The following is a 72,089-nucleotide window of genomic DNA, read 5'->3' as shown; positions in this document are numbered from 1 at the left end:
CACGGTCTTGCAAAAAGTTTCTGTTTCAAAGAATCAGCTTTTTCTGACAAATAAATGGTTCATTAAAAAATTCCCAACCAGCATGGCAGACTGTCTCTTGCAGGCCCTGTCTTGGAAAGTCCTTCTACTCCTAATCAAGGATCTAAGATAATTCTGATCAAGCACTTGATAGATGTCTCTTCGTTATAATTTGGCAATGCTTATGTAGCTTGTCATGAAAATGATGTCTCTTAGAACTGGAACACATTACAGAAATGTTTCTTTTCTGGTTGTAGCCCTGTCGGTCCCGGGATATTAAAGAAAAGGGTTGCCGACCAAGGGAGGAAGAAGAAGGGTGGAATAAAAAGGAGAGCTGCCCTGGAGCCCAGTGATTCATTCAGACTAACTCGGCAGCCGCCAGAGCCCTGGGCCCTTTAAACCACTGCTGGAGCACTCCCTACAGGAAGGGAGAGGAAGGCTAGACCCCAGCCCTGTGGCTTCTGCCTGAGGCTCCACGCCTTCCAGGGTGCCTGGAGCCAACTCCCCCCAGGGCAAGGCCTCTTGTCAGTTCTAGTAAAGAGTAGGGTTGCCAGGTGTCCGGTATTTTCTGAATTTTTCCCCGGCCAGGAGGCAAAAATTCTGGACACCTGGTAACCCTACAAACACTCAGCGCCCAGCCCTCCCTCCCCCCTGAATTCCCTCCTTGGCCCCCAACACCCCTGCCTCCCGACTCCAGCCCCCATGCTTACCCGGTTCCCCAAGGCTGACAGCTCAACAACTTTATTTTTGCTCAACAACTTTGGTCTTCTCCCCCCTTTTTTTCCCCCCTTCAACGGAATTTTTTCCGGGTTTTTTTTTGGGGGGGGGGGTATTTTTGTTTCAACCATCTGGCAACCCTAGTAAAGAAAGAAGGTGGGTGAGATATCTTTTATTGAATCAACCTCTGATGGTTAGAGAGATACACTTTCAGGTCTGGGATGTGAAGAGGAGCTCTGTGTGGCTCAAAAGCTTATCAGAAATTGGTCCAACACAAGATATTACCTTACCCATGGTCTCACACTTTTGAAGCAATCTCTTTCACGCATCTTTGTCACTGTTAGCAATGCTAGTGCCAGTGTAGGATCCAAGCCTGTATTTTCACCTGGAATAGTATTTTACATTTTGTTTGCCTGTTTGTTTTTATATATGTGTTCTACTTACTAAGGACAAAGATATACATTGTGTTTGTTACTTTTACCTAATCCAGATGGGTTTATTAGAATAATTGGAAAAGATACGTACAGTAAAATTGTTATTTACCATGGTGGAGCATTTCTTCAGTGCAAATGCTGAGCGACAGGTGATGCCTTTGGAAAAGAGTTAACGTATATTTTTTTTTAAAGCAGCGCAGGGATATTAAATTGAAAACATCCAACCTGACTTTTTGATCTCAAAGGAAACAAATTCACAGGCTGGTACAAACAATACACTAGCTGGAGATGAAATAATTGGGTGGATAAGCATGTCTGAAAAGCAGATTTCTTTCCTGATTTTGAATAGAAAAGCAGAGACAGAACAAACTGGAGTTACCATATGACCACTGAGACTCAACTACATTATTTCAATGAAGTTGCAGGCATGTGCTTACTCTAGCATTAAACTTTGTTCTGAATCTTACAAATTACAGGACACAATCAACTTTGGCCAAGATTTATAAAACTAGAAACCTAAAATCATGCTTCTTGGCCTGTAACCTCAAACAAAATGCAGGACAATGTAGCACTTTAAAGACTAACAAGATGGTTTATTAGATGATGAGCTTTCATGGGCCAGACTCACTTCCTCAGATCAAATAGTGGAAGAAAATAGTCACAACCGTATATACCAAAGGATACAATTAAAAAAATGAACACATATGAAAAGGACAAATCACATTTCAGAACAGGAGGGGGATGCGGGGGGGAGGAAGGAAGGTAAGTGTCTGTGAATTGATGATATTAGAGGTGGGGAGAGTGGGATGTTTGTGAGCTAATGGTATTAGAGGTGATAATTAGAGGTGATCTGAGGAAGTGGGTCTGGCCTACGAAAGCTCATCATCTAATAAACCATCTTGTTAGTCTTTAAAGTGTTACATTGTCCTGCATTTTGCTTCAGCTACCCCAGACTAACACGGCTACATTTCTATCACTGTAACCTCAAATACCTGTAATACCATTAACTCACAAACATCCCACTCTCCCTACCTTTAATATCATCAATTCACAGACACTTACCTTCCTTCCTCCCCCTCCCCCCCCCCCCCCCCCCCCCCCCCCCCCCGCATCCCCCTTCTGTTCTGCAATGTGATTTGTCCTTTTCATATTTGTTCATTTTTTTAATTGTATCCTTTGGTATATATGGTTGTGACTACTTTCTTCCACTATTTGATCTGAGGAAGTGGGTCTGGCCCACAAAAGCTCATCATCTAATAAACCATCTTGTTAGTCTTTAAAGTGCTACATTGTCCTGCATTTTGCTGTAACCTCAAAGATATTTAAGCATCTAATTCCCACTGGTTTCAAATGGGAGTTAGGCTCCTACATGCTTGTGAGGATCTGGGCTCCGGACCCATACATAAGCATCTAAATCAGTGACCTGATTTTCAAAAGTGCTAAACACCTAGTAGGTTCCTTTGGCCTGTTGTGTGCTCAGCACTTTTGAAAAGGAGACCACATTTTAGCTGCCAAACCATTGGTTTAGCAACTTAACTGTGATAGAATATACTTCTGTATTTTCAGCCTACAACTGTAATAACTTTTGCACAAGAAATGATTTGTAAGGTAGCATTTGATCAGTATTGTCCTAATAAATGATGTGTGGCAACAGTGTCATGTAAAATTGTAAGAGTTCCTTGTACGATGTTGTGACTGCCTCCTGTGCTTTATTATGAGAACTGGCTTATGATTATGAATGTGCATAACTCAAAGATGTTTTGGACAAAATACCTCATGTAACCTATCAATGTTAATATCACAGTCAGCTGAATCTCTATATCCTATTTTTGTGCATGTATCATTTTTGTATGAGAAGTTAGAAATATGAACTGCAGATCTGTTAATAGTTCTAAATGTGCCAATGACTGCACCCGAAACATCATGACTTAGTGATCAACTCAACAACCTGTAAACAGCTTTGTTTGTCCTGTAAGCCCAAAGGGTGTTGGGTCTTAGAAAGACATGTGACCATGCCACCTGGTAGTGGAAATACATTTTGAATCTAAAGCTTCAGGGGGTAGCCGAGTTAGTCTGTACAAGATAGATTTAAAAACAACAAATAGTCTGGTAGCACTTTAAAGACTAACAAAACATGTAGATGGTATCATGAGCTTTCGTGGGCACAGCCCACTTCTTCAGATATCCGGAGTCAGATGACCGTGTCTGTGCCCACGAAAGCTCATGATACCATTTACATGTTTTGTTAGTCTATAAAGTGCTACCAGACCATTTGTTGTTTTTTAAATTTATACTGTGTGGACAATACTTTGTCTTGGTAAATCATTCTATCAGGGAAATCCTCGTATCTAACAGTTAAACTTAGTTCTTAGTGGAGTGGTATTGGAGTGAAGGTGAACATCAAAAACTTGGTTCCTGCCCTGGGGGAATGTCTATTGAAGCTTTTGTCTTCAGCTGTCTTTTGAAAATACCTGGCACAACCTGAGAAGATACAAAAGAACTTTGAAGAAGGCTATAGATCCAAGTCAGAGTAAAAGAACAACTCTGATTTGAAGCTTATACCTGAAATAAGAATGGCTATTTATGGTAATAATTTGCATGTAACAAGCTTCTTAGTGGATTAGAATTAGCTATGCATTTTCTATTTATCTTGATTTAGTCACTTCATCTGGCTGTTTTCACTTGTAACCACTTAACTCCTACTTTTTCTGCATAATGAAAACTCTTTTGTTTATCATGATTCCCAGTACAAATCATTGTTACTCAGGGGAAACAACCACTGTGCATACCTCTGGTTCATTGATAAAGGGATAAAACTTTTCCAGAGGGTAAAACAGATGTATTTGGGAGCTTGGGGTACTACTTGGGAGTTAGTTTCCTGGATGCTGAGCCTTTAGAATTGAGTCCTCCCAGAGATGAGGCAGTTCAGTATCTGCATTGCTCTGCAGGAGGGCAGAAACCCCAAATCTGTGCCTTGTCTTGGAGAGATCAGAGGATCTGGCCCAGCAGAACAGGGAGGTAGGGAGCCCCAGAAAACAAGAGGGTGGCTGTCAGTGGCATCAGCAGCACACTGGGGAACAATCCCAAGAGGATTCCATCAGAGAAGTTATTAATACAGCCTTAATAATTATTAATACAGAGGCTGGCAAATTCGTCTGTTGCCGACAAAGGAATGTGTGTGCTGCTTACATTGCATTTAAGCAGTAAAAGCGTCATCAAGCAGGAAGGGAAACAAAACCCAAACAGGTGTGGAAAAAAGCCAGGAGGAAACACCCTTCCACATTGACTTTTTGGCTCCTAGTGTTCTGCTGAAAATGTTTTTCAAAAGAGTATCAGAAACTATAAAAAGGAGGGACAAGCACCACAAGGCTACATACTTTTTCTCCCCTTGATCATTGTATCCAGAACACTAAAGATATAAAGGAAGCATTTGTTGGACCCTGAAATAGGGGTCCTGGCCTATAGAGGTTGGTCAGTAAGGCTATGTCTAGACTGCAGGCTTCTTTCGAAAGATGCTCTTTCGAAAGCATCTTTCGAAAGAGCATCTTTTGAAAGATCGCGTCTAGACTGCAGGTGGATCTTTCGAAAGAAAAATCCGCTTTTTCGAAAGAGAGCACCCAGCGAGTCTGGATGCTCTCTTTCGAAGACGGCCTCTTTACATTGAAGAACGCCTTCCTTCGAAAGAGGAACTTTCGAAGGAAGGCGTTCTTCCTCGTGAAACGAGGTTTACCGCCATCGAAAGAAAAGCCGCGTTCTTTCAAAATAATTTCGAAAGAACGCGGCTTGAGTCTGGACGCAGGGGAAGTTTTTTCGGGAAAAGGCTACTTTTCCCGAAAAAACCCCTGAGTCTGGACACGGCCTTAGAAAGCATGTGGTGAGAAACTCTTCAGGGTACTTGACTCTGATATAGTGGTTTTTTTTTTTTTTTTTTTAGGAATTAGTAAACATATTATCTTTATTTTTCTTGTAAACATTTCTGATATTCATTATTTGTACTCACTTCAAATATATCTCTTTGTAATTAATCAACTTGGGTTTTTTGTTTGATCTAAACCAGTGTGTTTAAACTGAAATGTCAGAATAACTATTTGAGATAATAAAATGGCATACTATTCTCTTTAAGGAAGAACAGATTTAAAATATTTTGCACTCTCCAAGGGGAGGTGAGCAGTATAAGACATACATGTCTGGGAGGAATCTGGAATTGGGGACATGTTGGGGTCACCTGCAGTATAATTAAGGCTGGTGAAAGCGAAGTCTCAATGCCATTAACAGAATGCAGTGATGAACAGATACTCCTGGTGTGGTTTGCATGCTGGTAGGCCGTTTGTGAGTCGCTCCCGTGGAAGCTTCTTCATAAGGCATCCTAAAGCGGCCAAGGTTCAGGGCAGGGGTGACACCGCTGCACATTAATCTGGATTATAGCCTGAAATATCAACTAACTTTTTGGCCTATTTGTATAGAGTTATATCTGTGTCAGTGTAGAGAACGAAAACAATTGCCAATAGCTTGCCCAGTTACTACAGTGCTAGGGAAAAAACAGCTGCATTTCAGATGAGTAAGCAGGTAGCAACTGTTGCTAAATCTGGGCTTTTTAATAGCGAAACGTGTGTGTGTCTGTGCAAATACCCAAAAGACAAATTTTCCTTCAAATTATATTCTAAGAAAACATCAGCCCTTCAACACAGATCTCCTCTAGACAAACTTGGGGTTTATTCTGAGCTTGGAACAAAACCTAAAACCAGACTCGCTCATATTCTCAGAAACCATTTCCCACAAATGTATAATTGTTATTTTTCATTTGTATGGCAACATTTCCCAAAGGCCCCTGCCAAGATCAGGGCCTATAATGACAGAGAGCATACTCACACATAGCAAGAGTCAGAAGTTTAACTCCAGTCACCTGGTTATCAGGTCAATGGCTTATTCCCCTTTAGGTCCAATTGTGATGAAGACTCTGTATTCCTAATACACATGTACTTAGGCATCTTTTGCTTACATGTATTTTCATTGGCAACTTTAATTGTTATTTAATCAGCGGAGGCAAGATTAATGTTGTGAGATGCTGCCGCTAAACAAGTCCACACAGCAGCCACTATAAGAGGCAAAAACATGGACACAGAAACATTCTGAAATATTACCACGTTTGAAGCGAGACAGGCCATTGTTTGTGTCCATCACAGCTTGCCCACAGGAGAAATAAGCTTAGAGTCAGTTTACGTAATGGGTCAGGCAAGGAAATAGCAAAGGGAGGCAGGCAGTCAAAAAGGATTTGAAAAACCAGTACTTACGAATCCTCTGACCTAGTTTCTGAAAGGCCTATATATGGAAGAATATTCTCCACTCAGCAAGATGCTAATAAGCCATGCCAGCACTTGAGAGTTTGGAGCATATAGATTCTGAGATGAAGCTGTCTCTTCCTGGAAATTAAAGCTATGAAAGGGAACCCTCTTCAAAGAAAATGTCACCCCACATCTCTAACAAAAGCCACGCTGTCTCCCTGCCATGGCAACCATGGGAGTTAAGCCAACAACGTCATACCCTGCATTTTGTTTGTGGCTGAACCTTAAAATGGACTTCACTGGTGACCGAGTCTCTTTGTTGGTCTGTGTTGGGCATGTTAGTATTGTTTATTACACAAATCTATCCTAAGTGTTTGTGCAGCCGCCCATTATCATTTGAAAAGAGAAAATCCCCCCATGTAAAATCAACAGCAATAATAAAGTCCCGAGTTTCTTTCATGGTGTCTTTGGGGCTTTTCCATTTAAAGACAGCTCAGCCTGGAGTTCAGAGAGACCCAAACTAGGACCCTCATGGGATCTTCACCCTGGCCAAGGTAAAAAGAGGATTTGGGGGCCTTACACAGGCAGAAGGCACCGTAGCCTACATTGTGAAAAGAGGCGGGTGGTGTGATGCGCCTTGGTTTTTGGGTGGCCAGTGTAAGATGTAGTAGAAGTGTCTGTTTTCAGAGGTACTAAGCAGCTCCCATGGCCTTCAAATGGAGTTGTAGATGCTCAGCTGTTTTTAAAATCAGTCCAAATGTGTCTTGTGGTGGGCTCCCAAACCCTGAGGAACCCAAAAACTATTCTCCAGTTTTGAACATTCTGATCAGTGTTCACATCTTACCACTCCAACTTCTCCAACATGGGTTCCCCCTTTATATAACTCAATATCAATGGGACTACTCCTGATTCCTAGCATCCCAAGAGAGAGAAGAAACCAGCTTGCTGTGGTAAGACAGGAGATTCCTTTTGCTTCTTTTTCAACTCTCCAGAAACACTGTAGATGCTCCACAGGGTCAGAGAGGATGCTGTACTGTTGGCATTTCCCCTGGCCCAGAAAACGACGCAGACCAGAAGTTGCACAACAAAGCAGACCTAGGTGTGATCCTTGTCTCAGAAAAGAAGTCCACCCCTCCAAACAATGAGATCAAAGATACGTTGGAGGATGTCCAGTAGCAGAAGCTACAGGTACTTACACAGTGCACTGCTGTGGATGAGGCCAGGAGGGGATAGGAACAGAGAAGCGTCTCTGCCTTGGCAAGCAGATGGGCAGAATGTCTCTTCAGTCCCTTTCCAACCCCATCCCTGGATGATCAGTTTAGATAATAAATGTGCCGTTTCATTTTATTTGCATATCTCCATATACCGTGTTTATACATTTATTCAGGGCCAAAAAAGTCCCAGACACAGTATTTCACTGATTGATAACTGGAGCAGTGACTCCTGGAGTAGCTCGTGGTTTATGTGGTATGGGAAAGAATATAACAAAGAGACTGCTGGGCTTTCACTGCACTGTTTATCATAATCAAGTCCCCTTTCATTTTATCCTTTCCAGATTAAAATAATCCCCGCTGCCTTCACAACCTTTTTTCTTACAGAAGCGCCATTTATAATGTTTTCATTGGAACATCTCTATGGTGTTTACAAACTGCAGTACATTAAGCCTCATGAAGTAGGTAAGAGATGTTGCCACAGTTTGTCAGTGTTAGAACCAAAGCATAGATTAAATGACATCCCCAAATCCACACCACAAATCAGTTGTCACAGCCAGGAATATAGCCCGCCTTGCTTGACTGACAGCCTTGCAAACCATGAGACTGCCTTTAAGCATTCACCCCTTTCTTCTAGTCTCTTTTCAACCTCTGTCTCGCTGGAGAGCAAAATTATCTCTGCACTCCTGCCTCCCGTTGATCTCATATAATGTTGCCGTAATAATTTCCATACTATTTTCTGTCCCCCTTTTAAAAAAAATCTAACTAATGCTCTTTAAAAATAAAACAGCCAGCCCCAGGGGAATATATGACACCTCCTTCCTCCCCCTTTTCTTTTATCACTGTCTGTACAGAATGGGTTGGCTGTGGGAGGATCTCTGAGAGGAATTTGCCACAAGTACTAGTAAAAAGTAACCACATTTTTCTGCAGCTTCATAAGCTCCTCAGTACATTGAAATCCATTAGTACTTCATGTGCAGTACATCCATTAATTACCTCCTAGCAGGTACAGGGACACTGGAGAGAGATTAGGAGGTTATTTTGCCCCCTTTCTCCTTGCTAACCTTTCACAACACCTACCTGTTCTTCAGGGTACTTGAGCACATGTGTGGGTTTATGTAACACTGAAAAACAACAACTGCCCACTGATTCTCAAGAAAGCTTTTGAAACCACAATAGAAATCTCTCTGTGTTTGTTCAATGTGTACTGCTTCTGCTGGCCTCAGCGAGACGTGGTGGAACTAATGCAGGCCAGAATAAGAACTGACCTGAAACCTTGCCCAGACCTCAGACTGACCTGAACTTGGTTTTAGCTTTGAAAAACTGAACTCATTTTTTTTTCTTCATGTTGCCAATGTCAAGACTTCCTCGTCTGGGATAAAACTGGAGGTAAGAATCGCAAAACGCAGCAAGCTGAGCTCAAGGTCTCACAATCGTGACGCTGGGTATAATATGTGTACCCAAGGTGATCTGATGGAAAAGTTCCATTCCAAGAAAGCACAGTCAGTAACAACTTTCCACTTTGGGCATTTCCCCTTTTTGTGTGTGTGAAAACTTCTCACAAATAGTATGAGCTGCTAGCTTTCCAGCTGTGTTGATTCTAACTCCTGAGACATCACACGGTATCTCTAGCAGCGCTGCAGGGTTGTGGTACTTTAGCACTGGTGCCTCACTTCTGAGTCTCTTTCATCGTTAAAATACTTGTTTTAGGGTCTTTCCCATGCTGTGTCATGGTGCGTTGCAAGGGTTCTCAAGCTTCTGATAGGTGGGTAGTTGTACCGATCAGGCCTTTTCCTGTAGCCATATTGGAAGGCCTAAAGCCTAGGCCTTCATCTGCAGTCAGATTGAAAGAGCAGCAGGTATTAGGTGTAAAACAAGGAGTCACATACTCATATTCTATCTAAAGTGCATTAAAATAGTGTCATACCAGGCTGTTAAAAAGGAGGCCCAGTTCTAATGGCTCCCACTGTCACCAGAAAAAGAAACCAATCTCAAAACCATTATGGAAACTTAGTTTGACAATATTCTGTCTGGCAAGAAACCACTTATCAACAGTTGGGGTTGTGACATCCTCATTCTATGACTATAGTCCTCACTTTCCTATTGTTTGTTTGTATGATCTGTATCAGGTTTTAATTGTTTCTGTCTGTTGTATAATTAGTTTTGCTAGGTGTAAATCAACTAAGATGGTGGGGTATGATTGGTTAGGTAATTTTGATATAGTTGTTACAATTGGTTAGTAAAATTTTAGTAAAATAATTGGTTAAGGTAGAGCTAAGCATGACTCAAGTTTCACTATATCTCCATCACTGGAGATATGGAAGAGCAGGTTAGACAGACTTCTATCAGGGCTGATCTAGATGGTGCTTGGTCCTGCGGTGAGGGCAGGGGACTGGACTCGATTATTTCTCGAGGTCCCTTCCAGCTCTTGTATTCTATGATTCTGAATAAACAGGGGTCCAAGAAGGACACAGGAAGATAAGGAAGAAAGAAAAAGAAGGAATAGAAAGAAGATGAAGGAAAGACCTGGAAGAACACTCCCAGGGAGGGAGAGGAATTATTTAAGCTCAATACCAATGTGGACACTAGAACAAATGGATATAAGCTGGCTATTAGGAAGCTTAGACTCGAAATTAGGCGAAGGTTTCTAACCATCAGAGGAGTGAAGTTCTGGAACAGCCTTACAAGGGAAGTAGTGGGGGCAAAAGACCTATCTGGCTTCAAGATTAAGCTAGATGAGTTTATGAAGAGGATGGCTTGATGAGATAACATGATCTTGGCAATTAATTGACCTTTTACTATCAGTGGTAAATAGGCAAATGGTGGGAAGATAGAAGTTAATATAGAGAACTTTTTTCTGGGTGTCTGGTTGGTGAGTCTTGCCCACATGCTCAGGGTTCAGCTGATCACCATATTAGGGGTCGGGAAGGAATTTTCCTCCAGGGTAGATTGTTAGAGGCCCTGGAGTTTTTTCGCCTTCCTCTGCAGCATGGGGCATGGGTCACTTGCGGGAGGATTCTCTGCATCTTGGGGTCTTTAAACCATCGTTTGAGGACTTCAATATCTGAGAAGTAGGTGAGTAGTGGGTGGGTGAGATTCTGTGGCCTGCGTTGTGCAGGGGGTCAGACTAGATGAGCATGATGGTCTCTTCTGACCTTAAAGTCTATGAGTCTATGAACACAGCTCCAAGACACAGCCTGAGACCAGAGCTGCCAGAACTTCTCTCCACGACCATGACATTCATTGCCGCACCCAGGATCCAGACAAGACTGACCTTGTCTGGCCAACAGGGGAAGTTCACTTGCCTTGATCGGGATTGGTGAGCATGGCCCTGTGTTCTTAGTGTGTGTATTCTGCTTGTTTAGTGATTGTTAATAAATAGATAGTGAGGATATTACTGGGTAAGGCTCTTTCACTGGTAAAAGGTTTTGCAAACCTGCAGGGAGTTATGCTCTGAGCCCTCGGAATTGGGTAAGGGTGGGTATTTAAATGAACAGGGTTACACCTTGAGCCCTAGGACCAGGGTAAAGGTGTGTACCCCTACAGTGTGAAAAACAGAGAATTTTGTGCGTGTAACTTAAAGATCGTCAACCATCCTTATGAACTGACTCCCTAGACGCCCTTCTCATCTTTTGGTCTGGGATTGGCCGGACTCTCTCAAACGTGTAGGTGTTTTGTGGGTTCCTTATCAACAGCCTGCATTTTCCCAATGGCCACAGAATGTCTTTATTTTTACTCAACAGCACCTGGTCACATTTTTAGTCCTCTATCGCTGCTTATCAGGGAAAGTATTGCAGCTGGCTCCACTATACAGTGAGAATCAAATTGGCCACTGGTCTGATGCATAATTGCAAATGTGGCATAAGAACGGCTGGCAGTCTTCTCCTGGAGCATGCACAATGGGAGTCTCGGGGTCTGTTAAAGACTTACTGCAGATATCCTCCTCTTCACTGAGCACCTCAGCCTCCTCATTCATCTCGTGTACTGTAGCTGTGGCACTGGGACACAGAATGGTTTTCAGCCACGCTTTTAATTATAAACTGGCTGTTTTTCTTTCTGCCTTTCATTTTTATTTCCATAGACCATAGATGGAAATAACATCTGTATTTTCATTTGGTCTATCTCTGTCCTGCTTCCTGCATTCTGTTAGCTTTAGTCCATGCAGTTCTTCTGCACTAGTGACTATTATTGTTTTGATCCTTTCTCTGGACTTTCCCTGACATTTGAAAGCATTTCTCTAGCATTAGGACAATCCCCCACCCCACACGCACACATGCAAATCTCTCCTGTTGTAAGTGGAATCATCTTCTCTCTAACTAGGGAATCATCCCCGTCTCCAAAGTTGCTTTTGGATTTCAGAGTTCTCAATAGTGTAATACACCTTGGTTTTCTGTTAAAAAAAAACCCCAACAGCAGAGTAGCTGCCTACAGGCTCATTCTGTGTAAGGTCACAGACCTCATCAAACACTTTTATCAGCATCTCTTTCAGTGATTCAGGCATTACTCCTGGCAGCAGTTTCTCACTCGCTTCTTTCTCCAAAAGAGACTGTAAAAATCCTTTACTGACCTTTTCTCATCTTTGTTCCTCACAGTCTGCTCTGATGCAGATCCATTTCATTTCTGTGTGAGGATTTTTGGTCTGGAAATCCTGCATTCCCAATTATTAAAGTCCTTTTTTGCTGCCTGTTTGTTCTGCATCTAGGTGCTTTTTTAATTTGCCTTGTACTCAAACTCTCTTCCTTTTTGTGAGGCTTACTACATGCATGACTGCAGCTATGTTTCATATACCACATGCTGGGTAATGATATAAGGCATCCATGTCTAAAACTAAACTGGCTCTTTTTAAAGAGAACTATTTATAAGGGTGCTGCAACTGTAGACAGCGTTCCAACCATGCGCACACAGACTGATTGTCTAGAGTCTCCTCCAAACACTGGGAGAAACTTTCCTCTTGTCTTCCCTAATTGTTCTCAGCTTGGGTAGAGTAACAGGGCTGACAGTAGAGCAATCTGCAGTTGATATGGTGGGTCTTAACTAGACCTGCTAAATCGACAACCAGTGGATCAATCTCAGAATGTCAATCCGGGCTGTAGTGAATATGTAGGCTTAGAAAAAATTGAGCTGATAGTGGAAATCCATGTAATGTTCTAAGTACTCTCAGTATTCTTAGAGCAGTTTTTAGTGAAAGATTGAGATAGAACTGTGTATGTTTAAAAACATTTAAAAGTCTGATGAATCTCAAAGCCTTGGAATCAGAGCATTTGTGTCTTTATGTCTTCATCACCGAAACCTCTATGGATATTCATAATCACCGTATGTCAGACAATAGCCATCAAACTTTCTCTCAATCATTATACTTTATCTAGATGAGATGCCTTTAATAAGAACGGCCATACTGGGTCAGACCAAAGGTCCATCTAGCCCAGTAACCTGTCTGCCGACAGTGGCCAATACTAAATGCCCCAGAGGGAGGGATCACAACAGGTAATCCTCATGTGATCCCTCCCCTGTCTCCCACTTACAGAGAAACAGAGGCTAGGGATACCATTCCTACCCATCCTGGCTAATAACCTGTGGAATTCCTTGCCAGATGATGAGGTGAAGGCTAGAACTTTAACAGAATTCAAAAAAGAGCTAGATAGATTCATGGAGGTTAGGTCCATCAATGGCTGACTGTGGCTGAGTGAAGAAAAAAAATGGTGAGCAAATCATTCTTTGTTGAGGGCCCATTCATTATCTGCTGCTGGTCAAAGAACAGTACTCCAAATCAGACCAAAGATTTAGAATGGAGCAACATAGAAACAATTTGTTTCTGTAGTGTAGACCATTTCATGTGAGAGCTGATTTAATGCAGAATTTCCCTCCCCAATCTGATGGTACTGCCCCACCCTCTCTTCCAGTCAACAAATCCCTTAAATATTATTACAGACACTCACTTCCCCCTAACCCTCGCCACCAATCTCTCGTCTCATGCTTCCTGAACCAGGCTCTTCCCCCTCTCAAGTCTTTCTCAACTACTCCAGTTCAATTCTTTTTACCCAGAATTGTCACTTTCGTAAACCACCTTCATCCTTTTCATTTACCTGACTTGAAACGCAGCAGAGACCTGAAGGAGTGGCAGTAAGGGACGTTTCTTCCATTCTTGAGAATGAAAATATTGTTGAGGTTTTGAACCTCTCATGCCTGAGTGATTGTACACAGGACTGATCAGGAAACAGATGTTCAGTTTCACAAAAAAATTGTTTTCTTTTCCATTCAGAAACTGAATGAAATCAAGGAAATAAAAATTTCCCAGAAAGCAAAATTTAAAAATGGGTTTAGTGAAACATTAATGTTGACGAAATTAAAGCTGAATAAAATCAGAATGTCCTTTCATTTCAATTATTTTTAATTTCATTCTTTCAAAAATACATTTTTATTAGTACAAAAAGGAAGGAATGTCTAAATGACAAGTTGTTTCACAATGAAAAATGAAATCACTCTGTTTCAAAATTCTTAAAATGGAACATTTTAATTGTACTAAAATACTTCCCCACTGCCTCCCGCGAAGATAAAATTTTCATTTAAAAGGACACATTTCCATAATACATTTTGCTTTTGACAAATTACCATTTCTTGATAGAAAAATGTTCTAGGAGACCTTGGTTCTTCCCTGTAACCCACTATAAGATCTTCTGTATGACCTTGGGCAAGTCATTTCTCTTGATTCCTACATCACCTCTTCCATATTTTGTCTTTCTTGGCTATCTAGCATGGAAGCACTTTGGGGCAGGTACTGTCTCTTACTCTGTTTGTAAGAGAGGGGGCTTGCATTTCAGTTGAAATCACCATTTTCTTCTGCAAGACAAATAATAATAATTTGCAACTGTAGTATAGAAGTCTGAATGAGGTGCCCAGACAACATACTGTCATACTTACCAATCAATCAATCTATCTAATCAATACATTTATAATTATTATTGGTCTTGCAGAAACACTTTGTGGCCAACAGTGAGAGTAAAGTTCCATTACGTTAGATGTGGTACAAATAGTAAAAGACAATACCTGTCTCTGGGTATGTACAGATAAATAGATATACATAATACCTGACTGGTAATGACAAAACTAAGGAGTAACTGGGAGTAGTTTTTGTTGTCTACATTTTTTTTAAGACACTGTATTAACATAACCAAGGACAATTCTTCTTATATGCTGTATCCCTTTCCCCTGTCCTCTGCTGGTATGTCTGTCATTAGCTTGCGGCTGGGTCTGTTCTTTTCTGAACGGCAAATGTCTTGAGAAGCGTAGACATTATGGTACACAAACACTAATCACACCCACAGACTTGATGGCAGTCCTGCTGTGCTGTGCTTCCTTTAGTTTTTAGTTCTTCACGGGCAGGGTGAGTGCACAGTGCCTTGAACATCAGAACACTGAGAGACATTATTCATATTGACTAATAATAACTCATTTGCAAGCTCTTTACTCCCCAACACCACGCATTTGCACCCCCCCCTTCAAAAAAAAAGAGGAAATAACATGAGGTAAAGAAGTTGCTTCTATTTATAGACAGAAAAGGAGTCCCAGCAGTAAAGCAAATAGATGTTTATCTACTGGCACAGAAATGTTGAGTCGATTTTTAAAATTACAAACTTGAAGTTTCCTTTGCTTATGTCAGAGTTTTTTCATTTACTTTCACAACCTACGCCCCCACCTCCTCTTTCTCACTGTCTTCATCCTACTCCTCTCCCTAATTTCTTATCCTGCCTGATTAAGTCTCAAAATATGAATTTTCAGATTCTTAGAGCCCCGTTGAACTTACAGAAGCACCATCTGCTTTGATAGATCCAGAAGCAATTGCCTGTAGAAATGCCTGCCAGTGATTATATTGCTGTGTACAGGCCCTGCAGGATGAAAAATTATCATATCTTCATGGGGAGCCACTGAGGTCCTCAAGAGAACTTGTTTCTATTCCTGGTTGTGACCTTAGGCAAATTACTTTGTCACACCATGCCTCTGTTTTCCCCTCTTTAAAATGGACCTAGTGACCCTAATGGACACTACATGTACTATACTAATGAATAGTAACAGACAGTCCCTGCTCCCAGATAGTTTTCAGTGTACAGTGACAATCAAATGATGAGGTAAAGAAGATATTATCTTGCCCATGCTGATGTTTAAACCAAGACACAGAGAGGTTAAATAACATGAATAAAATGTCACACAAGAAGTCTGTAGCAGAATACCCAGATTTCATGCCTCTCAGTTCTGTGGGTAACCACTTGTCTTCTCTCCAGAGATAAACAGCAAAACAAACCAAAAAGGAAATGAGTAGGATGTGTCCTCTAAGTGGCTAATTAAATTCCCATTGGCCCCAAGGCCAGGGTTACGGTTGTGTGCATGACCCACATTTTCAGTTCAGTGGGTCTTTCCTTTGGCATAACTTTAACTTGCAATTTACAGGGTTTCTAGCAATTGTGTTTTCTTGAGAAATGTTCTGTTCTTCTCCTGTTCTGTAATTACAACGGCAAGATGTGATAAAATAATTTGAGGTCTGGAAAGCACACTGTTCAGTGAGAGATTTAACAAATATAATTGATTTGAACTTAACAAACCTTTAAAAACAACAATGGTCCTGTAGCACCTTAGGCTATGTCTAGACTTCAGGCTTCTTTCGGAAGAAGCTTTTCTGGATGAGAAAAGGCAAAAGCGCATTGTAAAAGCGATCTGGTTTTTTTTTGGGGGGGGCGGAGGAGGGGGCTTGAAAGATAGTATCCACACTGAAAGGATTCCATCTTGCATTTCAGCTGTGATTACTGTGGACAGAGTGGCCACCAGGGCACCTGTGCTTTTTCCTCTTTCCTCTTCTTTCGAAAGAACTCCCTCTTCCTCATCCACACATGCCTTTTTCTGAAAGAGATCTTTGGAAAAAGGTTTCTTCCTCGTAGAATGAGGATTACCAATATTGGAAAAACCCCTTTGCTCTTTCAATTTTCTTTCAGAAGAATGCAATTGCAGTGTGTGCATAAGTGAAGTTTTTTTTGCAAAAACAGCCGTTTTCCCCCAAAAAACTCTGTAGCGTAGACATACCCTTGGACACTAACAAAAATATATAAATAGTATCATAAGCTTTCGTGGGCATACCCCACTTCTTCAGATGACAAATATGGAGTAAGAGATACAGAGGCTGGACTAAAAGGCAGAAAAAGAGGGGGAGGAGAAAGAAAGGGAAAAAACCCCATCAATTAAAATGTCTGTGCTAAATGAGGCTAATCGAATGAACTGTAAGTACCTGATACTTAGCTCTTGATGTCATTTGGGTTTTGAATATAATAGCCCATCCAGTTAATGTCTTTGTTCAGGCCGTGTGCAATAGTATCAAATGTGCATATGAAGGCCAGTTCCACAGATTCTCTTTCTAGTTGATTCCTGACATAGTTTTGTAAGAGGATAGCCCCCTTTAAATCGATTAATGAGTGCCCAGGCAACTTAAAATGTTCTCTAACAGGTTTCTGTGTGTTACCATTTCGAATATCTGATTCGTGTCCATTAATCCTTTGTCACAGAGACTGTCCAGTTTGGCCAATATACATGGCAGAGAGGCATTTCTGGTACTAGACCCATGGTTGTTTTTTAAGTTTAGGGTTTTTTGTTGTTGTTTTGTTTTGTTTTTTTATTACAGACTAACCCCTCTGAGACTGTCAATCTGTTTTGATGATCAAAGAGAAATTGAAGAGGCAATTTCATCATATTCTATATGAACTTATGTAGCAGAAGTGATCCTGCATTAAGGGACACTTTGATCTATCATGCAAAGACATGGTATGATCCTGTGGCTGGAAGTTGAAGTCATAACTAAAACCTTACATTGTGCCCGGAAACATACCAGAAACCAGGGCAGCTGCCGAAGCATTGGCATAATATGCTCCATATAACTAGTGTTAGTTAAAACTCGAGCAGCCGCATTCTGGACCAGTTGAAGTTTCCGAAGGCTCTTTAGAGGCAGCCCCACATGAAGTGCATTATAGTAACATCTGGAGCATTGTGTCCAGTTCTGCCTCCCTCCCCCCACTACAAAAAGGATTGGAGAGGGTCCAGTGGTGGGTAACCAAAATGATTTGGGGGCTGGAGCATATGACTTATAAGGAGAGGCTGAGGGAGTTGGGTCTATTTAGTCTGCTGAAGAGAAGAATGAGGGGGGATTTGATAGCAGCCTTCAACTTCCTGAAGGGAGGTTCCAAAGAGGATGGAGAGAGGCTGTTCTCAGTAGTGACAGATGGCAGAACAAGGAGCAATGGTCTCAAGTTGTGGTGGGAGAGGTCCAGGTTGGATATTAGGAAAAACTATTTTCCTAGGAGGGTGGTGAAGCACTGGAATGGGTTACCTAGAGAAGTAGTGGAATCTCCATCCCTAGAGATTTTTAAGTCTCGGCTTGACAAAGCCCTGGCTGGGTTGATTTAGTTGGGATTGGTCCTGCCTAGAGCAGGGGGCTGGACTTGATGACCTTCTGAAGTCTCTTCAAGCTCTATGATTCTATGATTCTATGATCATTACTTGAAATCTTTTAAAGGAAGACTAGATCTATTTTGAAAAGATACACCCCAGTTCAGTCACAAATTAATGAGTTCATTAGTGTTCAATGGGATGATTCCTGTAGAACTCAGCGGGCATGACCACCGTTCTTTGGAAGTCAAAATGGGTTCATTATGTCAATATGTCAGTATCTGAGAGCTTGTCTTCAAATCATCATAACTACCAAAAGGTACATTCTCTTCTATGCTCAAAAGGCACATATGCACAGTACCAAAGGGTCAGAGGCTGTAGAGCTGGCTACGTCACCTTTACATGATTGAGGCTACACAAAGCAGCCAGAGCTAAGGCCCAGAACTGAACCAATTGTGTGATGTTCAGCTCCAGACCTGGAGACCATTCAAGTCCTATCAGGCATTGTTATTCCCACTCAGCCTGTGTTTGCAAGGCTTAAATGGTATATGATGCCATCTCCTTGCAGCTAGATGCATTTGTGCTGGCCCACCTACAGAAGGCTCAGCTTTTATCTGTGGAACTCCTTGCCACAGGATGTTGTGAAGACCAGGACTTTAACAGGGTTCCAAAAAGAACTAGATAAATTCATGGAGAATAGATCCATCTATACTTATTAGCCAGGATGGGCAGGGATGGTGTCTCTAGCCTGTTTCCCAGAGACTGAAAATGGATGACAGGAGAAGGATCACTTGAGGATTCCCTGTTATGTTCACTCCCTCTGGGACATTTGGCCACACTCGGAAGACAGGGAACTGGGCTAGATGGACCTTTGTTCTGACCCAATATGGCTGTTCTTATGTTCTTACATGTTGCATAACAAGAAGACAAAAACCTACATACAGCTATTAAATTCACTTTGGGACTTGTGCTTTGTGTGTTCTATTTCAGGAGCTATGCAATTATCATAATGAAACCCCAAACTAGGTGAAATGTATGGTTTGATCTGGAAACCATGAGCAATTCTGTGGTTTTTGCTTTGGGGTTGTTCTGAAACTAGGCAAAATTAAGTCGTTTTGGTTGAGTTTTGCTTAGAGGTGTTTGAATTCATTCATATCAAAAACCGAGAGCAAAATTCAGGGGGCATGAACCCACACAATCTAAAGGAAGGGGAGAAAAAGGTTTAGCCTGAAACCGCAGGCCAGGTTTGCAAGTTCAGTTTCACACCACTCTGTGCCATGCTGCCGATTGCAGAGTCTCTGAGCCCCTCGCCTTTAAACTCCTCGCCAATGTGGGGATTGCACTGTCCTGGCGCTGTGAACTCTTACTGTGTGATGCTCTGTTCCTGTGATAAAAGTCGATCCCTCTTTTGTGCTTACTGAGTTTAGAATCTTGTAAAATGCCCTCGGCTTTTTTTTTTCCAAGTAGCCGTTGAAGGAACAGAATCTGGACACCGTATGGGAAGTAAGCAGGAGAGTTTATTACACACACTTATTCACTTGCTAAGCTCAGTGAACACTGCCAAACAATAGATTACAACTAATTATATAGGCTGCCCAATGGGCAGATCAAAGTGATGGTGGGGGAAGTAAAGTCCTGGATCCCTGGATAGGTGCTAATAAGAGTAATAATATAAAGTTACACAGTGTTTCCTTTAAACAAGCAAATATCAGTGTTTCCAGTAAACAGGTATTTACACAAAGTAGACATCAATTATCAATTATCAGTTAAATGGTGATATGTCTTTCAGCTTCAAGAAGGTATCTCTGCAGGATGTGGTCCATTTGGGAATATCTGTGAATCTCTGCAGGATGTCTGTGATTCATCTGGGGATTAAAGTAGAGAATTAGCATCATTGAATATATCTTGTCCTGCCTCCCTCCTGGGTGATGGCTTTCCGTTGATGGGCTAGACCAGTGGGGAAGGGGAATAACCAAGTACTGTGTTTATGTGCCATTCCCAGAGTCTGAATTTAGATTGGGTTTCTTAACAGAATATCATAGCCTGCCTCCGAAATGTTTACCCTACACTGTCCATTCCGAGATTAGCTGGCATGCCTCCATGATGGGAAAAGATTTTGGAGAAAATAGTGTACTACATAACACAGCTAGAAACACCCTTTCTGTTTACACTCTGGATCTTACCCACAAGATCATGCTGAGCCAATTCTTTAGAATCTAAAGTCTAAAGGTTTATTACTAAAAGAAAGAAAAGCATGTGAATAAGGTAGTTAAAGGATAATACATTACATGCATCGATTCACCCAGTTCTCGATACAGGCTCTTTGCAGAGATGTTATAAACTGCTATCTTAAAAGTCTCCGGTGTACATCTTATGTCAGGATGGGTTCACGGTTCTTTCCGGCTCATTGTTCCCTGCAAGTCTGCATCTGGGATCAGGAGCAAAACTGAAGACAAAATGAAGGGTGCCACATGGCACTTATATACCTCTCCTGGCATCCTCCTGACCAGAGAAGGTCACATGGTCCAACGACCTATCTCTGTGTCCCATGCTGGCAGCACTTCAGCCCTGGCAGGTTTGCAGGTATCAATCACATTCCTGAGGCGTGTATTGGCACCTACAGCTTCATTGTCTCCTTTCTAGTTAGCATAGCCATTGGCATTCCTTGCCCATTGCTCAGCCACAGACACAGAATTTTCTAGCATCCCTACAGAGTACGTTTCTAATTCCACATACAGATATCATACAAGTACATGAATGGCATATACAGAATCAGTAGAACACAAGCTTTCGTGTTCCACCTCACATAGCCCCCCTTTGTATACACTTTGGGGCAAATACCCCCCATAGGTGCAGCAGTGATCTGGCTGCTCCCCTTAAAATCCAGTAATATGACATGCAGTTCTTTAGAAAAAATAAACCTTTTTTGGAAGAACCCTTCTTCCTAAAAAAAATTAGGTATACAGGGTTCTTTAGAAAAAGGTGTGGGTTTTTTTTTTTTTTTAAAGAACTGTGTCTAGACTGCTTTTTTTTTCCCCAAAAAAATCTCTTCTGAAAACAGGATCGGAAGAAGATATGCACATTTGCACCGAATTTGCACGTGGGCAGTGTAGACATGAAAAGTCTCAATGGGCCAACTCAGGTGTTTTGTGTCTATCTTTCACTCTTGGGGAGACCAAGAAAGATTACTTCCAGGATAAGATATATATTTTTTTAAATTTCAAACACCAGCCTTGAATTGTATGTTTTCTGGCTCATGTGAATAGATGGTGAGATTTTCAAAAATACTCCATGCTGGAGTATTACCTCTGTCCCTTTGGTAGTGATTTTTCAAAGGCACGTAAGTGACTTAAGAACCCAAGTCCCATTGACTTGCAATGGAATTTGTGCACCTAAGCCACTGCAGAAGAAAACAAGGCTTCACTCCACATTTGTAAGCAACAAGTAGCCAGAGGCAGTTTTATTATGAACTGAAGCAAGAGAAAAACGGATTCAGATGGGGGGGGAGCTTCCCTTATCTCGAGGCAGATCTTCGAAAGAAGCAATTATGAAGCAGGTTATATACTGTCCATTACAGGCAGTCCCCGACTTACGTGGATCCGACTTACGTCGGATCCCTAGATACGAACGGGGTGAGGCAACTCCTGCACATGCGCAGCAGCATTCCCGGGGCTCGCTCACCTGGGTCCTAGGATCCTCCTCCTCCTCAGGCCGGCTCCGACTGGGGTCCCGCAGAGCTGCCGGGCAGAGGAAAAGTGCCTCCCCACGCCTGCTGCCCCCCCCCACCCCCCTGCCAGCAACAGGCTGCCCCCTCCCCTGAGCAACAGGCTGCCGAACAGACAAAAGCAGCCTCTCTGCCCCTCCTCCCCTCTATACATGCCGGGCTCCCGGAGCACAGCAGCGTCCCCAGGGCTCGCTCACCTGGGCCCTAGAATCCTCCTCCTCCTCTTCGGCCGGCTCCAACTGGCCTCTGCCTGCAGCAGCTGGCCACAGGGACAGGGATCCCGCAGAGCTGCCGGGCAGAGGAAAAGTGCCTCCCCACGCCCGCTGCCCCCCCCCCCCGCGGCCTCGCATCCTGCACGCCTCCCCCCTCCCCCACTGCCAGCAACAGGCTGCCCCCTCCCCTGAGCAACAGGCTGCCGAACAGCAGACAAAAGCAGCCTCTCCGCCCCTCCTCCCCCTATACATGCTGGGCTCCCTGGGCAAACAAAGACTCCACCAAAACAAACAAAGTGCTGGCCTCATTGTGTTAGCAAAAAAAGGACCCTCCTCCTAGAACCCTGGGTGGTGTGTGGAAATAAAGCTATTAGCTCAAAGCATGGTGCAGAGCTGTTTGGTATTTGATGAGTTACTCCTTTAGTCCTGAGTTTGTCACAGGGACAGAAATAGATGTGAAATCTTCTGAACAGGGGAACAGACAGCAAAACAAACATTAAAGGGGAGTTAACCTTTCCCTATGCTATCCAAAACTAAAAAAAAATGTTTGGCTAGAGTTTCCCCTACAATATGTACCAGTTCCGACTTACATACAAATTCAACTTAAGAACAAACCTACAGTCCCTATCTTGTACATAACCCGGGGACTGTCTGTACATATAATAACAATAAAAAGTTAGTCTCTTTCCCATTATAAACACCAATGGCTAACAGTTATTTTAGTTCCACCCAGATGCTCCTTATGTCAAGGTCCCTGCCAGAGTCAGAATTATATCCCTATCTCCTAAAACGAGGCGAGAAGCGAGAGGCGAGATCTTTTATGGCTCTCGCATTGTTAGGGTTAGAGTTAGCTTGACTCTTGCTTCATTGCTAACAAACCTGAAATGGATGCATACCAATTCCCTGTGCCTCTACACTCCCCCCTTCTTTGCTTTTAGCACAACTACCTTTCTAACCTTTCTAACCTTGCATACCAATTCCCTGTGCTTCCACACCACGTATTTGCAGACAATTCTGCCCATTACCCCGTGAATAAAAGTTTCACGAATGGCTGCACTGGGAGCAGAGTTAAGCTAGTGCTGAACATCTTTGGAAAGCCAGTGTGGAATTACTTCTCAAGCATTGATCAAGCTTTATAGAGTGAACTTAAAGGAATCTGAGTCACGCCACACAGGAGCTTTGGCAATGGGCTGCCAAGCACTGCATTAATTCACTTTGCTAGTTGGCATCTGCCAATGGCTAACTCCCACCTCTGCTTGCAGTTTTTTAGGAATATCATTAGACATCTAACTCTCCCTTTGCATTGTATAGGGAGCTGGGGCTATGAATGGCAGATTGCTTAAAAGCTGGGCATTGCAGTACTCAACATTGTAGCTAAGTCCCTTTGTAAATGTAGCCTTTAGGCCCTTTGTGCCTCAGTTTCCCATCTGTGCAATGGTGGTGAAAGCAGTGCCCTGCCTGTCTGGGGTGTTGTGAGGACTAAAGACTGGGAGTTGCTCAGGTACTATGGTAACAGGAGGCAGATAGGAAACTTAAATCATGATCCATTTTTGCAGGCTTTTTAATTTCTCCAGTTGACAGTGCTGCAAAAAATATAACAGAAGAAAAATAAATAGCAAAAGAGCTTCACAATCTAAAATGACTCCTCCCTCAGAAAAGACTGATTTTGTAAAATTGTTTTCTGCAGGCAAAACATCTCTGTTTGCTAAATTTATAAAAATAAATTTGTCCTGTGTCCTTTTCCCTCCCTTGATGTATAATTTGCCTTTCACATTATGTGACTTTGTCTCTTACCTGGCATGCATTATTTCCCAATTAAAGGGACTATATTAATCCCACAGTCAGCAGATTGAGTATTTAGTTTCTCTTTTTATAAGATATTCAGCGCTTTATTAACAGGTTGTGCTTCAATGTAATTTTTCTCGTGACCCTTAATTATCACCTGACTGTTTAACACATCATGCAATGTTTAATTTGTTTCAGCTGTGGCTCTTTGCTTTGGTAAGAGAAAAGGAGGGCTAATTTTGGCCTTCTGCATGTTTTGTTATTTTCCTTTTTTTATCTTTACAACCCCCAATCTGCTCACATTTCCCTAATTAAAGTTTTTTTAACAGAATTTTTAGTCAATTCTCTTGGATATAAACCACGGCCAAATACAAAATTACCATATTAGTGGGCTATGTCTCCACTATGAGATTTTTAGGCAGAAAATATGCTAATGAGGGACTCATTAGCATGAGTTGTGACATCATTAGCATATTTTCTACCGTTTCTTTTTGTGCAAGGGGTGTTTGCGCAAAAAGAAGCAGCATGGACGTTTCCTTTTTGTGCAAAAACCCTGTTTTGTGCAAGATCCTTATGCCTATCCCTGAGACACATAAGGATCATGCGCAAAATGGGGGTTGTGCGCAAAAAGAAAACGTCTACACTGCTTCTTTTTGTGCAAAAACCCCTTGTGCAAAAAGAAACGGCAGACAATATGCTAATGATGTCACAACTCATGCTAATGAGTCCCTCATTAGCATATTTTCTGCTGAAAAAACTTGTAGTGTATTCGTAGTCGAGCAGATCAAAGGACCCTCTAGCCCCATATGCTGTCTGCTGTGGTGGCCAATACCAGAGATCTGATAGGAAGGTTCAAGGAAACATAAGATGACGGAATAAACTGCCTTGAGCATGGGTTCCCAAACTGGGGGGCGTGAAGAAATTCCAGTGGGGGGGGGGGACATGAGGCATCCCCCCCACTAAGTTTTGCTGCCCCAGTCAGGTTTTTTTTTTTTTTTTTTTTGGTGCAACAAGTTTTGTTGCTATTTTGGGGGGCGGGGCGTGAGGGTTTTTCAAAAATCAAAAATGGGGGCATTATGCCGAAAAGTTTGGGAACCACTGGCCTAGAGGGATGAGTATCAGAAGGGTAACCAAGTTAGACTTTATTCACAAAAACAACAAGGAGTCCTGTGGTACTTTAAAGACTAATGGATTTATTTGGGCATAAGCTTTCATGGGCAAAACCCCCTCTTTATCAGATGCAAAATGAAAACTTATGCCCAAATAAATCAGTTAAATCTTTAAGGTGCCACAGGACTCCTACTTATTTTTACCCAGAGTGATGTTTCTTTCTGACCCCAGACAATTAGTCATGAACTGAAATCTGAGGGTTTGAATCCCACACCAATGTAAATGTATCTAATGTAACTGTAATGTTCTGATTATTCTCCCAAATGTCTACAAAACCCTTTTTCATATCCTGCAAAAGGCCATCAGTAAATGTGGTGACAAGGAGTTACGCAAGTTAATAATGCATTGTGCAAAATGCGTGGTTTCTTTCTTTCTCAGCTCCTCCTTTGTATTCTTCAAATTGAATGATGCAATATCTGTTGTGAAAGCTAAGGTGGGGAAGAAAGGGAAAATTGTTTTATGTATTTATTTATTTATATCCCTTCAGTCACTCATTGTTGGTTATGTGATTAGCTTGAGTCCCACGCAGGTGATTTGCAACTTAGAGGAATAATCGGATGAAATTCTATGGTCTGTAGTGCACAGAAGTCACAAGTGGATGACCTTAAAAACTGCTGGCTCTTAATACATTTGAAAAGCTAAAGCGCAGCGGGCAGGACCCAGCATGAGCCAGGAATCACCTGGCTCAGCTCACACTGGGTCCTCCCCACTGCGCTTCAGCCTTTTAAAAGGCAGAGCCGCAGCAGGGTTAGCGCTCGGGGCCAAGAGTAAACCCGCTGCGGCTCTCCTGCTTATTGACTAATCAACCAGTCAATAGAAAATCCATTGACTAGTCGATTAGTTGATTAAACTAAATGTAACAACCCTAATCCATGTCAGTTTATTCTTGGCACTGTTTGACCCTTGTTCTACAACTTGGAGCCATTTCATGGTCAAGGTTTGCAGACATATCTAGAGATTTTGGGGTGACCCAGCATCTTTTGGGGTGACGCAGAATCTGTTTTAATCTTTAACATCCCTTTCCTTTCAGAGAGACTCTGAAGAGGCCACTCACAGAAAACACTGAGCACCCGCCCTCTGAAAATCTGGCTTCCTTCAGGTGTCTCAGATTAGGTTCCCAGAAATCAAAACCCACCAACATCTTTTTTGTTCAGCATCTTTATTAATAACCTGGATGAGGGGATGGATTGCACCCTCAGCAAGTTTGCAAATGACACTAAGCTAGATGGAAGGTAGATACATTGGAGGGTAGAGGTAGGGTCCAGAGTGACCTAGACTCATTGGAGAATTGGACCAAAAGAAATCTGATGAGGTTCAACAAGAACAAGTGTAGAGTCCTGCTCTTGGGATGGAAGAATCTTAAGCACCATTACAGATTGGGGACCGACTTTCTGCAGAACTGCTGCTTAGTCAAAGATCTGGGAATTACAGTGAATGAGAAGATGGATGAGTCAACAGTGTGTCCTTGTAGCTAAGAATGGCATATTAGGGTGTATTAGGAGGAGCATTGCCAGCAGATCTAGAGAAGTGATTAGTGTCCTGGCGAGGCCACATCTGAAGTATTGAGTCCAGTTCTGGGCCACCATGACAGAACAGATGTGGATGCATTGGAGATGGTCCAGCAGAGGGCAACCAGAACGATTCGGGGGCTGGAGCACATAACCTATGAGGAGAGGCTGAGGGATTTGGGCTTATTTAGTCAACAGAAGAAAAGCATGAGGGGGGATTTGATAGAAGCCTTCAACTTCCTGAAGGGAGGTTTCAAAGAGGATGGAAAGAGGCTGTTCTCAGTGGTAACAGATGACAGAATGAGGAGCAATGGTCTCAAGTTACAGTGGGGGAGGTCTAGGTTGGATATTAGGAAAAACTATTTCCCTAGGTGGGTGGGGAAGCACTGGAATGGGTTACCTAGGGAGATGGTGGAATCTCCATCCCTAGAGGTTTTTAAGTCCCGGCTTGACAAAGCCCTGGCTGGGATGATTTAGTGGGGGTTAGTCCTGCTTTGGGCAGGGGTTGGCCTGAATGACCTCTGGAGGTCTCTTTCAGCCCTAGGATTCTATGATCTGAAAATGCTTCTGGGCATATACTGTATTTTAATCTTAAACATCTCTTTCCTCTCAGCTTTGTAACTTCCCCACCATCCTCCCCATTCCATTCTCCAGGTCAGCAATGACAAAAAGGTATCAGACCCAGAAGAGAAAATTTCCATCTTTATTAAATCTTATCTACTACATCCTACTGTGAGATACCAGACTGTTAAACAGCCCAGATATTGCCCTTCTTTGGAGAGGCTGATATGCAAACAGAGCTATTATGGTCCATGGCAGACTATAATTCCAACGGATGGAATGCATTATCTGCAAAATCTGTGTGAGTTATTGCCCTATTATAACCATTCCATTAGATTGGCTTATTATTTCATTTTGTTATCGGTCTTAATGCTACGTGTTTCTCCATGTACTTTGAGAACTATGGATGAGGCACATAGCCTACTGTAATAAAGATTTTTCCCCCGACGATTTACACCTAATTTAATATACCTGCTTTGCTATTGCCTTGAAAGGTTGACTGATGTGTTGCCTTTAAGCAAGCGAGATGGCTAGACAGCAAGAATAAACACTGTGCAGTTTCCTGGAGAGATAATCCTGTACAAATTGTGGCTTTAACCTCTTTTTTCCCCCACCCCATCAGATGTCTAGTTTTGTTCAGTAATTTTTGTTGGTTGTTTTTTTTTCCCACCTAGTCCAAAGCAGAGCAAACAAAACAACACAATTTCTCTTCTTGAAATCCTCTCGTATATTCCGGAGGAAGAAGCCTTGAATGGTGCTCCATAGCATTCTCTGAAAAAGGACAGTATATTGTAACAGCCACAAATACTATAGTAACAGTAATAAGTGTGTAACACACATTTGAGTGTCATTAACTGTATTCACTTGCCCTAGTCACCTGACCTGGATCAAAATCACAGGGACATGTTGGCCTGTTTCCAATTATTTCAATGGTTATTGTTACAGTAACAATTAGGTTCCTGCCTCTCGTTGATTTTTAACTTAGTCTCAGTTGGAATTGTTGATTTTCAGTGGCACTTAGACTCCTAAATCACTTATCTAGAATCCATTGAGGATGTGGGTATTTAATGTCCATTGATTTCCATAAGCATTAGATGCCAAAATAAAGTTTGGGCCTTAGCTACGTTTGAAAATTGTAGTCCATTATTTCTCAGCCTTTTCCATGTTGACACACCCATTTCTGCCCTGGTAACCCCCAGCTTGGGGACCGATCTCCCATCCAGCTGGGGACAACCCACTGCCATTTGTCAATATGGGAAGGGTCGGCTGGATGCAAGCTGTTCAGCTCCCAGGAATAGAACCTGAAGTTATATACCAGCAGTGCAGAGTATCTGTTCTGAGTATTAATGAGCATCAGAGCATTCATGGCGGAAAGGTCCCAGACAGAGGCATCTGTGTCCCAATGTAGCCGGGTGATCACCCCTCCCCAGGTGAAGTCATGGTTAAACCCAGCCCTGGGAGAGGGCTAGGATAGTGGAACAAGCAGGTGAGGCAGGGACAGCCAATTAGGGACGAGCTTGGGTAGTATAAATAGGGGCTCTTGGAGAGGAGGAAACACAGACTCTTGCTCCAACTGTGGAGCAGGAGGGACCTGGCTGCTAGGATGCTACAGAGGGTACCTGAGACAGAGCAGGGCTGGGGAAAGGCAGGCATAGCTGGGGAGCTCTGGCCTGACAAACTCCCAGGCTGTAGGCCTGACACAGGGGCCTGAGGGTACTAGGCTGGCAGAGGAGCAGCCATGGCAGCAGGTCCACATCCCCTTGCCAATGATGAGTGGGCCTGTCAGGCTATAGTTTGCCCCTGAGGCAGGGGCTAGATGATGACTGGCAGTGGGTCACTGAGGCAAGGTGAACGTAGGGGCTGGAGTTCCCTGGGAAGGAGAACCCCAACGTGCAGGGGCAGTACCGTAAGGAATGGGCACCGTGGACCGGAAGGTGCATGGAGCCTGTAGTAGCGCAGAAGACAGGTAACTGAGGGTGAGGCACTGGCCAGCAGAAGGCCCTCAGAGGTTGAAGAAAAGCAAATTGCCAGTGTGACCAGCAGGAGGCGCTGGTGGGGTGAGTCACGAACCATTACACCCAGAAACGGCGAGGAGTCCTGTGGCACCTTATAGACTAACTGAAGTGTTGGAGCATAAGCTTTCATGGGCAAAGACCCACTTTGTCAGATGCAAGTGGGTCTTTGCCCACGAAAGCTTATGCTCCAACACTTCAGTTAGTCTATAAGGTGCCACAGGACTCCTCGCCGCTTTTGCAGATTCAGACTAACACGGCTACCCCTCTGATACTTTACACGCAGAAAGTCCTGACTGCATTACTCAACCCACCCAGACCCTGGTCTAGTATATAATGTAGGCCAAAGAGAGATGTGAGAAAAATGATTCACTGTGGGAATTTTAAAAGGTGTGACTCATCTTCAGCATACATTTTCAATAACCTGTTGTCTGATTCTGCATTTCCGGTTTCCAATGCTGCACCAGGGTAATCGTAAGGCCGTGTGGGAAAGAGATGCAGCTGAGTCTACAGTGATGGGCACAGCTTGCTGGAGGGGGCTGGTCGAAGTGGTTCAATGTGGAGATGAGTCAGAGCCCCTTTCCCTGTCCTAATGTCAAATATCAGCTGTGTAAGATATTCGATAACATTTTCGTCTACATTCCAGGCACCCTTCTGACTCATCAAATGTATGTTATGGTTCATGACCGGATGAGCCTTGAGATAAGTTGATAGTTCATAAAGTACTGGCCAGATTCTGGCAGTAGGGCCACAAGGGCATAAACCCGAAAGAAGAGGAAGATTTTGACAACACCTGAACGTCTTTCATGCGGTGGGTAAAGTGCTTCATGCTAGGTTCTGAGGCCACTGAGCCTACAGTGACTTCATGAAGGTGCAAATTGTACATAAGCCAGGTTAGACTGCTTGATCCCCATGCAACAAGTTAGGTGTTTTTTCTTTCCTCATAAAATTAGTATAGTGAAGTTAAGATGAGGCAAGAGCTTTTTTTTTTTTTTCTGTTCCTTAGTAATAAAAATCTAGAATCACTTGTATACTCTTCAAAGAAAAAATTAGCGCTGCTGGTTTTGTGGTTCACTTGTTTTCTCCCGTCTTGTCCTTTCACACAAGGCAGAGAAAAACTCTGAGCTGCAGATGCAGCAGTGGCCTCCATTTCGTGTCTTAGAGAGTCAATGCAAAGACACAGCTGCATTCTGCCATGAAACTTCTAGAACCAATATGTGGGAGACGGCATTCACATGAAGCTTCTGGGAGCTGTTCCTGCCACCCTGGACTGTAGCTCTGCTTTCCAGCAGGTCATTAGATAAGCAGGGAGCCAATGCGCGGAAGGGGGGAATTCCAGGAGTGAGGACACACTTCAAGGAGCAATGGAATATCACCACAGGGACGTGTTTGAAAATGATTTAGTTGTATCCCAGCCAGTGTTTATGGGACACATAAGTCAGTTTTCGACTGCATTGAATTCTCTCTCAGGGCCTGGCACGTGCACGCCACACGTTCACCTGGTTTGGATTGGCCAATGAGGTGCAATGTCTACTAGTGAGTTATGGGGGAGTTTTTGAAGCACCTGTCCACCCTACAATGGATACAATTAACATCTGGCCACCCTTAATGGATCTCAGTGTCACTGTACTGTTTCAGGTCAATTCCACAAGCCAAATACACAGGGGAATCTTAAAACTTAACTTCATTTTCAGGTTTGATTCCTATCACAAAGGTATGAATAAAGACATTGGCTGGATGCCCCGCTACATTCCACATCTGAATGACATAAAAAACCAAAACAATGGGTCTTAGAGAAGTTGCAAATAGTTCTTATCAGCTTCACATAGCATGGAGACTCTAAAAATATGTCTAGACTGCATCCCTCTATTGGCAGAGGGATGCAGATTAGGCAGGTCGACATTGCAAATGAGGCAGGGATTTAAATATCCTGTGCCTAATTTGCATAAAAATGGCCCCCGCCTTTTGCCGACTCAGCACATTGTCCGCAAAAAGTGGCAGTCTAGAGGGGGATCTGTCGGGAAAGAAAGCCTTTTTCAACAGATCCCTTATGTCTCCTGCAAGGAGGTTTACAGGATCTGTCAAAAAAGGCTTTCTTTCTCGACAGATCCCCCTCTAGACTGCCACTTTTTGCCAACAAAGTGCTGAGTCAGCAAAATGCGGGGGCCATTTTTATGCAAATTAGGCACAGGATATTTAAATCCCTGCCTCATTTGCAATGTCGACCTGCCTAATCTGCATCCCTCTGCTGACAGAGGGATGCAGTCTAAACATACCCTAATTGACTATTTCTTTCCCTTTTTTTCCTTCTCTTTTCCCACCTCCCACCCCACTCTATTTATTTCAAAACTGGACCTTTAATAACTCCATTCACTTAAAGAAGTGGGTTGTGCCCACAGAAGCTCATGATACCATCTACATGTTTTGTTAGTCTGTGTGACGGCGTGTTGGGGGTCCCCCGTCTCCTGCACCCCAAAATGGCACAAACAGACTGCACCAGCCAGTGGAATAGAGGAAGTTTATTGCCTCTCCAGGATACAGCACAGCACAGATGTAATCTGGTCACAGAGCTGGGCTAGGATGCCTCAGGCCCCCTTGAGATGGGGGAGACTGGGCCCCTAAACTCCAGCCCCTTTCCCTAGGCTGTCTCCTCCATGCTCCCAGACAGCAACCAACTAACCCTCTTCCAGCCCTGCCCCCCAGCCAGGGCAGCATTCCACCTTCCTTTGTTCCTCTCCATGGGGGGTGTCTGGCCATACCGGTTGAGAGGTCCCTTTGCATAGTGACTCATCCTGTTTTGCTGGGTCATGGTACCCACGGCAGCCAGTGGGGGTTACCCCAGAGCCAGCAGCATAGAAACCAGCCAGGTACCCCCACTACGTCACACTTCTCCCCCCTCCGAGAGCGAACTGAGCAGGGTCACTCCGCTCATGACCTAGGGAAGTTCGGGTCCTCTGCGTGGGAACCCGCCCTGGGGACATGGGTGCTCCCCTTGACTCGGGCTGGCCGCAGCAAGGCCCCACATGAGCTGGCTTCCCTCTGTCCACTCACCGCACCGCTCCAGGGCGACTGACACAGGCCTGTCCTCGGGGGTCACACCCACCCTTCCGCTGACCTTGATCTCTGGCCAGGGTCTCTCGGGCCGGGCCATGAGCCCAACGAGCCTTCTCTGGACAGCCAGGGCAGCTTCCACACCCGACGCTCCATCCAGGGAGGCCTTCCCCTCCCATAACTCTCTCAGCAAGCCCAGAGGGTCTATCTGGGGTAGAGACCCCCAAGCTGCTTTCCTACTGTCTTGGACCTTCCCGCCCCTCTGGCAGGAGTCACAGGACTGGCAGTACCGCTGCACGGCTGTAAAGATTCCCGGCCAATAGAAGTGTTGGAGCAGCCTCAGCCAGGTGCTCCGGATCCCCCGGTGGCCCCCAGCGGGGACGTCGTGGTTCAAATACAGCAGCTTGAGGCGATACTTTCGGGGGATGACCAGCTGCCGCTGGCCCCCCCCCCCCCATGCCCTCACCTTCCTGGGGGGAAGCCATTCCTGGAACAGGAATCCACGCTCCCGCAGGAATCTCTCCTGGCCACCCCTCCCCCGGGGCTGAGCTGCACGGAGGCCAGCCTGGTCCCTCAGCCTCTGCAAGGAGGGGTCTGCCTGCACCTCCGCCTGGAATTCAGCTGCTGAGGCAAGTATCGGGACCTGTTCTCCTTTACCTAGGTCCGGAGTCCCAGCCTGGCTGGACCTTGTGTCCACTGGGATGGGACCCTGAGGACGCTGCCAGGAGTCCTTCCCTAGACCCACGTTGTCAGCCCCCCACTGGCTCTGGCTCCGGGTAGTGACTGGAGCCCGCTGGGATTCATGGAGCCACTCCTCTAGGTCATTCCCCATCAGCACCTCGGTGGGCAAGTGCAGGTGCACCCCCACTTCCATGAGGCCTTCCTTCGCCCCCCATTTCAGTTGCACCTGGGCTACAGGCACCTTAAACGGGGACCCATCTATGCCCTTCAGGGTCAGCTGCGTGTGGGGTAGTATCCGGTCTTGGGCCATTATGTCGGATCGGGCCAGAGTCACCTCTGCCCCCGTGTCCCAGAAGCCCGTCACCTTCCTACCATCCACCTCCAGGGGTATGAGGCACTCGCTCCGCAGGGGCCGTCCTGCCCCCACCCGGTACATCGAGAAATCCGCCTCCTGAGAATCAGACCTCCCAGGGGAGGTGCACTGAGCATCCTTCCCCCCACTCTGAGCTGAGGTTTGCCTGCCAGCCCCTGCCTCTGGGGCAGCCTGCCCTTCCTCCCGCCCCAGCCAGTTAACCCTGGAAAGTCCCCGGTCCTGGGACCTGGTGCACTGAGCCCTCTTGGGGCCTTTTTGCCCACAGCGATGGCAAGTTAGGCTTTGGGCTGTCTCTGTCCAGGCCCTGGCTGGTTCTCTGGGGCACAGACTACCTGTTCCTTGGGCTCACCTCGTAGTTGACTCCCTCCGTCGCTCAGCCGAGATCCGGTCTCTGCGCGGTTCCCTTTCTCTCCGGGACTCCCATTCACACCCGGACCAGCTCTCCGTGAACTCATCCGCCAGCCTCCCAGTCTCCTGGGGGTTCTCTGGTCTTCGGTCCTTGAGCCACAGACTCAGTTTGGGTGGGCACGCTTCATAGAACTGCTCCATCATGAACAGCTTGAGCAGCCCCTCTGCGGTCTGGGCTCCGACTCCAGACACCCACTTGCAGCAGTATTGCGCCAGGCGGGAGGCCAGATCCACATAGGTCTCCCGTGGCTCCTTCTGCACCCCCCGGAACCTCTTCCTGTACATCTCGGGGGTCAGCCCGAACTTGTGCAGCAGGGCCTCCTTGACTCGGTTGTAATCCCCTGGCTGTAGGTCCTCCAGCTGACTGAGCACTCCGGCCGCCTCCTGGCTCAGTGCGGGGATGAGCTCCTGCAGCCAGTCAGCTGGGGGGACCTGTTGCAGTCCACAGGCCCTCTCAAAGGCACTGAGGAACCCGTCTATGTCGCCCATGTCCTTCAATTGGGCCACCACAAGCCTCTCCAAGCGTCTGGCAGTCCCGGGACCCTGGCCCCCATCCGCACTTGGCGCAGCCGGTGCCCCGCCGGGTCTCCGCTCTGCCATGGCCAGCTCATGCTGTCGCTGCCTCTCTCGGTCCTGGCGCTCCTTCTCTCGGTCCTGGCGGTCCCTCTCTCCGTCCTCTACTTCCAATTCCTTGATCCGCAGCTGGATCTCCAGCCGCCACAGCTCCGCTGGGCTGGCCCCTGCCCTAGATGGGCTACAGCTTACAGGCCTCCCGGGAGACGCTGTCTCATCTCTCCGGTGGGTTCCAGTGCTCCTCCCCCTCTCTGAGCCTGACACACTCTCAGGGGGGTCTTGCTGCTTCCCCTGGGGACAAGATCCTGGCCCTGTGGCTAGTCATTCTCTTCCAGCTGGGCAATCAGCTGGGCCTTGGCTGCTTTCCGCACAGGCAAGCCCCTCTCTCTGCACAGCCCCACCAGCTCTGCCTTCAAGAGTCGGGCGTAGGCCATCTGCCCGCTGGTCCCCTCGGTGCAGACTCACCAGTCTAGTGCTGCATTGCCCCACGATTCCCAGGAACCGCTTCGCTCTGTCTCCAGCATGCCTGGCTCCAGGGCTCTTGCTTCTACGGCGCCTTGTCGCTCGCCGCTGGAAGCTCCATCCATGGGGTGCAGTGCATCCCATCCCTGACACCAGTGTTACGGCGCGTTGGGGGTCCCCCGTCTCCTGCACCCCGAAATGGCACAAACAGACTGCACCAGCCGGTGGAATAGAGGAAGTTTATTGCCTCTCCAGGATACAGCACAGCACAGATGTAATCTGGTCACAGAGCTGGGCTAGGATGCCTCAGGCCCCCTTGAGATGGGGGAGACTGGGCCCCTAAACTCCAGCCCCTTTCCCTAGGCTGTCTCCTCCATGCTCCCAGACAGCAACTAACTAACCCTCTTCCAGCCCTGCCCCCCAGCCAGGGCAGCATTCCATCTTCCTTTGTTCCTCTCTATGGGGGGTGTCTGGCCATACTGGTTGAGAGGTCCCTTTGCATAGTGACTCATCCTGTTTTGCTGGGTCGTGGTACCCACGGCAGCCAGTGGGGGTTACCCCAGAGCCAGCAGCATAGAAACCAGCCAGGTACCCCCACTACGTCACAGTCTGTAAGGTGCTGCAAGACTATTTGTTGTTTAAGTTTTTCCAGTTACAGACTAACTCGGCTACCCCTCTGAAGTATTAGAAAGTTATTCATTGCTCTAAGGCTACGTCTACACTACAAGGTTTTTGTGCAAAAACCCATGGAGTGTCCACACCTTAAGTGTGCTTTTATGCAGGGAAATTGACAGTAAAATGGCAGAACAGAGGGCTTTTTGCGGTGTAGGTAAACCTCCTTCTATGAGGCAGAACTCCTTTTTGCGCTACCGCTGTTGCACAAAACGGCATGTGTGGACACTCCGCAGGGGGTTTTTTTGCGCAAATACAGCCTATCTGAAAAAGGTGAATGGCCATCAGAGCTTTCTTGTGCAAGAGTGTTCATGCAGTGTGGATGCTCTCTTGCGCAAAAGCAATGTGATTTGAGGTGTGGACGCGCTATTGCGCAAGAAGCCTGTAGTGTACACTTAGCTTAAGATGAGAACTTAGCTTAACTAAGTAACATTATCTCAGCAACACAAGGCATTTCCATTTACGGTTGTATGCAGGTTTCCTGCAGGCACTTAGGCAGCCCTTTCCATTTTTCTAACGTCACACAGGTGTGTACTTTTTCATATGAAACGGAAAGCTGGATTTGCGCCTATGTTTACATGTTGTGTTTGCAGCCTGTGACCAGCAGCCTGCACTTCACAGTAGCATTCAGTAGAGTTCTACATGTTGTCAGGAGTTGAATGACTATCAGGAAGAGGAAATTTCACAGGTGAAGCTGTTTCTCTTTTATGTTATTAGTTAATCCCTAGGAGAAAGAAGTACTTGACCAAATAGTGCAGTTGTCTAATGCCAACTTGAGGAGTGATTTAAAATCCAATTTTCTCCTTAACTCAGAAAATGGCAGAAAAACAATTCAATGAGAGTTGTGTCTTTACACCAGGACTGAATTTGACATAGGATATCCAGCCATATTTCCCATCAAATGTCATTCATCTATCTACTTATACAACCATCATCAGTATCGTATCCGCATGCCTGCCTATTATAATGTTAATATGTATTACACTAGGGGTCAAATTATTACTCTGGTTTATTACTGTGGTGTCTAAGGGCTCATTGTGCCAGGTACTATACAAACACAGAGGGATAGCCCATCTCTCTGCAAACACTGTATAATCTAAATAGGAGAGTAAAGAGGCATTATTATCCCCATTATGCTGTTGTATCACTGAGGCACAGAGAGATTGTGTGACTTGACAGAGCGCTCTGGAGCTAAAACTGCTTTTGCTGAGACAGTCTATTTCACCAACCACAAAATTACTCTTCTGCTCATCTTCCTACTTCTCTGGATTCCCTCTTGAGCACAGTCCATCCCATGGTTCCTCCAAGCATCACTGCAGCTGTCAGGCCATTGCTATGCAGACCATGATGCAATGTCCACACTGTTATTTTTAGCATCGCTCAAGAGGCGCTAGGGTGAGTCTGTCTCTCCAGGCAGGGAGGTGTGCTTCCAGCTGCAGCGTACACATATCCTAAGTGATTTAGGAGCCACGGTCCTACTGTCTTTCAATGGGACTGTGTTCCTAAGTCATCTTGGCACTGATGAAAATCCCAATAACAGCTATCAGGACCGAGGGTCACCAACTTACGTCACCTCAGTCACGCCTGGACTCAGGTCTCCAGAAGAGAAAAAAATTATTGCAGCCCACCAATACTTGAGTAAAAATGAGCAGGATTTACATTGTGAAACAGGAAGATGCTGGCTGGGATGATTTATTCTGCCAAACTGTTACTGCAGCTGAGTAGGAAGTGAAACAGCATTTGCCTTGCACTCTGTTTCACAGAAAGAGGGTGGAAGGGGTGGGGGGAGCCAAACTTGGTTACCATTCATCTTCTGACATCAGAAACCCCCGGTGCAGCATGAGAGGCTGCCTTCACGAAATCCCTGATCAAGAACATGAAGCTCCTTCCCCTCTTCACGGCTGCATCCTGCCTCACGCCCCCGGGTCCCCTCTTCTTCGTACGACAAGCGATGAAGCTTTTTTTCCAGATCACATGAGCCAGGATGAGGGGGGAAAATCCTGGTAGGAACGGAGATGGGCTGCGAATGCGAATCTGAGGTAGTGGAGATTCGGAGAGATACACCGAGAGCTATATAAGAATGTGCTCCTCACAAGAGCAAACATTTTTCCAGGTGAATGATTCTCACGAGGCAGACATGACCATGACTGAAGAGGCTGTTTCAAGGCGGCTCAGCGCCATTAACAAAACGTACTTCTATTTCACCACGGCTTCCCTTGCGGTGTGCCTCGTCTTTGCTCTCGCAACCATCATGGTCTTAATCATTCAAAGGAAGGTAAGTCTCTGTCGGCTTTTCTCTTTGTTCTTTTTTCCCGCCCGCTCTCTAAAAAGGGTCTTGCCACTGGAGAGTCAGTCACCACCCTCTAAAACTATAGATTAGGATGATTAAAGCAAAACAGGAGAAGACAAAAAGGAAATGTGACAAGGATTGATTTCCCAAAGTTCAGTACTACTTTCTGGTGCACATACCATGCTCCAGGACATGAAATATCAAGCATTGCTAGGTGAGTGCATTATCAAGCACAGGTTCTTACTGTGGACTTCTTAACTCTTCCTCTGATGCATCTGGTTTGGCCACCACCAGGGACAGGACACGGTGAGCTGGACCCATGGTCTGATCTAGCATAGCATTTCCTACTGAACTGTGCTGCATTCCAAACTGCGCTATTGATTACTTTGATCTAAGAAACCTCTGTGTATGGCACCATCTATTTACAGGGGCTTGTAGCTTACAGAGCAGGGGGAGCACTATAGGTCAAAGGCATTGTGAAAGCATTCAGATTTCAAGTGAATTAACAGACAAAGAGAGAAGGAGACATCACTGGAGAGGCCACTGAGATAGGGAGATGCAGAGAAGTCATTCCAAACTTGCCCAAACTATAGAGAATTAGGCTCTTGAACTTAGTGTCAAGCTTGGGGGAAGGAAAAAGAAAGCGGGGAGGTTCTCACTGCAGATAAGGAGCAAGAAAAAATGAGGGACTTTGCAGTAGACTGGGGACCAGCCTGTGGAATATATTGAAAATAAAAGAAGGCAGCTCTGATTTGGATCTCAGACTGAATGGGGAGCCGATGGTGTGTCGCAGATAAAGGTGATGGGGCTAGTTTTCTCTGTGCAGTTAATTCTGGACAGAGGGGATAAAATCTCAAAGCTGTTGAAATCAATGGGTGTTTTGCCATTAACTTCAGCGGAGCTTCGCTTTCACACAGGACGGTTGCAAATCATATTATGAATCCCAAGTACTGAAGACCCACCAGTGCACCCATTAGAAGGAAAACTACAATAGCTAAAGACCTGACTTTATGGGAGAAAGTTGAACTGAAAAATGATGCCCGTCATGTTCTTTCCTCTTGAATGACTAGTGTGCATGGATCTAGCTGGAATTGACCTAAAAATGAAACCTTGGGGTCTAATTCAGCTCTCTTTTACATCTGTGTAAATAAGGAGTCCGGTAATTGAAATCAAGGTTGTTACACTAAGGTAAAACCAGTGTAAGCATAGTCAGAATGAGACTCGGGTATTTTAATATACTAATCAAACAGCAGGCCATTAAGGTAACACAAACAATAATGGATTGGTTAATTACTGCAGAGTTCCCCCAAAATATTGGTTCCAGTAATTAGCTCTGCATCAGGATAAATGCTGTTACACTAAATCCTAGAGGAATGATAATCAAGGATTAAGGTTGTTCATTTCAAGGGTAAATGGTATCTCAGTTGTTTTGGAAAGAGAATGTTGAAAAGGAGAAAGCAGGAAGTTGATAGCTCAGGTGTGTGATGCAGAGAATTGTGCTGCAATTTTATTCCAAGATCCTGAAGAACTCAACATACTAAAATCATCTTCTTGGTTTCCCTTTACTTTCCCTAAATGAGGAAGTGACTAACCTTCAAGCCCAGACAATGCACTGTTACTCCTCACGAGCGGTTCCTCAGTGGGACGTGCTTCTCATTTGGAACATGCATTTTCCCTCATGTGCCCACTCAGTGCAAGATGGGACAGGAGTTCCTGTGAGAGCTACGTTTGTTGCTGTTGAGTTAGGGGAGCCGCTAGTCTAGGTGCTTTCTTGAGTGTACCCACAAAACAAGTGTTGGAAGGGCTCAGTCCTGGGACAGGTTGCACCCAACTATGGTGCTGGATCAGATCCATGGGATCTTTTGATTTTTCTCTCAAGTGGTTTTTTTTTTTTGGTTGGATTGATAGATTTCCACAGGTATACAAGGCAGTTAGGTAGCTAATGCCTGTTGACAATCATTTGTGCTTGTGAAAACCTCCCTCTTAACAAATTTCTACAAACTCCTTCACCCCCACCCCCACCGGTTTAGGTTCAGGGACCTTACATAAGGTGAAATTCAATTAAAAATAAGCACAGGAGCTTGGACACGTGAAATTGAAGTGCCCCAAACATGAATTATACATCACTTAGGTCCACATTAAACAAACACCAATAAATCCAGTCAGCCCCCTGGATCTAATATGAATGTAATGAAGTAATAAACCATCCTAGTGCCTTTCATAGTGCACCAAAAAAATCTTCATGCCCATTTCTCTAGAGTCTTAGCAGTATACATTTAGACTCCTTGGAACTATGCATTGGGACAGAGTCAGCTCAGTTCTTTATGCTTCTGCTACAGATACTTTGAGCGCTTTCCAGGTTACAGTCTAGATCTCCTTTAGGAGAGACTGTATTTTTCATGTATCAGAGGGGTAGCCGTGTTAGTCGGAATCTGCAAAAGTGGCGAGGAGTCCTGTGGCACCTTATAGACTAACTTATTTTCAGTTAGACCTACACTTCAGTTAGTCTATAAGGTGCCACAGGACTTCTCGCCGCTTTTGTATTTTTCATAAAGTGGAAGGATTTGCCATGGGGGTGGGAAAGCGTGGACAAAATTTCTTCTTCTTACGGCAGCTGTGAGAGACTAATGCCATAAGTTACCCAGTTGTGCCAAAGTGTTGCAGTAAATGTCACAATTGTGGGCCCCCCTACTCATCTCTGCTTGTATTGTATCAGCTGTGATAGCTACACACTCTGACAGGACAGGTAGATGACCTCTGTGAATATTTCGGGGGGGGGGGATCTAAATCCTTATGTATCTCACCTGATAGGTTCCCCCCAAGAGTTGTTCACCCCTCTTACAGCAATGATATAAAGTTTTCTATGCATGTACCCCAATAATTATATAGAATGATCTAGTTTTTGTATGTGTAATAGTTGAAATTCTAGAACCATTTCACCAGCTGGACTTCACAGCCCGGTTCTGTACTGACCAAAAGTTGTTCCCATCTGATGGCTGTTTAGTACACTGTCTAACCTGACTTCTAAAAATGTCTCTCCGCTTCCTATAGGGACACACTGCATTAAAGAGTGCCCTCTTGTGGGCACACATGGCAGAGACTCATGGAAAATGAGCCAGGCATTCCTGAAATAGGGAGAGCTCAGTGTGGATACACAATTTGTATCCACCTCTGTATTCACAAAAATGAGCTGTGGATATCCTCATCCTCATGCAGATGTGGATACCTGTGGATACAAAACAGAGATCCGTGAATTCACAGGGCTTTAAAAATAGGACCTTGATAAATGGAACTGAGGCATTTTGATGGAGTAACTTATGCGCAAACCACCTCTGCTAGAACCCATGCTGTGTCCTTTGTAGGGTTAAACAGTATCCTTCAGTGTCCCAGCTCTGAGCTTGGCACCTTTCACCAGAACAAAAATCCTTTCTTTGTGTTTATGCCTGCATTTGTCGGGTGAAGTGTGAGGACAGAGCCACGTGCTACTGTAGATCATTATTGACTGTTCTGCCACTGACGGTATGAGAGTTTGGGCTGGCTGCGTAAATGTTCGCTGTCTCTGTTTTCCCACGAGTAGAATGATCACCCACTTTGAGGTCCACAGATGGAAAGTATCGTGATGCCAGTGCAACCAAGACATACTTTTTACAGCGTCTCCATATGTCTCTTACAAAGGCAGAAACATGGGGAACTGTTGTTGAATTAATAATAAATAGTTTAAATAGGGTGAAATCCCAGGGCCAAGCTCCCATTGATTTTGATAAGACCAAGATGCCACCCCTAGAGACTGGCTTTCAGAGATGCTGAGCATGGATTACTTCAATTGAAGTGTGTAAGAGTGGCATAGACTCAGCGCCCCCAAAACTGTAAATGAATGGTGCTGCTACAGTGCCTTTTTCCATAGCATTATGTTTGGTAAGTGCTCCATATAGGTTTTATAAGAACAGTCCCACAGTTCTGTAAGCATGGGAGAGGGATAGCTCAATGGTTTGAGCATTGGCCTGTGAAACCCAGGGTTGTGAGTTCAATCCTTGAGAATGTCATTTAGGGATCTGGAATAAATCTGTCAGGAATGGTACTTTGTCCTGCTGTGAAGGCAGGGGACTGGACTTGATGACCTTTCAAGGTCCCTTCTAGCTCTAGAAGAGAGGATAGGAGTGCTGGTAAAATGGACTTTCAATCCCTAAACAAGATACTCAGCCTGTCTCCACAACTAAATCAAATGATTGGGGGGTGAGTCCCTGACTTCAGTTAAGTCAACAACAAACCTCCCACTAAATTCAAATGGTCTGGATTTCACTTGAGAGAATTTGGACTCAGGTTGAACACAGCACCTGTAAATTGTGATGCTTATCTGAATCTTATCCCAACTACTGTATTCAAACCCCTTTGGATCTACAAAGATAGCCTGCATTGTTCATGCCAATAGTTTTTCTCTCCATAGAGGAGCCAAGATGAGAATAGAGATTTTGGTGACATTTCAGTGTTGTAGGGTCTGGTTGGAACCTGGAATCATAGAATCCTAGGGGTGAAAGAGACCTCAGAAGGTCATCAAGTCCAGCCCCCTGCCCAAGGCAGGACCAACACCAGCTAAATCAAACCAGCCAGGGCCTTATCAAGCCGAGCCTTATCAAGCCGAGATTTAAAAACCTCTAAGGATGGAGATTCTATCACCTCCCTGGGTGATGAGCTACTTGTAAGTGGATGAAAAAAGTTACCTCAGTATAGGGAAGAAAGAAATACTCAGAGCAGGCTCACTTGACTGCAAGTGCATTGAAGTCAACTAAGTGATAACTGCTTTTATTAGCTGAATTTGGCCTTGCATTCAAATTCAGTTTTAAAAAAGAGGCAAAGACTGTGGGAAAAGAGTGCTTCTTTTTCCCAGTCTTATTTATCCATCCCTATTCATAGCTTCTGCAGGACATGTACTGGCATCTGATCCACCAGTGATCCTCACACAGTGTTGTTTGTTATTGCACAATTGTTTACTTATTAGGGGTTTCATTCCTTTCCAATCAAGTTTTCTGGCAAGGGTCTGTAAGAGACATTTATCAAGATGATTTTGATTAGATGACAAATGAGACACCAGGCTGATTGGTTTTGGAAGAGTTTTATAAAAGCATTTTTTGAAAAGCTGATTTTCACAGGCACATGATTATCATTTTCTCTAATGAAGCAAATGCAAATCATTCTGCTAGTGGTGATTGGAGGCCATTCATCACTCACTCCCTGATCCATTGCAGATTTATAATGAAAATTTCCCCTGCCTGTACGGTACAATTTCATCTCGCTGAGCACCTAGAGGGGAACACTACATTTCAAATTATAACATTAAACAGAATTTTCTTGTTATGATTAAGAGAAAAAAACCCACACGATAACATTTAGAGCTTTATTTGGGTGTCTACTCTGTTGTTGTTGAAATAAAGTGCATTAGTATCAGTTATTTTCCATTGATTTCGAGATTTTCCACTAGGGAATGTGATACATTAGTGCATTTTAATTTCCCTCAAGTCACTCCATTTGCTCGGCAAACTACAAGTCATCAGATTTATACATTTCCCTCCTAACCTCCATCTCAGGAGAAGGTTTGATAGGTGAATGTCTCGCTTTAGTGCTAATGACTCAATAGCTTTGCAAAACATTTCTTTATCAGCAGCGGGGAACCCATTGCCTGGTTTCTTTTAGCAAAATGTATTTAGAGATGCAACATTTCCTTCTCCATGTGGCAAAATGCCCCCAACTCTTTTTGGAACAGAGTATAATGCTCTGAGATTTAATGCTCTGATTCTTTGGTGGTCCCATTATGGGACAGAAGACCTAGTGGCTGGGACACTGGATTGAAACACTGAAGACTTACATTTAATGACCAGCTCGACCATAGTCTCCCTCTGTAAAACAGAGCTAGCATTTCCCCCATCACCTGGGGATCCTTTGAAAGTAAAATCCATTATTGGCTGTGACATACTCAACACATGATCCTCAGAGGCATTTAGGTACCTAGCTCCTCCTGGTTTCATCTGGGTGTTAGGTAGCTAAATACCTTTGAGGATCTGGGTCTCAGATGTGATCATAACAAGAGTCATATAGGTATCTCATTAGATTTCTACATGTACATTACAAATTTCTACCATTTGGAAAATAGGAGGAAGTGCCTGAGACAAGAAGGCTGTGTCTAGACTGGCAAGTTTTTCCACAAAATCATCTGCTTTTGTGGAAAAACTTGCCAGCTGTCTACACTGGCCGCTTGAATTTCCACAAAAGCACTGATGATCTCATGTAAGATTGTCAGTGCTTTTGCAGAAATACTATGCTGCTCCCGTTCAGGCAAAAGTCTTTTTCCGAAAAACTTTTGCGCAAAAGGGTCAGTGTAGACAGCAGAGATTTGTTTTCCGCAAAAAAGCCCCAATTGCGAAAATGGCGATCGGGGCTTTTTTGCGGAAAAGCGCGTCTAGATTGGCCACGGACGCTTTTCCGCAAAACGTGCTTTTGTGGAAAAGCATCCTGCCAATCTAGACGCGCTTTTCCAAAAATGCTTTTAACAGAAAACTTTTCCTTTAAAAGCATTTCCGGAAAATCATGCCAGTGTAGACGTAGCCAAACAGTAGCCGCTGATCTGTGGGTCAGTTACAGAGGGAGGTCACAGGTGCGGTTGGCCTGTGTGTTTCTATTTAAAAATATCCATAGACCAGCACCTCAGGAGTTTGTGGCATGGAAGCGGTCACAAAACTGACCCTTGTGCTTCAGAAAATCAAATTGAGTGGTTTTTTTTTAACTCTTGGTCTTTCTCTTCCTTCTCCCCATCTAACCAGTGCAGGACTCATCAGCCTTTAGTGCATTGTCTTTTGACTTCTTATGCCGCTCGATTTTTTTTCCCAGTGCATCAGCAAGCGATGGGCCACTTTCTAAACATTGAGGTTACGTCTAGACTACAGGATTTTGTTGACAGAAGTTTTGTCGACAGATACTGTCGACAAAGCTTCTGTCGACAAAGAGCGTCTAGACTACATCCAGTTCTGTCGACAAAGCAAGCCGCTTTGTCGACATAACAGTGTGGACACAAAGGACAGTGTAGATGCAATAATGCCTTCTATTGACAGAACTCTGTCAACAAAAGGCATTATTCCTTGTAGAATGAGGTTTACATATGTCGACAAAACTGTTGAGTTTTGTCGACGTTATGTCGACCTAACTCGAAGGCAGTGTGGACGCAGGTATAGTTTTGTCGACAAAAGTCCACTTTTGTCGACAAAACCCTGTAGTCTAGACACACCCTGAGATGCCAGGGTCAGTCTCCTTGGGAAAGTTTTGACTGTTTTCCCATGAGCTAATTCCAGGCAATCAAACCTCTTGCTCTTAGGCCTGCTAAAGTGTAATCTCAATAGAGTACATTCCCTAGACATTTTCAAGTATTTCCCCCCTATGGCCACTGAGCAAAGATCCTTTCTCCTGTTATTTCAACACTTCTGGTTCTAGTCACAGCCAGAACTGGTGGACCAATCAAAATTAGAAATAAATTACCTTTTGCTTATAGATGTGGGATTTGATGGATAAGACCTTGTGTTGGTCAGCTCAGGTTGAGTTTCACTTATCGGGGACAGAATGTAATAGAACATATCCTAAAATTATTCTATACCTTGAACGCAAATATTCGTAGGCCTCAGAATAAATATTGGCTCCCTTACTTTTCTTTCAGGGTCTGGCTTCCCAAGAGGATGGCTATAAAGATCCATACAAAGAAGGTAAGACCTGTAACTAAGTATCAGTATAATTTGCCTGGTTTATAAAGCAAGTGCCATCCAGGGTGATGAAAATTTGTTTGTGTAACTCTTAATCATTTATCCAAACTCTCCTCTTGTTGTGAAAACCAAGCCAGTGGAAAAAACTTACAAATTACTCGGTACCTCCGGAAACCACTATATGGCTAAGCAAATAAGAAACACGTCTTGTCTTTGTTACTGTATGTTTTTTGCCAGAGGATGTGAATGCTAATCTGATTATAGGGTAGAATGTTGAGTCTCAGTTCTGCAGTCCTTCGTGCAGAAACATATCTGACCCTGTTTTTATTAGGAATGGCTCATTCTCACTCCTTTCAAAACTGCTTTGATGCCATGGGTCGCAGGTGTGACACGGCTTCAAACAGTATTAAGTTCACATTCTGCGTAGGAAAGGACATGGAAAACAAGAAGCGTTGGGGTGGAGGTAGGTGGGAGAACAGTAAAAAATGATGGCAAGAGAAACAAATATATGGAGAAAAACAGAGCAAAGTGGGGAAACAATTCTAATGAGAATAGTGTAAAACCAGGGGTCAAGATTATGCTTTCGCTTAGGTAACCATAAACTGAAATGGTTTATGGAACCCACTGGTTTCATTGCAATTATCCACCTGCATATATGCTGCTCTTCCCCTTCCCCCCAGCAGTAGTTCAGCTCCTACCAAACACTTATGAGTTTATCTCCACCTGCAAGAAGAAAGGTTGCATCATTACCCTTATCATTTTACAGATGGGGTGAACTGTGGCACAAAGTCACACAGAAAGTATGTGGAAAAGTCTAAAATTTAAAAAGAAATTCCTGAGTTCCAGTCCAGGGCCTTAATCACAGCATCCTCCTTTCTCTTGCTGAGCATTTACACTGGGGCAACTCAGAGCAGTGGCTGGCCAAGTGTGTATGCTAGCCGGCTAGGTCAACCCGCCATTGCATGCCAACTATACCATCGCAAGCTGCCCGACATCATAAATGTCTCCTAACTTCTTCTTGTTTTCATATTGGCTGTCTCTGGAAGTAACCCAAGGTTTTAATTTACAAGAACAGGTTTGGGTAAAGAGACAATTAGCCCCTTGAAGTGTAGATTCTGCTCTGTCACCCCAGTATTAATTCAGAGTATTAGCTTCAGGGGAGTGGCCCGGGCTTCACACCAGTGAAACTGAGATGGAGCTCAGAACCTGAGTACGCTTGTACAATGTCCTCAGAAGATTTGTGAAGCATCATCAGCCAAGGCAGGACCATTGCTTGTCTTTACCCAAGAACCTGAAGAGAAGGAAAGGCAGGCACTGGCTGCATGAACTGAGAGATAAAAAGAGACACTTGGCTATTGTAAAACAATATGGCGTTGGGGACCCAGCTGGAGTGATGCTGATTTACAGTAGTTGAAGCTTTAAGCCTAATTGGTAAGAGTCAGAGGGAGCTGCAATAGTCAATATGTGCCATGGGCAAAGAAATTTATACAAATCAGGGGCAATGAAATTGGGGATCCATTAGTGTATATTTAATCCAAAGCTAATCATAGAATCCTAGGGCTGGGAGAGACCTCAGGAGGTCATTGAGTCCAGCCCTGTGCCCAAAGCAAAGAGAATATGATTTTCTATGATGCAGGAATCTCTGTTAGCAAGTGTGTTGTAAGTAATTTTTCTGCTCTACACCATACTGATTAGCCTCAGCTGGAGTATTGTGTCCAGTTTTGGGTGCCACATTTCAGGAAGGATGTAGAACAAATTGGAGAAAGTCCAGAGAAGATCAAGGAGAAGGATTAAAAGTCTAGAAAACATGACCTAAAAGGGAAGATTGAAAAATCTGAGTTTGTTTAATTTAGAGAAGTGAAGACTGAGAGGAGGCTTACACTGCAGTAAGGGAGGTTTAGGTTGGACATTAGGAAAAACTTCCTAACTGTCAGGCTGGTTAAACACTGGAATAAATTGCCCAGGGAGGTTGCAGAATCTCCATCACTGGAGATATTTAAAAGCAGGTTAAACAAACAACTGTTGAGGATGATCTCTAGATAATACTTACTCCTCCCCTGACTGCAGGAGACTGAACTAGGAGACCTCTTGAGGTCCATACCAGTCCTGTGATTCTATGATTTTAAATAAAACAAACTAAGACCTTTATTTCCTTTTAGCAAGTTCCTGCTAGGTACTCTCCCTCAGCATGAATAAACTGGGGAATATCAGACAGAAGGAATGTGCAGTCTCAGAGGCCATGTCTACACTACGCAGAAGATTGATGCTGTCACAGTCAATCTTTCAGGGTTTGATTTAGAGGGTCTAGTGAAGACCCACTAATTTGAACCAAGAGGACTCCCCCATCAGTGCCAGTATTCCTGCTTCTTAGGAGGAGTTAAGGAAGCTGATGGGAATGTTTGCTCCTATCTCCCACCCGCTGCGTGGCCAGCGCCAAAACGTGATTTAAGATATGTCAACTCCAACTTTGTAATTAAGGTAGCTGGAGTTGCATAACTTAAGTCGACCTTCCACTTTAATGTAGACCTGGCCAGAGAGCTTACAAGCTGCCATTTCAGTAAGCAAAAACCATTTGGTCTTTAGGTCAATACCAACTAGTGGCGGGTGTTCTGCATGAATTCTGCTGGCAAATCTGAAATGCTGCTGCTACCTCTGGTGAAAGGATGACAGAGCTGTCTGTCAGTTCAGTAAGGGTTTCTGAACGCTCTTTGATATTACAAATTTAATCAATAAAATAATAATTATTGCATGATGGTGTCAATCACAGAAGTCCCTTTAGCGTTATCCCCTGGTATGCTGATTTTGCCACTGGTGCCCACCTTCCTGCCCTCGGGGGATCCTCATCACCCTTTCCTGCTGGGCCAGATCCTCTGGTCCCCCCAATATAAACCACAAAATTGGGGTTACCATTCCTCCCCCACCCACCATAAAGCAACAGGACACTGAAGCAATTCAAGTCTGGGTAGACTCAGTTTTAAGGGATCAGTACCCAGGAAACCAACCCCTAAATGGGACCAAAACTCCAGATAAATCCATCATACCCAGTGTAAAACTTTTACACAGTGAAAGCTCATAAGGTCCGCCCACTTTATCAATGAAAGAGAGATATGCACAGTGATTGTTCCCTCCCCTCCATGGCACAGTTATTTACACTGGGCATGATAGTAAACCAACATACTTTTATTAAGTACAAAGTGATTGCAAGTGAAAAGTCAGGTCAAAGTAAACTACTAAGTTAAAATGGAAAAAAAATGCATAGCTAATTCTAAATTAGTGCGAAACGTGTTACATGCAAAGTCTTACCCTAATCAGCTGGTCTTACCTTTGGTAAAAGCGTCAAGTCAGAGTAGATCTTTTCTTTGACTTGGATCTACAGCCTTTTCAAAGTTCTTTGTATCCTCTTAGGGTGGGTCAGGCAGTTTCAAATGCCAGATGAAGACAAAGGACAGATGGCTTCCCATTGCTTATATAGACTTTCCTCCAAGACAGGATTCCTTTGTTAGGCCTCCCTCCATCCTTATGGAAAAATACCAGGTTCAAGATGGATGCCAGTACCAAGGGGAATGGTCACATGTCTTTATAGCACCAATCACAGTTTGGGCTTACATGACAAACAAGACCATTCACAGGTCGTTGTTTTCAGTACTGAGTTATTATGTACCTGAAGAGTCATGAATGGCCCTCATTAGCACATTTAGAACTATAAGTTGATTCATTCTTCATATTTCTAACTTCACATATAAGCACAAAATAGAATATACAGATTCAGCAGATTATAACTGTGCAACTGATGTCACATGGACTGTTTTGCATAAAGCATCTTTGAATTATGGATATTCATATCCATAAGCCAATTTTCATAAGGCATGGGTGGGGGAGACTCATGGGCGTGTCTGAAGGAATTTCTACCCAGGAGTTGAAAGGTGTGATTGTAGCACATGTAGGTTATCTGAGCTGTATTGAGCCAGCTCATTAAAAACGGACTAGACATCCAATCCCACCTACGACCTTTGATACACTGTTTTAATTTGTGCTGGGGCTTAGTGTCCACCTTGCTATTTTCAGGTATGGTCACCTGTGCTTGGAGATTTGCTTCCAGTCGCTGTATAAACATACTCAAAGTGGAATCTATGTGCACTTTCAGGCCCTTAACAACTCAACTGGTATAAAGTGGCCTTAGTATGAATGAGAATATATATTCTATACAGAGAAAAATTACCGCCTATTTGGACTGAGTTCAAAAAACTGACATTAAGAGAAAGTTGTTTAGGTTATAAAGTCAAGCATTCAAAAGTTAGGAGTTACGAGATTTATGGTTACTTCTGCAACCTTACTGCCTGTGTCCTGAAGGAGGCAGGAGCACAATGGAAAAAACAGTAGATGATCAAGTCATTAAAAAGCGTATCAGGCAAATTCACAGTGGAATAGACACATGCTACTTTCCAGAGTTGATTCAGTACTAGAAAAAAAACATGCATTACATTTTCATATCATGTTTCATTTAGATTTTACATCCTATTGTATATTATTAACTAAATATCAATGGGTACTTAAGAGCAAATTTATTCAGGTGTATGCATTCCTTACTCAGTAAATTCTCAGGGGCTAGGTTTGAAATAATCTAATGGCACCTAATTGAGAGGGATGCATTGCCATCTAATTAAATGTTTATTTAAAAAAGCGCCACTAAAGCATCTCTAAATCTCTTTTCAATATTTAGTGGAATAGTACAAGCAGCAGACGAGGGGGGAGGGGGAGAGGAATTAAGATCACCATAAAATAAATCTTTCCTGAAATGTAGTCTCTGCAGTTGTGAAATGCCAGCCACATTTCTTGGTAAGTAATTTCTACCTGACAAGAGCTGTTTTGTGAAAGTCAGATTTCAGAGCTCTGTAAATCTTTCCATGAATCATTCATCTTCATGTCCTGTATCTCCAGGTTGCTGACTTCTCTGGCTCATGAAAATATGGCACCAAATTCTCCTCTCATTGGCACTGGTATATACCATGGCATACTTCATTGTTTACCAGGAAGTAAGATGTTGAAATTCTTGAGCAGCTACGTGCTTAGATGCTGCATGCCATATTTTGATCCCTAATATGCCAGAGTAAATCAGAATAAACCCAATGAAATCAATGGAGTAATTCCAGATTTATACCAATAGAACTCCAATAGAATTGAGAGCGCAGTTAGGTCTTAGCAATATGACTCTGGTCTCTCTTATACCAGAGTCACTCCAATACAACTCCACTGAAGACTCTGGAGTAACATTGGGGCAAAACCAACATACCGGTAAGTTAAAGCAGAATCCAGTCCTATGGTAAAAGACTCCTTAGAAAATGATTGTCCAGGCTGATAGATAAAGAGACTAACTTTACTGATCTATCCTTGCAAGTCAGATTCCATGCATTTGTAAACTTAATGTGAGCAGGAGTAAACTATCTTATAACGACATTAGTATGGAGAGTGACAGGTCTAGTATTCTCCTCTAATAGCTTCCTAGTTCCCAATTAGAAAAAATCAATTTTTGTTTGCTCCTCTGTTTTAGGAGAAAACGTGGGTGGAGGCAAATTTGGCCTTACAAATGCTAAGAAAATCCTTCAGTTTCCCTCCAAACTAGGCCTCCCTACCTGACCAATGCACTGTGTTTGGCATAACATCAACAACAAAGGCAGAGTTTCGAGAGAGTGGGGCAGTGGGGATGGAGGCAGCCATACGTACTGGGGTGCAGCTTGCTTTTCTTCTCATTCCCCTGACAATAAGGGAGCAAGGAGAAAGTGCGTGGATTCAATGCATGCCTCTCACTCCTGGCTGGAGAAGAGAGGGGCCAGAGGTGTAAATCACGGAATGTAAATATTTTCCCCTCATTCCCTTATCATCAGGGGAATGGAAAGAAAAGCAAGCCATGTCCCAGTGTGCACGGCTGCTGCCTGTGACATACAAGAGCTCGGATGTGCTCACAAGCTGGGATACTCAGATGCCTGGGAAGTTGGGCAGGCAGCTCAGATAGCAGCAAACAAGGCAGGCAGACTGCCCCAGCCAGTTTAGTTTCTGCTGAAAGTTTCAACAGAATCAACATGTTCCTGTGGAACGCATTGATTCCACCGAGTCAGCATTTGCCAAAAAAAAAATTGCTGCGCTGGAAATTTTCCCATCAGCGCTAGTTAATTATGATGATTTGTATTGCAGTAGAGTTCGGAGATCAGGGCTCCATTCTGCTCGGCACTGTGCAGGCACATAACGAAAGGCAATTCCTGCCCTAACATGTGCACTTTGTAAATGGACAAGACAGGCCAAAGGAGGGAGGGAAAACAGAGGCGGAGAGAGATGAAGTGACAGGGTAACCTGGAAGGATGCATGATTGAGATGCTGGGTGTTCTCACTTTCCTCCATAAAGGTTTCCTTGTAAGACCAGCACATAAATATCATTCCACAGAGCTCTGTGCAGCCTCTACAGTCCTCTGGTGTCTGCCAACAACGAGTGTTGCGTCAGGCAGCCAGCTGCAAGACACAAAAGCAAACAGACAGGTTTAATTAAAATCCTCTCAGGGAGCTAAGCACATATTTGCCAGAGATGGAAGAACTTGTTTTCCCTAATTTCAAAGACACGTAAACAGTTGTGGGTTTTGTCTGGTTCAAACATTATTGGGTTCACCATCCTCGTGGACCAGTGGCTCTCAAGCTTTTGGGCCTGTGGCCCATTCCACTCAATGCAGACTTTTCCACAGACCAAAAGCCAACCATCCACAATGACAGAATTGGTGCAGGAGGGATGAGGGTGCAGGCTCTGGTGCAGGAGCAGGCTGGTGGGAGGTAGGCTGCAGGAGTGAGGCAAGGGTGAAGGGTCTGGGTATGAGGGGGATGAGGAGCACTTACCTGGCTCCACACACCCAACTGCTCCCAGGCACCACCCCCTGCTGCTCCCATGGCCGGAATCACGCAGCAGGGGAAGGCCTCCAGGTGAGTGGTTTCCTGTGTTGCCGTTCCTCCAGCCAGGGGGAGAGGAAGCATCAAGGCACGGAGCCCCTTCCTTCCCCTGCAAGAGGCCTTTGCTCATGCTCCAACCTCATGCAGCAGGGTGGGGGTGGGCACACAGGGCTGGAGTGCCAGTGCAGGCTTTCTGCTTCGGGGAGGTGGGGTGCAAGTCCCAAGCCTACGGCCTACCTGCAAGATGGTTGCAGACCACTAGTGGTCCATGGATCACACTTTGAGAACCACTGACCTAGGAGATCCTGTGAGATGAGCAGATGGAGCAGATTGCGGCGAGCCAAAAAAGCAGGTACATTGTGTACCAGATCCCATATACAGGTTGTGGCCACCAACCTAGAGGGTAGTTCTTTGGTTCAAATAATGATACAACATTCTAGCAAGACTTGTGGAATAATATTCATTCAAATTATCCTTAAAATAAGCTGAAGCCATGAAACCCCCCAAACAATTTCATGAGGATGACAAACCTTCAACTCCTTAAGCTCCAAGCAGACCCCCTGCCCTCTCATGTCAAGACTTTCATTGACAAGGGGCGCCTACCTAATCAGAGTAAACGATCAAAGTCCAAGGTGCCTCCTGTTGAAGTATCTTCTAGGGTTTACTTTGGAATTCTCCCTGGTTCCTGTTGCCAGAGTGCTCCACCTGGAGGTGGGGATTGGCTATGCTCCGGGTGTATGTGTGAGAGAGCACGAATGCACGTGTGTGGTCTTCAGATGCCTCCCGTCCTGAAGCTACAATCCACTCGTTGTGTACCTGTTATGGACCCCCTCCTTTTTGCATGCCTGGGGAATCTGAGCTACGTACTCAACGTTACTGCAGATGAAGCTCTAGCCCTGCTTACACACATGGTCCATTGACATAGCAGCTCTACTGGGCATATCGAACAGGGAACATTCCTTGAGCTGGACCCCAAGGATTTAAGCTAAGCTTGTGTGAGCTGTTATTCTTATCCTGTCTTTCAGCAAGCAGTTACCACATCCCTCAGGATAGGTTCCTTTGGGGGCCATATGCAACTTGCTCCCAGTATCTGAGGCAATGACTCACAGAAGTTGGGATTCTTTTGAGAGAAGCAGTATCTTTGAGAAATAATAGTCCACACACTTTCTTTCTAGGGCTTTTTCCCCCCTACTGTCAGACTCCTCAAGGTGGCACTGCATGTGACCTTCAGGTACCATGCGGTGCTACCTCGAGAAGTCTGACTGTGGGGGAAAAAGCACTAGAAAGAAAAGGTGTGGACTATTATGCCTCAAAGATACTGCTTCTCTCACAAGAATGTGACCTTCAGATACCATGCCGCTCGGGGCAAGAATGCAGCCAGCAAAGCTTCCCTTACCCTTGCCTCCAGACTCTGGTCCTGGTTTTTCTCTTACTTTACTGTGACACAAAGCTGATGTAATCCAGTCAACTTTAGTGGAATTACTCTGGACTTAGGACCTGCACACACTGATATTCCTGTGCTTCAGTTCACACCCACACTGGTTTTACACTCCTGGAACCCCACTGATTCACCCTGGGCCAAAGGAGATAAGAATAATTAATTAGAGAAACAAAACTGAAAAATGGTTCTAAGCAGCCCCAGTGGCAACTTGAACTCAGGAAATGCTTTTGTACAACCCAGGCTTTTTTTTTTTCCATGCTTGGTTTTCTCAGAAACACAGCTGATGTCACCAAACAAATGTTATTAAAGAGTTGCTGACGTCAATGAAAGCAAGTTCAGGCATGCAAAGGCCAGGTACAGTCACTTCAGCTTGGAGCTGATCGTAAGAGATGCCCTGAATCTCCTGAGAACCTCTAGTGAGGTACTCATCTTTTTGCACAATCGTACTGTTTGTTACGAGGCAGCATTCTTTGTTTGACCCACAGAGCCTAGAGTGCTGGAATGTGAAATGCTACAGGGGCATTTCTGATGTGAAGGGTGAATTCCAATGAATAACACAGAGATTCTGTTTAAAAAAACCATACTATTTTCCGGTGGATCAGATGAAGTTTTAAGGGTCCACGGCAATGAATGTATATTACAGAACCCTACCTTTCATTGTGATGGACCGTTAGCACCTAGCATAGGTCATTAAGCTCTCTTCTCTTCTCTTCTCTTCTCTTCTCTTCTCTTCTCTTCTCTTCTCTTCTCTTCTCTTCTCTTCTCTTCTCTTCTCTTCTCACTGCATCTGGGCAGTTTCCCATAGCGCATGAAGCAATGTGATTAAATCTGTCTTTAATCTTTGATCTTTCTTTGACTGGGATTTTCAACAGAACCTAGAGTTGCATGTACCACTTGCATGGAATTTCCACCTGCAACAGACACCAACCTTTGGTCCTTTTGAAAATCTCAGCCTCTGACATATATTTCATCTGACAAAGTGGGTCTTTGCTCACGAAAGCTTATGCTCCAATAAATCTGTTAGTCTATAAGGTGCCACAGGACTTCTCATTATTTATTACATATATTTAGGTCTATCTAATTTCATACATTCCTGTGTTCATAACCTGCCTTACCATGTTTTGGTGATATGAATACAAAAATTGCGACAGTACTAACCACCAGCCAATAGGATTATTTATAGCTGGTCAACCGCTCCCTTGTTTGCCCACCCCAATCACAGACAGGCTCTGCTTTCTTACTTAAAAGTTAGGCTGAGCAGATGTTCTTGAGACCAAGACATACTTACACTTTCTTATACCAAATTGTATAAGCAAATATGGCAAATTGTATCTGAAAATCTCAGCTAGTTTTAAACACAGGCCACATTTTGTTCTTATTTGATCTATTGACTCTATTGATCTCAGTGAGGTTACTCCAGATTTATTACCAGTTTAACAGGAGAAACTGAGGCACAAAAAGGTGCAAGTGACTTGCATTGCCTATCTTGAGCCAGGTTCTCTGCTGACACGAACTGTCATGGCTCCATCATGTTCATTTACACCTGGAGAATTTGGCCCTGTAGTGTGAGATCCAGGAACAGAACTGGGGAATCCTGACTTCCATTTCCTCTGTTTTAGCCACTATATAACACTCCATGCACATCTAGATTAGAGGTCAGAGGTTTTACTTATATCCTGTAGAAATCTGTGTCTTAGTCAATGGGGCTTTCGCGCACAATGTGAAAGTCGTTTTCAGTCACTGGGAGGAAATGACCAGTGACTCATTGAGACATATTTCCTGGACTCTGTGCTCTAGCTGATAACACCCAGTGTATCACCAAAACATTCAGGGAAGCTGTCGAAGTGAGGGGGGGGAAGATGCAAGATCTGTCTGTTTTCATCACAAAGTGCTGGTAATTGATGCTATTTGTTATTGAGTTACTATAGCACAAAGGGAACACAAACACAGATCAAGGTTGCACGGTACTACGTGTTGCACAAACACAGAACAAAATCCATCCCCCCACCCCAGGATCTTACAATCTAAGCATAAAATAAGACATAATTGATAGCTTTAAATGGAGGGATCGGCAGGAGTGCAAGGAATCAATGAGACAGCAGCCTGTTTCCAGGGGTTTTGTCAGTATCACAGCAAAGGAGATTGTTGGGAGGAGGGATCTGAAGGTGGCTCACAGAGGTGACTTTGTGGATGTTAACAGGGAGCAATAGCCAAGCTTGGGCCAAAGCATCGAGGCACTTGTTTAAAATTGAATGAGTGTGCAGTGACGCATGGATAGATTGGAGAGATGCATTGATAGTGAATGAGAGGTGATGGGTCCTGCTGCAAGGGCAGGGGACTGGTCTTGATGACCTCGCCCTTCCAGTTGTAGTATCCTATGATTCTATGGCCGAAATGACAGGCTAGGAAATCGGTCTTTGCTGCAGCACTGTGAATGGATAGGCGAGGGGTAAGACTGCATTTGTTAAGGCTAGAGGGGAGGCTGTTGCAGTACTCCATAAAAAGAGAACTGGGGGGAGAGGTTAACAAGAGGGCAAAAACTGACAGGATTGTGGGTAAAGAAGGAAGGAGGTTTGGCTCCAACATCTGCATTCCAGCTGTGGTAGAATGTGAAATTGACAGGCTTACGGAATGCTGCACTGTTTTTGCCCAGTAGGGGGACCTGCTCTCCTGCTTTTTGAGTAATGGTAGAGCAGCTCCAGAAATGCAATAGCCTGCTGGCTACAATACCGGGTGTGCAGGCAGTATGCATGAGATCACCCCTCCATTGCATAATTTGAGTTGCTCAGCTTCACGCTTGCAACTCAGCCATTTCTTATTGCCTCATCGTCAGAAGAAAGGATGGGGCGGGAGGGGTTGATTGTGCATAATGGAAATAAAGCCTCCAAACAGGAATGTAAATGGGACAATTTTTTATCACATTTAGGGAGCTATTGCAAATAAAAGCTACAAAAAGCTTGTAGTGTCCTTTTGTACAGCCCTTCTCTCCTCCATCTACAGCTTCATGATGCTGATAGGCCCGTGATTCAGGATATGGCAATGAGCAAACAGTAGTTCCAGGCTTAAGGATGGCCAAGGGAGATCTGCAGTTCTGATGATAAAAAGTCTCAGGAATCTTTTGCTGAGTTTTACTGGCTTGCCCCATGCTACAGTCCTCCCCTCCTCCCAGCTTCGATTCCTGGATTGATTTAAGGTGCTCGCACTGCGCATACCAATTCCTCTTTCACTACTGTTATGCAGGAAGAAGCATAATAATACAAGCATCAAAATGTAGGAGGTAATCAATGGCCTTCAAGTCTAGAGGGACATCAAACTCCCCTGCACATTTCTGAGCCCATCTTAAGGTTTCTCTGATTACAAAGACATAGAGTAAAATTGTCTAAGGTGCAGCCGTGAACGTAAATCCCCCTTTTCAGAAGCAAGACCTTGTCTACCCTGAACTGCTTTAACTACATTAGTATGGTGAAAGCAGTGCAACTCACGAGAGTGGTGAAATGTACTCGCACTGTTATAGCTTAAACTGGCTGCGGAAGAAGTGATATGCATGTCCATCACCTTTATTCCAGTCTACGTGGGTCCTAAATCTTGCACCAATATAAGGCTGTGTCTAGACTACATGCCTCTGTCGGCAGAGGCATGTAGATTAGACACATAGGCAAAGTCAAATGAAGCCGTGATTTAAATGATCGCGGCTTCATTTAAATTTACATGGCTGCCGTGCTGAGCCGACAAACAGCTGATCATCTGTTTGTCGGCTCGCGTGCTAGTCTGGACGCTCCCCTGCCGACATCAAAGCCCTTTGTCAGCAGCCCCGTTATTCCTCGTGGAATGAGGTTTACCGGGGCTGCCGACAAAGGGCTTTGATGGCGACAGGGGGAACATCCAGACTAGCACGCGAGCCGACAAACAGCTGATCAGCTGTTTGTCGGCTTAGCGCGGCAGCCATGTAAATGTAAATGAAGCCTCGATCATTTAAATCGCGGCTTCATTTGCCTTTGCCAAAAAAACAAATCTACATGCCTCTGCCGACGGAGACATGTAGTTTAGACGTACCCTTAGTGTACCAGTAAAAAAGCCTACAGCTAACTACCATCCTTATATTGATACTCAATCTGTGCGTGGCTCAGGTATTACTCAGAAAGTTAATGAGACTTAGAAGCCTATATTGGACAATTATGCTTCCAGAACAGTGATTTATTGATTTCCAGTAAATGAATTTATGGCACGGGTGGGCAATAATTTTTCTGCAAGATTTTGGAAAGTGGGGTAGGGCTGCAATTTTCTGTGGAGGAGGTGCAGGGTCTAGGATGGAGGTTGGGTGCAGAAGAATGCACAGGGTAAGAGACAGGGGTGTAGGAGACAGTGTGAGGTCTGAGAGGAAGTTTGGGTGAAGGAGGGGGTTGTGACCTGGGTCAGGGGATTGGGTTGTAGGGTCAGGGAGGGAGTGTGGGCACAGGAAAGGATTCTGGACTGGGGGAGAGGTGTAGGAGGGGGACAGGATCTGGGAAGGGGTTGTGACCTAGGGCAAAGGGGTGCACAGGTTTTGAATGGTGACCTGAAGGGGGGGGGGCATGGCTGCCAGAGGCAGGCTTTGTCTGAGAGGCGCTTACCTAAACATCTCCCAGTCCTGCTGAGCTCCCTGCCTGCCGCAGCCCCAGACAGCTTGAAAATTCAGGCTGCTCTCTCCACGTGGCTCTCCACTCAGGGAGGAAATAGAAGCTTGCACTGCCCCCATCTCCCAGGCCAATTTCTTATCTCCTATTGGCTAACTGGCCAGAAACAATAGCAGCTGAGAGATTGGCTGGAGTCAATTCCTTTTGGCCAGTTGTTGCTAGCCAATAGGAGCTGAGGACTGGCTGGGTGGGGGGAGATCACATTAAGCTTTCCCCGCTTTTCAGAGAAGAGAGCCACAAGACAGCGCCTCAAAGCAGTGTCTGCCGTGTGCTTCGGGGTCCCTCGTTCACAGGCCGGATCCGGTGGATTGGCGGGCTGCATTCGGCCTGCGAGGGGTATCTTGCCCATCCCTGATTTATGGGATAAAATTTGGGGTATTTTAAATTTCTTTCTCTCTAGTCCTTTTAACATTTTTATAGAGCTCTTCGGCTGAAAAATACTCCAACTGGGTGTCAAGCAGAAGGAGTTTAAAGCAATACTGAATTAAGCCACCCCTGACATCAGTGAAGCTAAACCAGGAATGAATTTGCTCCATTCATTACAAAAGTGAAATGAAGCTGGAATATGCTAATGCTATGCAGAGAACCCTGTGACTTGGACTTTTTGGGGGCCGATGGGGAACTGTTCATGATGGTGTGGGTTGGAGAATCACTGCAAAAGACTGTTGGAAGCAAGCCCTCTAACAGAAATGAAACTGCAATTGTTTTTATCTTTTGTTTCCTCTAGAGAAATCTTTACATGCTTTTTTAAGGACCCTACCAAGCACTTCAGCAGCTGCATATCTGAAAGGTCAGTAATTAACTCCAAGTTTAAAGGAGCCTTTATCTCAAACTGGTTAAAGGTTTTCCAGATAAACATGTTCGGTGGAAATGGCAAATCTGTCAGGTATGGTACTTGGTCCTGCCATGAGGGTGGAGTACTGGACTCAATGACCTCTCAAGGTCCCTTCCAGCTCTATGAGACAGGTATAGTTCTTGTTTTGATAAGAAATGTTGGGGTCTCTGTTAAAAAATTATTTTTTAAACTTTTCAGCAACCAGTTGTTTTGTTTTTAAATTATGACCATGAAAATTGAAGGCACATGTGGCTTTGTCCATGTTCTTTCCCACAACACGTTCCTAAAAACATTTTGATGACATCTGCTTGAGTTCAGTGGATTTTCAGCCTACCTGAAAAGTGTAGCTAGGAGCCACAGGGGTTAAGTAGGGAAAGGAAGTATTCAAAATTCTCAGCTCCAAACCTAGGATAGTTGTTGGTGTACAGGCAGTCCCCGGGTTACGTACAAGATAGGGACTGTAGGTTTGTTTTTAAGTTGAATCTGTATGTAAGTCGGAACTGGCATCCAGATTCAGCCGCTGCTGAAACTGACCAGCGGCTGACTACAGGAAGCCTGAGGCAGAGTTGTTCTGCCCCGGGATCCTGGAATCAGCCACAGAAACTATCCCAGTTTCAACAGGCTGAATCTGGACACCAGTTCTTACATACAAATTCAACTTAAGAACCCCAGGCGTCCCCAAGTCAGCTGCTGCTGAAACTGATCAGCGGCTGATTCCAGGAAGTCCGGGGCAGAGCAACTCTGCCTCGGGCTTCCTGTAGCTCCTCGGCGCTACTGGACCAACCCAGCAGCACCCAAGCTGCTCTGCCCCAGGCATCCTGATTCAGCCGCTGCTGAAACTGACCAGCAGTGGCTGAATCAGGATGCCTGGGGCAGAGCAGATGGGGTGCTGCCGGGTTGGTCGAGTAGCGCCCAGAGCGGCACTACGGGACCAACTGGCAGTGCCCCAGCTGCTGTACCACAGGCGTCCGGAGCAAAGCCGCGGAGCACGGGGGCAGCGGGACAGCCCAGACGCACCATGGCTGTCCTGCTGCCCGTGTGCTCCGCGGCTTTGTTCCCCGTCTCCCTGGTCTGCTGGTCTCTAGCAGACCAGGGAGACGGGGAGCAAAGCGGAGCAAAGCTGCGGAGCACACCGGCAGCGGGACAGCTGCGGTGCGTCTGGGCTGTCCGCTGCCCATGTGCTCCACGGCTTTGCTCCGCTTTGCTCCCCGTCTCCCTGGTCTGTTGGTCTCCAGCAGACCAGGGAGACGAGGAGCAAAGCCATGGAACATGCCGGCAGCGGGACAGCCACGGCGCGTCTGGGCTGTCCGCTGCCCGCGTGCTCCCTGGCTTTGCTCCCCATCTCCCGTTTCCAGCAGACCAGGGAGATTGGCAGCAAACCCCATTCGTAACTGCGGATCCGACGTAAGTCAGATCCGCGTAACTCGGGGACTGCCTGTATTCTATAGGAGAATCACAGATTACATAGCTACCATTTACCAGCCAATAAGTACAGCAAGCTCTCATTTTTGCAACTAATAGAATATCCACCAGACTGGCATATTATATTGGCTCATTCTCCTTTTCTTTCTAGTGTCAAAGCCAATAAATAGTCCAAAGCTGAAGTGGACTCACAATGGTATTCTCCAAAACATCACATTCAACAGCGAGGGAGACCCCATCATCCAGACGTCAGGCTTGTACTTGATCTATTGCAACTTGCACTTCCATCTCACCAACTTCTCAGGTGACACAATTGACCTAAAGATGGAAGTGCTGGTGAATAATGCCACCAAGCGGCAAACATTATTCACACACTGCACCAACAATCAAACAGTATTCAAGCAATGCGCATCAGTCACAAGCTCCAGCGGGATATTTCAGGAGCTCTCCATATTCCATCTGGTGAACCTAGACGCAGATGACTGGATATCAGTAAAAACTGAGCAGTACAAATATTTGGATTTAGATTTCCTTCCCAATGACAGTGTTCTTGCTGTCCTCAGGTACAGTGGGGAGTGCACAGACTGCTCCCTGTAATTAAAATAACCTACCTTCAATGACAATGCCTCTGCTGGACAATACCTGGCCTGAAGTTGGCATCCTTCATCTCGTCCTACCAGGAAAATACGGAACTTTTCAAGTGTCCAAAAGTGACATCTAAAACATGCTTCCAACAGACATTTGGCTGAGAATGACTGACCGTCAGGAACAAGGCCAGCAAGTGGCTGGCCGACGTAGCCAATGGCTCCTCTAAAGAAATGCAACCAAATTAGCAGAACTTCCCATGCTGAGAATAATGCGAGATCTGATATCTCCCACTTACAGCAACAGCTGGGCAAGGGTGACTCGCCGATGGAGAATGGGACTTCTTTGTCATCGGAGGATTTTGGAATTACACATGATAGTACTTTGAGCTGGCTTTTCCAAAAATAGCCATCAAAGCTGAGATCTGATGCTTTCCTTACAACGACAGCTGGCGATTGTGAATTTGTGTGAGAGTCTGTGGACAGCATCACGGAAAGCAGAGATGGGAAGAAATTAGATCATGAAAGGCAATGTGACCCAGTGGTTAGGGTACAAGACTTGAGACTTGGGTTGTCTTTCCCATTCTGCTGTTGACTTGCAGGGTGGCTTTGCACGAGGTGTTTCACCACTTGTCCATCTTTCATATTTCAACTGTAGGCTCTCTGGGGCAGGGACTATGCCTTTGTACAGTGTCCAGCACAATGGGATACTGATCTCAACTGGGACCTGTAGATGTGTGCATAATACAAATATTAAAAGTAGTAATAATAATCCGTGTGCCTCATAACAAGGTTGCCTCTCACAGTACATTTTCAAGTGCTTAATGAAGTCAAGTTTAAAACGTAGGCTGCGTGTCACCACAGCATACATCCATATAAACATGGAGGAGGAAGGAATAGCCCACACGGCAAAAAACACCTGCAATTTTGTGACATTTTCAGATTGAGCTCTGGAGTTTAAGCACCATATTTGGGAATGTTTGGATCCAGCGTTTTGATGTGGCCCCGTGTCACAGGGTGGACACTCACTGCCACAGCGCCTCCTGCTGGTAGCACTGGAAATTAGCTCTTGCCAGCCCACAGGGCACCTCCATCTGACTGGTTTCTCCCCATCACTCAGTTCTCCCAGGCCAGGCCCACGTTGCTCCCCGACCACAGAGTCTCTTCAGGACACTGCCCTCCAGCAGTGCCCACTACAGTTTCTCTCAGCTCCCTTCTGGGGGGAGGGGCTGTTTATCATCTCTGCCCTTTGGGGTCTTCCCCTCCCAGGGAACCCCCCCAATTCCTTTCCACCCGCCTTGTCTCAGTGACCCACTGCCAGCCTTCATCCAGCTGCTGCCTTGGCGGGAAACTGCAGCCTGAAATGGCCACTCAGCATTGGCAAGGGGGCCGACCTGCTGCCTTTGCCTACTAGGGTTGCCAGGTGTCTGGTTTTCGCCCGGACTATTCATTATTCAATTCCCCCGTCCGGTAAAATTGGGTGGGGGGTTGTTTGGTATTTTTTGTTAAACCAGCTGGCAACCCTATTGCCTATCCTGGCTGCCTTCCCACAGCCCTAGCACTTTGAGGCATTGCTTGAGGTCTTGCAGCCTGGGAGCAAGGCCAGGCCAGAGCTTCCCAGCTCCACTTGCTTTTCCCCAGTACTGCTCTGTCCCAGGAAGCCTCCAGCTTCCCCAGCAGCTAGGTCCTTCCTGCTCCCCAGCTAGGGCAAGAGAACCCCTCCTCTCTCCTGGAGCCTTTATTTATGTAGCCCCGCTGGGCCCTAATTGGCTACCACTGGGCTTTGCTTTCAGTGCTCTTCCAGGGCTGGCGTTTACCCTTAAAGGGCCAGTGCAGGGCAGAGAGGGGTCGGGAGGGGTGGGGGAGGTGGAGGCTGGGTGCTGAGTGTGTAGGGTTGCCAGGTGCCCAGCATCTTCGCCTCCTGGCCAGGGAAAAATTCAGAAAATACTGGACATTTTAGGTGTCCGGTATTCTCTGAATTTTTTTTACCAGACAGGAGCTGAAAATGCTGGACAGTCCAGGTGAATACTGGACACTTGGCAACCCTAACTGCATCTGTTACTTCTGAGTCTAGAGCAGTGGTCCCCAATGTGGTGCCCGCGGGTGCCATGGCGCCCGCCGGGCCATTTGTGTGCGCCCGCCGACAACCTGGGCAGGCCTCGCCCCCGGCACGCGGCGCACTGGAGGCACCGGCCCCAGGCGCTCAACACACACTGGTGCCTGGTGCGTGGCGCTCGGGCATCCCCAGCCCCGGGGCACATGTGGGCGTGCGGCGCCGGTGCCGGCCCCAGGCGCGCGGCTCGGGCGGTGACGCCGGCCCCGGGTCCACAGCACAAGGCGCTCGGGTGGCCCCGGCCCTGGGGCACATGCCGGCGCCGGGTGCGAGGGCATCCCTGCCCCTGGCGTACCCCAGGACTCACGGCCCCACCCCCAGGCGCCAGGCGCATGAGTGGCCCCACCCCTCCGGGCGCCTGGCGTGTGAGTGGCCCCGCCCCCGGGCGCCCGGCGCGTGAGTGGCCCCGCCCCGGTAGCCTCTAAATGTTGGGGACCACTGGTCTAGAGGGTTATACAGGAGAGACCCATCCTCTAAGTCAATGCAGTTATTTATCAATAGTCCAGTAAATCAGAGTATTACCTGCAATTCAAGCTTCCCAAACATGTTTGCTGTGTCTAGACTGGCCAGTTTTTCTGGAAAATCAGCCACTTTTCCAGAAAAACTTGCCAGCTGTCTACACTGGCCACTTGAATTTCCACAAAAGCACTGACGATCTCATGTAAGATTGTCAGTGTTCTTGCGGAAATACTATGATGCTCCCGTTCAGGCAAAAGTCCTTTTGCGCAAAACTGAAATGAAGAAAGCAAGCCCAAAATCATTCTCACCTTTCACCCACTGAGACAAAGTTTCTTCATAAGTACCTGTATTTTGTTTTAACCAGAACTAGAGCTGCTCACAATGCCTTTTTTCAGGTTTTTTCTGATTAATTGTTTGGGTGAGCACATTCAGAATATTTGTAATTATTTATGATATGTGACTGGTTACCTGAGTCACATAGTATGGTTTCTCCTCGCTGGTTGGCTGACATCAGATGGCACATAAAGCTTTCAAACCATGTCTACTTCATCTGTATAAATGCGTACATGCTCAAGAATTTGCATGTGGATACATATTACATGAGTCATGGATTCCAACGCTTGAAGGAATCATCTAGTGTTACAGGCTATAGAACTCACACAAAATAATGTCTGTTTGAACCAGAGTTTTATCTTTTAGATAATTCATATCACTTTCCATTTTGCTGACCATTCATGTGAAAAATATTTCACACACATAGATACACACTTGCAAAAAAGTAGTGTAAGGGATCCCACATATCCTTGAAATAAACCTAGGACTATTTAAAGGAATATATATATATATATATATATATATATATATATATGCAGCATTTCCCTCGGTAAGGTCAACCATCCCTCTGTTCTTAAAATCTATAATGGTCTATGAATGTCTTTTTATCCAGCATCAGCCTGCAATTATGCATTGTCTGAGTAGAACCCAATGAGGCTTAAAGAGGGATAGCCCATAAAGAGACCTTTAAAGGCTGATTTCTCAAATTTCTCAGAGAAATCTGATGAGATTCAACAAGGACAATGTAGAGTCCTGCACTTGGGATGGAAGAATCCCAAGCATTGTTACAGGCTGGGGACCGAATGGCTAAGTATCAGTTCAGCAGAAAAGTACCCCGGGGATTACAATGGATGAGAAGCTGGATAGAAGTAAACAGGGCGCCCTTGTAGCTAAGAAGGCTAATGGCATATTGGAGTGTGTTAGGAGGAGCATTTCTAGCAGATCTAGAGAAGTGATTATTCCCCTTTATTTGGCTCTAGTGAGGCCACATCTGGAGAATTGTATCCAGTTCTGTGCCCCCACCCCCACTATAGAAAGAATGTGGATGCATTGGAGAGGGTCCAGCGGAGGGCAACCAACATTATTCAGGAGCTAGAGCACATGACCTATGAGAAGAAGCTGAGGGATTTGGGTTTATTTAGTCTACTGAACAGAAGAATGAGGGGGGATTTGAGAGCAGCCTTCAACTTCCTGAGGATGGAGAGAGGCCGTTCTCAGTAGTGAGGGATGGCAGAACAAGGAGTCTCCAGTTACAGTGGGGGAGGTCTAGGTTGGATATTAGGAAAAACTATTTCCCTGGAGGGTGGAGAAGCACTGGGATGGGTTCCCTAGGGAGGTGGTGGAATCTCCATCCCTAGAGATGTTTATGTCCCAGCTTCACAGAGCCCTGGCTGGGATGATTGAGCTGGAACTGATCCTGCTTTGGGCAGGGGGCTGGATTCGACGAGATCTCTTCCAGCCCTCGGATTCTATGATTCTAATGTGAATGCAGGCACCACATTTATACACAAAAAAAGGTTTTTAATTTGAAGGACAAAACGGCTCTTAAAAAACTCCCCCTGCATTAGGATGGGGTTTCTCTGTTCTTTCAGTGCATGGAGGAAGTCATGGAAGGGTACGTCTACACTACAGCGCTAATTCGAACTAACTTAGTTAATTCGAACTAAGCTAATTCGAACTAACGGATCCAGACTAAAAAACTAGTTCGAATTAGTGTTTTGCAAATTCGAACTAGCGCGTCCACACTGATTGGACGCAGGGGCGCATTTAAGGGCAGCTGAAACTGGTTCTGGCAGGGCATCAGGTCAGTAGTTGCTTTGTGTGGCTGCTGTCTGAGGCTATCTGAGGCTCGTGCTTAAAGGGACCCCCGGACAGCCGGTTCTCAGCTTTTCCGCTTGCTTGCCAACCTCGCCGAGGGACAGCAAAGTGTTTTTGTCTGCGCCCGTCTGTGTCGGTGATTCCCTTCGGGGACGCCGCCGCAGGTGGCAACATGGAGCCAGAGCTCGCCCTGCACTTTCTGGTGCAGTTTATGGACTTGCAGCTGCAAGCCTGCCAGCAATGGCTGGAGGCTGCCTGGTTCCACCTGGTGCACATCAGCCCCCTGCCTCTCCACCTGGCCGCCCTGGGGGCCATGGAGCAGCTGCGGCGGCGCCCGGGCACCGGCGTGCCCCAGCGCATCTGGCGTCTGGACACCAGCAGCGACTGGTGGGACCGCATCATCCTGGAGCGCTGGGGAGACCAACAGTGGACCCAGAACTTCAGGATGAGGAGGGACACCTTCCTAGAGCTCTGCGAGTGGCTCGCCCCTGCTCTGCGCAGAAGGGACACTCGCATGAGGCCCGCCATCCCCCTCCAGAAGCGTGTGGCCATCGCCCTCTGGAAACTCTCCATGCCGGACAGCTACCAATCCGTCGGGAACCAGTTCGGCGTGGGTAGATCCACCGTCGGAGCGGTGCTCATGCAGGTATGGCAGTCGCCGGCCACTGGGCCGGAGGAAAGGGGGGCTGCAAGGAGGGGATGGGCCGCCCCAGGGAAAATGGGGGGACGGGGGGGGAGGAGGCAAAAGTGCCCCGCACTGGAGGGGCCAGTCTCTCCTGGCCGTACTACACGCCGCCCGGGGGGGGGTTGCTCCCAGGAGTGGGGCGCGGGGCACTGCCAGGGCACGAGTGCTCCCAGCCACCCGGGCGCCCCAGTGCTCTGTCTCTGCGCAGGTGGTCAAGGCCATCAACCGGGTGCTGCTCCGCAGGGTGGTCCTCCTCGCCGACCCAGACGCCGTCATCCAGGGATTCAGCGCCCTCAGCTTTCCCAACTGCGGGGGGGCCATCGACGGGACGCACATCCCCATCCATGCCCTGGAACGCCAGGCCTCCCAGTACGTGAACCGCAAGGGGTACTTCTCCGTTCTCCTGCAGGCCGTGTGTGACCACCGGGGACAGTTCACGGACATTAATGTGGGCTGGTCCGGCAAGGCACACGACGCCAGGGTGTACCGGAACTCCTCTGTGTGCCAGAGGCTGCACGCCGGGACCTTCTTCCCCGACCGCCACATCAGGGTCGGGGACGTGGACATGCCCATGTGCCTGGTGGGGGATGCAGCCTACCCACTGCAGCCCTGGCTCATGAAGCCCTACATGGGGCACCTCAACCCCTCCCGCCAGGCCTTCAATGCGAGGCTGACCAGGGCCCGCATCGTGATTGAGGGGGCCTTCGGGCGACTGAAAGCCCGATTTAGGTGCCTCCTCACCCGCCTCGACCTCGCCGAGCACAACATCCCTCCCGTGGTGGCAGTATGTTCTGTGCTGCACAATTTGTGTGAGCGGAAGGGGGAGGCTTTCCTGCCAGCCTGGATGGCTGAGGCTGACTGCATGGCTGACCAGTATGCTCACCCCGCACCACCACCATCCGGGAAGCCCAGCAGGGGGCTGTCCGGATCCGGGAAGCCGTGCGGGAGAGCTTCCAGGTGGAGGAGGAGCACTGAACTCTCCCTGCATGCCCCACTGGGGCCTTCTTCCACCCTCCCCCCCTTCCCGTTTCCCCTCCCTAACCTCCCTTCCTAATGTCAAATAAAGACACCTGTTTTGGCCAAAAAAACCTCCCTTTATTTTACATAACTGGGATGGGGGAGGGAGGAGTGAAGGTGGGAGAGGGGAGGGGGAAACCTGGGAGGAGGGAGCTGGAAGGGGGCGGAAGGGGAGGAAGGGAAGGGAAAGCTCAGGCTTGGGGGTCCGGCTGGTTCTCCCATCTCGCAACACTGCGGGTGCGGGGACCTCGGGTGGGAGCGGGTGTGGAAGGTGGGGCAGGAGGGACGGGTGGTGCGGAGGAAGCAGGAGAGGGAGCACGGGCAGCAGAGGGAGCAGAGGCAGCAGGAGTGGGAGGAGGAGCGAGAGCTGCGGCAGCCGCAGGAGCCGGAGCAGGAGGAGGCAGGAACCGGTCCACCAGGGTCTGGAGGTGGCCTCTGAGGGCACGGCCCTGCTCCTCAAGCACATCCACACTCCGCTGGCACAGCCGAAGGTCCTTCTGGACCCAGTGCTCCTAGTTGCGGAGCAGCTGCTCCATGAACCGGAGGTGCCACCGCTGGCAGTCCTCTTCATTCCTGGCACACCTGCTGGCCCGGGTGCAGGTGGCTGTTGCAGGCGGGGTGGTGCGCCCTGCAGTCCCAGGTGCTGCGGCTGTGGTGAAACAAGAGCAGCGGTCAGTTCTCTCTGGGGACAAGGTGGGTGAAACCCAGCCCCCCTCTGCAAGGCCAAGGCCCCTCCATGACACCCAGCTGCTGCTCCATGGTGGGCAAGGCCCAGGCGCATGGTCCCTGCGCTCCCTCTCCCCCCACCCCTCCGTACACATAAGGGGAGCATGATGGTACTCACAGGTGGAGGCCTCCCCGGCCTCGGACGACACAGCTGATATGGTCTGTGGGATTCCTTGGGGGTCCTGGGTCCTGGGCAGGCTCCTGGCAGGCTCCTGGCTTGCAGCGTCATCCGGCTCCTCCTCCTCGGTGTCCAGGACCGGTCCCTCTGCCCGGGGTCGATGACCACCCAGGGGGCATGGACGGCATGAGCCCCCAGGATGCGGTCCAGGTCCTGAAAGTGGGGGCAGGCCTCCGGGTAGGCCCCTGGCAGGCAGGCCTGGGAGTAGGACTGCCGCAGGTCCTTCATTTTGCAGCAGACCTGCTCCCGGGTCCGCTGGTGGCCTCTGGCGGCCAGGCTGGCAGCTATGCGGCCATAGACAGCCGCGTTCCTGTGACTAGTGTGGAGATCGTGGACACTGGAGGCTTCCCCCCAAACCTCGATGAGGTCCACGATCTCCGCACTAGACCAAGCTGGCGCCCGCCTCTTGCGGTCCCAAGCAGGCTCCTGGGAGCCGCCAGGCTGGTCCCGGGAAGAGGCGGAGGGCTGGGTGGCAGCAGGTGGCTGGCTCATGGCGTGGCAGGTGCAGGGTCTGCTGGCTGGGTGCTGGCAGGCTTGCAACTGGCACAAACTGCGTAGCCAGCCCGTGGCCCTTTAAGGGCTCCGGGGCCGGGAGGGGGGCAGACGAGTTTCCCTGGTGGTGCCCAGAGTGGCCACCAGGGCAAACTGGGGAGGGCTAGCCTCCCACTAGTTCGAATTATGTGGCTACACAGCCCTTAATTCGAACTAGCTAATTCGAACTAGGCGTTAGTCCTCGTAGAATGAGGTTTACCTAGTTTGAATTAAGCGCTCCGCTAGTTCGAATTAACTTTGTAATGTAGACATACCCGAAGAGAGGAAATAAACCGATCAGCCACTGGCTTTGCATGCTCGCAGGAGAGAACAATCTGGCTTTTATCATACCTCATCCAAGAAATAAGCATAAATTATAGCCATCAAGTCAGACAATTTTGAGGATGAACTTTTGCCACTCAGCTCGACATGTGTCAATGCAGGAGCAGCCCAAGGTCGGCTGCGGCAGCTGGCACCCCAGGCGGAAGGCGCGATCGGCGCCCCCGCCTGCATGGCCGTCAATGGCCGTGACGTAATCATCGGGCACCCAGACGCCCCGTGACGTTATCATCTAATCTGATTAGGCTCATGGGCTGCCACTGTGTCAATGGCTTTCATGAAACAAATCCCTAGACCAGGCACCTGTTGCCCCCCATTTCACTGGAGACCACCCCAGGATTACACTCAAGGACAGGACAAGAAGCAATGGGCTTAATTTGCAGCAAGGGAGGTTTAGGTTGGACATTACGAAAAAGGTCTTATCTCTCAGGGTGGTTAAACACTGGAATAAATTGCCTAGGGAGGTTGTGGAATCTCCATCCCTGGAGATATTTAAGAGCAGGTTAGACAGACACCTGTCAGGGTTGATCTAGAAGGGTAGCTGAGTTGTCTGTAACAGGAAAACATTAACAAACAACAAGTAGTCTGGTAACACCAGACAATTTATTGTTTTTTTAGGGCTGATCTAGACAGTGCTTGGTCCTGTCCTGAGTTCAGGGGACTGGACTCAATGACTTCTTGTGGTACCTTCCAGGTCTACGATTCTTATGGATTTATTAAATGAGGAATTAACAGTCCACTATAGGGTTAAACTAAAAGGGATTGAGCTGTCCTTGAATGTCACTGTAGGGTTAAGCTCAAGGGGAAGGGCCTATCTCACAATCATTCATGCCCTCAGGCACTCACATAGGCAAGGGGTTGCAGGGAGAGAGATAAAAAGCCAAGGCTTCTATTTCTGGAGCCTCTGCCTGCAGCCATGGATTCTGGCCAGCGGGCTGATTATAAAGAGGGTTTCTGCCACACGCTCTCTCCTTTTTATTGGAACTGGGCGGCTCCTGTCACACACGCTGGGTCCTTCCTCCATGTTCGTCACCGAGGCTAAATCTACACTGCAGGCTACTTGCACAAGAGCACGTCCAGACGGCATGGATGCTCTCTCAAAAGAAAGTTCTGATTGCTATTCACAGAATAGCCAGCAGAGCACCTGTGTTTTTTGCAATTGGCTCTTTTTGCGCAAAACCCCCGTTGTCGGTCCACACACACCTTTTAGGGATTGGTCCTGCCTTGGGCCGGGGGCTGGACTTGATGACCTCCTGAGGTCTCTTCCAGCCCTAGGATTCTAGGATTCTAGGATTTGGGGCAAGAACTCTGGCACAAAAAGAAGTTATTCCTCGTAGGAAGAGGATTACCTACACCACAAAAACCCCTCTGTTCTTTTGATTTACAGTAAATTTTCTTGCGCAAATACGTGCTTGAGGTGTGGACACTCCACAGCTTTTTGTGCAAAAACCCTGCAGTGTAGACGTGGCCTGAGGAGTGTGCCCAGACCTCCCTCAATCCCGCTCTAAGCTCTAAAGCTTTAAGTAGTCATCTCCTGGCTCCATGTTTTAGCCTTGCTGTTTTCCTCACCCCAAATACACTCACATGCACTCAATTCACTCAATTTTCCTCACCCCAAATACACTCATATTCACATGCACATTCTTACCACAGGGTGGAATGAACCTTAGAGCAAATTACAAAATTTAAAAAGCAAAGTGGCTGAACATTACAAAGATTACGAAGCTCAACACTCGGGGAGCTTGCAATAAATTGCGGAACTTAAAAAGCAAAGCAGCTGAAAGCTACAAAGAAACCATCATAAAGCTTCAAAGCTCAATAGTTACAAAGATACCTTCCAAAGCACAGAAACGTGACTCAGAACAATTCCCATTTTAATCATCTACAAATCATCAATAATAAAGTGACTTAGAAGACAACTGACACCTCCTCCCACCAACAGTGTTCACAGCAATGCAGTAAGCAGCAGGTTTTGTCATACTCTATGTCATGTGTTGGCAGGACCTTACAGTTTAATGCATTTCCAGAAAATGTATGTGTAAATGAAGTAGCTCCAATTTACAGGGTAATAGCTCAGGCGGAGGCTTTACACAACAGCACTAGACTCCACACTTCATTGCATATTCCAAAACACTTCACTATTTCATTCCTCCCTCACACCCCTCTCTTTTCTTATATGCAAGTGGCCAAAAGAGAAGCCCATTCCAGAAGTTTGCTCTACAGCAAGTCATTTCAGTGAGGCTAGACTTCACGTTCTCAATGGAGGCCACTTTTCAGAAGCTGGTTGTTCTTCTGTGTTCAGTCTGTCTACCTCGGTCGCAGGCTCAGAGCACACTGGTTACACAACGTTCCTGTAGTAAGACTGGTGACCCCACACTGCAGGTCCAAAGCTAGCAAGACTCCCAAAGCTCTTTGCAATAGGAACATTTCCTCTTTTGCTCTTCTTATTGTCTCCCAAGTCCGAGGCTACGTCTACACTGGCCCCAAATTCTGGAAAAGTCATGCAAAGCAGGTAAGTCAGAATAGGGAAATCCGCGGGGGATTTAAATATCCCCGCGGATTTAAATAAACATGGCCACCGCTTTTTTTCCGGCTTGGGGAAAAGCCGGAAAAAAGCGTCTAGACTGGCGCGATCCTCCGGAATAAAGCCCTTTTCCGGAGGATCTCTTATTCCTACCTGAAAGGCAAGGTCTAGACTACAGA

General features: G+C 46.0%; 1 protein-coding gene across 1 annotated transcript; it reads left to right on the top strand.

The window, feature by feature from the left end:
* Positions 1-37,015: 37,015 nt before the first annotated feature.
* On the top strand, positions 37,016-62,999 carry TNFSF8 (TNF superfamily member 8). Its single transcript, XM_006137196.5, has 4 exons — positions 37,016-37,551; positions 45,263-45,308; positions 59,074-59,136; positions 60,755-62,999. Exons 1-4 carry the CDS (start codon positions 37,357-37,359, stop codon positions 61,198-61,200), a joined length of 750 nt encoding a protein of 249 aa, XP_006137258.2. The 5' UTR covers positions 37,016-37,356; the 3' UTR covers positions 61,201-62,999.
* The last annotated feature ends 9,090 nt before the right edge of the window (positions 63,000-72,089 follow it).

The sequence above is a fragment of the Pelodiscus sinensis genome, chromosome 23, assembly GCF_052426305.1.
Source record: "Pelodiscus sinensis isolate ZL-2025 chromosome 23, ASM5242630v1, whole genome shotgun sequence".
Taxonomy (NCBI): Eukaryota; Metazoa; Chordata; order Testudines; family Trionychidae; genus Pelodiscus; species Pelodiscus sinensis.
This window is presented reverse-complemented; position numbering and strand designations above follow the sequence as displayed.

Coding starts and splice junctions, on each gene's coding strand:
- TNFSF8 (XM_006137196.5), top strand. CDS start 37,357: ATGTGCTCCTCACAAGAGCAAACATTTTTCCAGGTGAATGATTCTCAC. Junction 45,309..59,073: donor TAAAGATCCATACAAAGAAG/GTAAGACCTGTA, acceptor TGTTTCCTCTAG/AGAAATCTTTACATGCTTTT. Junction 59,137..60,754: donor AGCAGCTGCATATCTGAAAG/GTCAGTAATTAA, acceptor TTTTCTTTCTAG/TGTCAAAGCCAATAAATAGT.